Here is a 72,089-nt window from a genome sequence, read left to right on the forward strand (position 1 = left end):
CAGCACATAAGTATGTCACTAAACCATGAATTAAATTACTTTCCATCGATTTCTTTATCTCACACAGTCAAAAGCAATATTTCTTTCTCTTGAAAAATGAATAAGTTAAGCACCTTTTTCTATCATGCGATCCTGCTAAATGTTTAATGTGTTTTATCATTTTAAATATTCCATTGGGCATCTACATAAAGCAGTTCTTTATAATCATATATGGATGTATTGCAATATACACCAATACGCTAAAATATACATGCACTGCTAATAAAATATTGACATTGCTATCACACCACTTGTAACATGATTTATCAGGCAAAACAGGCGGTATAAATATATTATATATTATCTGTTTTCAGAAGCAGAATTCATCACATTCTCATCTTAAAGTAAAATAACCTAACCATATCTCCCATGTTTGGTCTGCCAGTAACTCTCCAAATTACATTAAGCTGAGCATAGGGAGGGATATTGATTTCATGGGGAATATGGGGAATATGGGGCTGCCATCATTGCAGTTCTGCGGATCCGATTTGTCCTTCAATCAGATTGAAAGTTTGTTACATGTATACAGAGAGGAGCACAGACAAATGGTGGTGGAGCGAGCCTGGTTTCCCTTTCTCTGCTGAGACTTGCACACAGCACAGGACCCTGGAGGCACTGGGTAGTGAATAAAAGCCCCAGGCATGGCAGAGAAGCCAAGGTATGAAGCACTAATGGCATCAGGGCAGAGGTGCCATCTCTGACAGAATGATGATTAGGTGCTCTGGATGGCACGCTTAACACAGAGGCCTCAGCCTGGGTCTACAGAGATTGCGGCGGCGGCGGCGGCCAGTGGGTGAACGAAACTTGGGCTACACAGCAGAGGAGTCTGTTCCATCACTTGTGCGGCTCTCCTGATCACCAAGGGGTCAACGCCACGGCAGATTACTTCCAGGCCTGTGAGTTCAAGCTGTGGCATACCCCAAGGGTGCAAGGCATGACATGACGGCCATGGGCATAATAGCTGCATTTCTCATGTAAAATGAAAGCACAGTACGGCAAAACTGAAGACCAGGGCCCAGTCCTCCACATACAGATACACAGGCTGAGTGAAGGGGGCAGGAGAAGAACCCAGACCACGAACTGTTGCATCATTTAAGAGATATAAACTGCTGTATTATCGAAGGTGCCACAACAGGGATTATGTGCTTTAGGCTAGTGGGTTATGCCACGGAGTGGAACCACCCATAAGTGGAAGTTGACATGGAGCCTGTTCCTGCTTGTTTAGTATACATGTGTGACCCTTGGGACATGGACAGCATAATTAGTGAGCAGAAATATCGCTCTTATGCCGCAGTGGACATGCTGAAACTGAGGGGCACTAAGAAGGAGATGGGGCTAGCGTCACTTAGGTATACGCTGCCTTTCATCACTGTCAGTGGGCCACAGGACGACCCATGAGAGGCACGGAGATGTCCATGGAGGTGACCACTGTCAGTGTTTGCCTCAACGTCACTCCTCACCAAGGGGATGGTAAGCTTGAGAATACATCCACCTGGGGCTGCCCACCTGCCAAGAAGGTGATTTATCAAATAGCTGGAGGCTGCGACCCTGCCCCAAACATGGCCACAACAAAGAACAAAAAAGACACCACCATAAAGGAGGTGCTCACCAAGTCACCGGCTCAGCGCCTGGACTCTCACCAGCATGCAACGGCTGGATTTGGGAGCAATTACACACAGAAGGCCCTAGAAGATATGGAGTCCCCACTCATCAGATCATTTATGGAGGAACTTTGTTGAGGCATCAGAAATGATACAGCCCACCTTCAAGAGTATGCCACCAAGGATCTTCAGGAGATCAAACAAGATGTCACAGCCTTGGAACATAGGGTGGACTCACTGGAGGACACTACAGATGTCCAGGAGAGTGAACTAGAAACCATAAAAACTCAGGATCTTGGGACTAACCCAACGCATAATGGAGTCACATGCTAGATAAAATGTTTATCAATACACCAAGACCTGTCACCTGGACAGACCAAGCCATTGTCAGTTTTTCAATCAATATCAATCAACCCAGAAGAGCTCCCACAGCTGGCCCAGCACACCAGCATTGGAACAATCTAACAGAGGTGGAAGGGAAGACTGCCCTGCATGAGAACAAACTGAAAACCAAAGGCATCCTGGCATGAGTCACAGAGAACTTCAACAAGTAGATCAGCAACTGTGCCTGACACTCTGGCCCACATGAAATGAAGCAACACAGCACATACCAGAATACAAGCCAGCTAGTACACAGAAGACCCCAAAATGACCAAGCAGCACTGCAAACAACTGGAACGGAAATGGAGAATCAGAAATGGGGAAGTGAGAAAAGGCACATTTAAAGACACCCGATGAGGTACCACCAGCAGAATACAGAAACCAAGTGGAAGGCTCTACAAATAATCCCCAGCTCCAACAGCAAAAACAACATCTTTGCAATAATCAAATACTTCACCACACTCGCAGCAGTCACTGGAAACATCAAACCAGCACAAGATTTGAGCAACAACCTCTTGATCATCTTTTGCGGCAAAATCACTATGATATAGAGCAACTTTTGCCTGCAACCAGGCCCCCTGACCCTCTCCAAAACTCTCCTAGTGATAAAGAAAGCCATCACAATCACATATGATGCTATTGTCACAGAGGAAATCACAAACATCCCGACTACCTTTCACTCTGGGGCTCAGGCGGCCCTCTACCCCCACCATGCGTTCGACAAAGGAGAAATCCCTATCTGCCAGGCCCTCACCTCTGCTAGAAATAAATATTAAGCCAATAGGACTTGCGTTAACGTTTTAGATTTTTGCTTTGGAATGCATTTAAAACACTGCTAAGAAACTACATAAATAAATCACATGTAGGAAAAATGGACTTGTTTATAACATAAAGCACAAGAGACACAGCAGCAGACCAGGGTCAAGCACATATGTTCCTGTAATTTAAAGTATATGGTGGTACAACCACTCCCAACACCCGCTGCCAAGGGATGCATAAGAGTTGAAATGTCCACAGAAAAGGAAGGTGCACTTCAAGCGGAGTCGATATACTCAATTTGAAAATTCTTCTTTTATTCGTATTCGTCTTTTCATAAAAGAGGCACAGCAACGTGTTTCGTTCCCCTAGTGCCATGGGAACTTCATCAGGGCTGTAACAATCATAAAATACACTGACATAAATATAAACACAAACATGTGTTTTGTGGACACTTGTTTATAACATGTAAGAATTAAAAATGCAGTAGGCTATTGTTTTCAATGTGTTTCTGTGACTAGGAGCAACCCATATTTCCTTTTGATTCTTGCTCACAGCTAAATTGAAGTCTCTTTAGAATAATTTGCCTGGCACCAGTGTCCTACCAAAGAATGTGCTAACTTTACGTTCATATTCTTTTGCTTCATCACGCCCACATTAGCTCACCCTTCTTTTACAATGAATTTGCTGTCGTTATAATGAAAAGTCTAAATTAAGAACAAATTAGATAAATAATATGAATGATTTACCAGGACACTGCCACATTATTGCCTTACATTTGACTAGCCCTTTATTTTCACAACTGGATATTGGTAGCAGCTAACAGCTTAGGTATGAAGGTTCTCATGAGAACTTTATCCCATTTATCTAAAACTGCAACATTAGTTTAACTATGAATTGGTCAGAATGTTTACCATGGCAATCACGAGGGAAAGCAACGGCTAGCGAAGTCACCATCAGACAAGTGATTTCCATTGGCTGAAGATGATCTACACCTACTAAATTTTCATACATTATTTGTGTTTTTCATATTATAATTTTGTGTACTTAGATAGAAGGGAAGCATTATTAGTTTCTCTATTCTCATTATGACCTCTGTTCCTTTTACTGAAAGCTACTGCTGAGAGAGATTTTTACCTTCCTTTACTTTGACTCTTTGTTCAAGGAGATTTTCTTCATTTATATTTGATCAATGTTACTGCTGCGATCATTTTTCTTTCTCTGACCTTATTTTACCTGTTACTACTACAGCTGATGAGGAACTCGGCTGCGTTTCCAAAACAACTCTTTATGGGAATTTAAATACTTTAACTATGCTCCTTAAATCTTGTTCTTTTCCAGAAGAGACTCTCCATGGGTGTCTGCAGGGCAGGTTAGGCTCTTTAGATAGATAGGGACTGATTCCTTTTTCGATCACTCTGTTGATTTATGCTGTCACTAATCCAACCTCTTCTCAATATTTCTGTAATTGGAATAATCTTAATAAAAATGACAAAAACCTATTACTCCTTTAAAGATAAATAAAGGTTTTAGAAACTTCTTTAACTTCTCTTCCTTGACTGATAAGTAAGAACCAGACAGTTGATGATAAATGACTTGTACTTTTATTAAAGATCATTCCAAAATGGTAGAAAAAGTATGACGACCTGATGACGAAGCGCCACAGGATATCGAGGATCCCAGTTGTAAGTTTGGGGTGATTGACTTAAGACTTGATCCTGACCAATACTTGGGTGCTAACAACCATATCCTAAACATCTTCATCAGTTCAGCCACCTTCTGGAACCATGGAATAATGCAGCTGTCAACACAGTCCTAAAGAAACCTTTAGGTGAACTTCAAGCCAACTTTATTTTGTCAGAACTCAAATGTTTTCATGCTCTCCCTCCCCCGCAAGTCAAAGTTTTGAAATACCCATTGATTGACATGATGTTTGATCTTTGTAAACTATAAAAAAATTCAGATGCATTATTTGTACTTTCTCCTCCACATTGACAAGAATTAAATCAAAATAATGTTATCAAATCACTACCTATCTTTTTGATTTTTCACGGGAACATCGATTAATAGACCACAACTATAATTGCATATGGATGTACATATTCATATGAATATCTTCATGCATGTATGACATGCATGACATTTTAAAAACATGAACTTCATTGAAAATCAACGGTGCCTGGAAAAGAGTGCTGTGCACAACAGATGAAGTGTAAAAAGGAGACTGGAGAGGAGAGAGGCCTTACTAAGTTGTAGGAAGAGCGAGGGTGAATATTCTAAGAGAAATCAAGTAACAGGAGAGTTATGCCAGAAAAATGTACAACCTGAATCAAAAGGTCTTAAGCTCCTTCTCGAAATAGAGATGGCTGGGATCCTGCCCGAAATCCACAAGTATAATAATCCACATTTGTAAAGCGCACAATCACCCATTAGGGTCTCTAGGCGCTGGGGGCCGTCAGGAAGATTAAGCAAGCTATTGCCCGGAGTCACATGGTGCTAGGCTAATCTGCCACCAGTGCCGGGGATCGAACAGTGATCCCAAGATTCTGGAGTCAGTTGCCCTAGCTGCGGCGCCACACCTCTTCCGAGTATGGAGATGAGGATCATTTGTGAGAAGCAGGGAAAGGCTTCTTATTTTTGTCCTTTCCTTCCTCTAGTTACTGGTCTCCAGTCCAGCAATGCTGTTGCTTCAGATGTTATTGGATCAACTGGAAAGCTCTACCTATTGGCCAGGTACAATGGAGTGCTTGAGTAGATCCCTTTGTCAACGATGCTGCTAGCTCCTAGCAGTTATGATGCTTAAACATTCCGGGGCATATTTACAATAACTGGCGCATCCCTGCAAATCAGCAGGGATACGCCAGTTATTGTGCGCCACAGCTCCGCCATCATGGATGTGCCGCATTTACAGTGCGGCGCACCATGGTGCAAAAACAGCACAGATGCGTGACGCATCTGTGCCGTAAAAGTGACGCATTGCTGGAGTTGCGTCGCAAGCACGACGCAGCTCCAGCAATGCTCTGGGGGCCCTATCTAGTTAATGCTGCGTCAATCCTTACGCCTGCGTCAGACAGGCACAGGGTTTTGACGCAGCATGGGCCTAAAAGTGACTGAGTGAAATCTTGTAGATTTCACTCAGCCACTTTTAGGAGGCGTTTCTGCGCCGGAGCGCCCCCCCCCCCTGCACAGGAACGCCTCCGCGCCCCCCCCCCCTGCACAGGAACGCCTCCCCCTGCACAGGAACGCCTACAGGTGGCGCAGGGCACTACAACGTGACGCATCTCCCAGGTGCGTCACGTTGTAAGTACCCCTGCACCATGGAGCAGGATTTGCGCTGCTGCTGCATCACAAAAGTGACGCAACGGCAGCAAAAATGAGGCGCACGGGGCTTGTAAATCTGCCCCTCCATGTTTGTGCTTGGCTATAAAGTTTGGCGGTAGTTTCTAATAGTAAAGTTCATACCATTGGCATCATTCACGTTTCAGAAATTTCAAGGAATATCGTGAGACTGTAGTATTCAGACTCCGAGGTCTGCGATTCTGGCTTGATTAATAAACACAAGGGGTCAGCCGTGGAAGGTATGATAGAAGGCACGTGAAAACTAGTATAAGAATAATGTGACCCTTTCTTCTGGATTAGGATCAGGAGTCTTGGATGAAAGGGGGATGACTGCTGTATAAGACTCACCCAGGCACTGGGCATTGGATGGCAGCATATTCCATTTGTTTCCAGGATCGGCTCTTCCATTAGGGCATTAGGGCGGAGGAGTGTCTCCCCACTAAAAAAATCCCTCTGAGATTAAACATAAATTGGTACTAAAGGTTATCTATTAACTTTTTATATTACCTTTAAAGTGTGCATGCCATTTTTGCTGTATGTCTTGCGAATGCCAGCCAGACATGCACAATTTAAAACTCTCTAACCCATCTGTCTTAGACAGCTGGGTGAAGAGCAAGCAAAAGCCTCCAGTGCTCTTGGGAGCGCTGAGAGACCCCACTCCATCCAAACCTGGCGCTTCTCTCATGCTGATTACCAGCATGAAAGCAGCACAAGGATTAGTTAGGGGAGTTGGCAGGACTGTGGAAAGGACATGCAGCAAGGTCAGTGAATATTTTATTTTACGTTGTTTATTTAATTCATGTGCACTAAGTCACCAGCATGCTTTACATTAATGTTTTAATGTTAAAGATTTTAACTTTAAAACGATAATGTAATACATGTCAGAAATGTATTGAATGTAATTGCATGCTTGCACACACCCGCTCATTTGCCTGCCTCACCACTTTCCATAGTTGGTAGCTGCCACTGTTCGTTTCAGCTTTTTCTGATTATGGCTAGTTCATCACTCACACTTGTGTTTCGTGCTCTAATATTCCTCTTTTTTGTCCTCATTTCCCTTGACACACTTGTACATTATTCTCTTGGTAACTCAACTCCCTCCACAGTACCTTATCAAAAGTGTTTATAGCGTCCTGTATTCTCAATTTATCTCAAGAAACTACTGAAAGCATGCTGCCCATTCCTCCTTAGCATTGCTTGTCATAACTTGTTGGTGTCTTCAGCTCTAGGACTTTAACAGGGTATGACCAGGACTAGATTGTGCTGCTAATCCTTTTGGATTTTCTTGTTCCCTTGCTGTTACCATGATGTAACTGCTGCTATCTCTCTTTGTCTTGTCTTGTTTATTAAATTGTTTAAGGGTTTTTTCATTGTATATTAGTTTTTTTCTTTTAATATCGTCTCCCTGAAATTGTATTCTGATATCTTACTCAGGATTACTACTAGTGTACTATTCAAGCCCTATGCATTTTATATGTTTTATGTAGTGTTTTGTCATGTACTTTTGAGATCCTAGTGACTGATAATGAAGCTTTGATGATGATGGTATCTTATCTTTTCCCTCATTTTTCACAGGTTGCTAATTGACACGTTTTCCTGTACTTCGGCTGTGATAGGTGGGCTATAGAGACTGTTATTTATTTTTTTCTATCATAGAATCACCAGTAAATTGTTTAGGAAAGTGACTGCCACAAACTCTATACTGCGGGCAGATAGTTTTCACCCGGCCTCAGTAATTTCAGGAATCCCCTATGGGGAGATGGTTCAGGTACGCAGAAATTGTAGTCGCGAAAAAGATTGCATAGATGAATTGAACAATCTACAGAATAGATTGAGCCGGAGAGGTTATGCTAACAAGGATTTGGCAAGGGCCAGGGAAAGAGTGTCTAAAATAAGTAGAGAATCCACATTGACTCAGAAGAGCAGAACTGAGGAAAAAAGGGGATTATCCTTTGTTACTACCTACTGCACACAGAGAGATCAGATTAGAAAAGCCCTGGGTAAAAACTGGAATTTGCTTAAAGGGGTACCAGGCCTAGTGACATTGAGAGGTCAAAAACCGAGATTGACCTATAAGAAAAGTCAAACTATCAGAGAGAAAGTTTCTAGAAATTATGTACAACCAGAGAGCCCTAGAACTTTGAACTGGCTACCGTCACCACCAAAAGGCTTTTATGTGTGTGGGTCCTGTAATATATGTACACTGGGTCTGAACAAAATTAAAAACTTCTCGTATAATAGTAGGAAATGTTATTGGTTCAATGAGTTCATTAATTGTAACAGCATGGGAGTGACTTATGCCATCATTTGTGACTGTACGAACGTGTATATAGGTAGTACAAGGAGATCACTCAAGATAAGAATACAGGAGCATAGACGGGCTATTGTAAATTGTGACACAAAATCACCTTTGTATGCACACATGGAGAGCCAGCACAGCACCACGAAGAATTTTAAATTTCATGGTATACAAAATGTGGCTCAACATGTAAGAGGGGTGATTGGGATCTCAGGATTAGACAAACAGAGAAAAAAAAAACGAATTAGGTATCTACCCTTTAAACATGCAGAAATAATATGATTTGCGTGTCCTCTGTTATAGGCTAATAAACAGTGAGCACTTGTTTGAGAACTCATATAATGAGATAGCCTTCTTCTGGGCACTGTACCCTGTATATTCAATAGTATAATTTTCTGAAGTAATTTCATCAATTGGGAATATATGTGCACGTTTGCTTAGATAAACTGAATTTTGATAATTACAGAATAGTTACATTCAAAACAGATTTGTTTGTCTCTTTTTTTCAGATTTTTTATCTCCCTGAATAAGGCGAGACTTCATGGAGATTCATCCATCATAGGAACTTTTATAATAATCAGGTTGTATTAGTCAAAAAATTTCTCTCTCCTTTTCTACACCTTAGGCTAGGACACCTTAGTGAGTGCCCACCAAGGAGTATGAATGAGTGTTTTGGTCCTGACGAATGCTGAGCTGACTTTGGGCTCCTTAGCAGAAACATGTTGACCATCTTTGTTTATTTGTCACCATTGTGAGGACTTATTGGTTCAAGCTAACTCAACCAATCACCAGTCCATTGTTTTTCACTGTTTTTAATAGAGTTAGAGCTACCTTCTCAATAAAATTATTGTCTGATGAGTAGCCCACACTCTTTTTAAGCACCTTTTCAATCACCATTTCAGTTTCTTTTCCAACTTTTAGGGACCCAATGAAGACAACTGGCTACCGACTTTTTCAGTTGGTGCCTGAGGGTCCTTTTTCTACACTAAGCACGTGCACCCTATCTCTTTACTAAATTTCAGAACTCTCAGTTGGTGCAAATTTCTACACCGTCTATTTGCACAACTGGTCTTGTGGTTCATCCTCTGTTGTTCATTTTTCATTTGTTTGACACTCATGTTGATTGCAATACATTAGACAAACAGAGGCCAGATGGATTAGTAAATGTAGATCGGTCAAACATGGACTTAACACGGATTCGGAATTGCATTACTTCTTAGCATAATCTACTCCGGTCACATCTTGTGCTACATCTGTGGGACGTAGGTATTCGAAGAAATTTAGTGGTTGAGACACTGAGGGAACCATCTCGGTTGTTGCTAATACGCAAAGGGCAACAAATTCATAGGTTATCTAACATTTGACAGCTTATGCAAGTTATTATACATTTTATATTCCAAGACTTTGTCAGCGGTAGTTAGCAATATGTGTTTTTTAACTATGGGCTATGTGATCCTGGTACACTTGGCTAAAGTCATCATACATTTGGTATTTCAAGGACTTCATCCGTAGTTCTCAGCGACAGGTGGTTGTTATTCATGGCTTGTCGTTGTCTAAAAAGAGCCGACACCCTCTGGTATAAGGCTCTCTTTGGCAGACGACAATTGTAAATAGAATATTAGAATATTAGGGAAACGTCACGTTTATTTTTTGTGCTTTGCGAACAGAGGTCACCACCAATTTTATCGGGGACGAATCAGAATTGGGTATATCTGGCCAGAGCCAATCAGGAGTAGAGAGATAAGTGTATGATCAGCAGACAGGAAATAGGGATATTTCTACCGGAAAGAAATAGTGGCGGACCTGAAAGGGAACATGTAGGCCGCGCACAGAGTTATAATCAATCGGGCCAATGAGGCATTAGATTATGAGTGGAGGTGGTCTTTAGACAGGAAATGAGGAAAAATTTGTACCAGAAACTAATAGTAGCGGACCGGTGAGGGAACATGCAGACCGCGCATGTGGTTTGAATTATTGAGGTTAATGAGGCATTTCACTATTGGAGGATGAGTTCTTTAAATAGATGGTGACATGTAACAGAATACGCACTCGGGAATTATCGGGCCATGGGTGCGGATTGGAGGACCGACGGTGAAATTTAACGGTGAGAAAGGATCGAGAAACTTAGTTAGAGGAGGTAACTTTGTGCTTTTATCTCGGAGGTACTAAGGGATTGTCTGTTCTGTTTGTTTTCTCTTGGTGCAGAATGAATCAGAATGTTAAGGCGGAAACCCTTCTTGTCATATGGAACAGTTAATAGAATTTGTCTTGTGTCATTGGCGACTGGGAGGATTGTCAGCACTTCATTAAGGTATTTCATATTGGGGGGACTTATTGAGAATATTGTGATCAGGCACAAGTAGTGAAACTTAGAGGGCGAGGCTTGGACTTATACTTTTTATCTCGCAGATAATGATTATTGTATAGCATTGGCCATAGAAACCTCGAAGAGGGAACGCTTGTAGAAAGGAATTCTTTTGAAATATCAAGGCAAGACTTCACCTATGTGAGTAATGACAGTAATTTGTGATTTACGAATGTAAGTGGGACTCCCCGCAGTAGAGGGTCAAGGCCAACAGTTTATGTGGTGTTGTTTACAGAAGTTAGGGCAGCAGGAGTTGTCCTCTTTTACATAAGAGGACTCTCTTGATGATTGGAAGGTATAATAAGAAGAACCACACTGACATTTATTCGTCATCATTATGTTTATAGATCGAACAATCATTCATTTACGTCGCCCTCAGGATTCATACATTATGAATTAACAAGCATCACAACCAAGTTGAAAGCATCTTTTTGAAAATAATGTGAACTTCTGTTTTTTGAATAGTAAATTAGACAGAGGATAGTGATATAGATAGTGGATATAATAGTAATTATGCTTTTCAACTTTAGGTTTCAATTTCCCATACAGTACCTCTCAGATACTTTTTTAATGTTCCATCCATTCCCACAGTAGGCAATTACGCCCCACATGTGAACACAGGATGTACTTTGGAATTCACGAGGGCTATTTAGAGTGTTCAATAGATAGGGAACACTATGTTGTCTCATTGGTCTTAAAATGTCTCTGTATATGGAAATGCATTTGTTTGCTTATGTTTTTTGCAATTATTGTAGCATTGCAGGCTAAAACTGTGGGTCTAGAGTTTAATTTATGTATGAATGCATTATGTACTTGGATCTCAACAAAGACTAATAACTACTTCAAATACATGTGGTCCTATGGTATATATAGTGAAAGTGTCTGCTTTGAAATTTCTGATTGTATTTGTGATTCTTTGTTTATATTTCTTGTATTCACAGCCCTTATGGCGTCCTAGACATAGGCGAAACGCGTCGGCTGTTGTTTATGCTGTGACTTCTACACTAAAACAGAAAATAAAGAATATTCAAGAAAACAAGATTCATCGGAAAGATTGTTATTAAAAAAATTCAGATTGATTGTACTTTATGCATACATTAATATAGTACGCTCCTACCTTATTTTGGGTCTCCTAGAGGGCGAGGTTCTCGTGGAAGAGGTTGTGGGACTGAAAGAGTTCAGAACCCGGTGGTTCAACAGGGTCATTCTGATAACAATTATTTTGATGACCCGCGTGATGGCCAGTATTATCATGATGATTATGATACGGATGAGGTGACATGGGTATCTTAAAGTTAGGACAGCCAGGGACAGGGTGAGGGACCAGTCCAGATACCTGTTGATCAGTGGGGCCTTTATGTCACAGTGGACTTGCAAGCCTCAACTAAGGAATTTTAGCAGGACACACTGCCACACAGAGCTCTAATTCTCGACATATGGTGCCTGGAGCGGCTCTGTCTGCCCACAATAATCTTTAGGTAGGTTTTTCAGGTGTACTGGTTGTAAGCCCCATCTCAAGTCCTCTTGCATTGACTGTTGGCCCTTTTACTCTGGAGTCCCCGTTCTTGTTGACATCTAATTGTGGAGAAAATGTGATGGGTTTGGATTTGCTGAATAAATTGCATGCTACTATTTATTGTTCTCCAACAGGTGTTTATCCTACCATGGGCCCAGATGTAGGTATTACACTATGTTTGTCTCATGATGCGCCTCTTCCCGCCTGAAGTACCACCAACTTTATGGGCACCAGGTGACTCAGACGGAGGGCTGTTGCATATGCCGCCAGTTTCGATACAGGTTAAAGATCATGCCATTTTGCCTTGCACTCCTCAGTATAAAATACCTCAGGCGGGGTAACGGCCCTTCTCCAGAATATTCAGGATATGATACGAAAGGGAGTAGTAAAGAAACGTCTGCTAATATTTGCAATAGTCCTATTCTTCCGATTCTTAAAAAGACACCTTCAGGCTCCTCCGATGATCATAAGGATGTTTATCGTTTTATGATTGATCTGCTTGAGGTTAATAAAATTGTAGTTCCCCAGTTTCCAGTGGTTCCTGATATCACTACGCTTTTGACAATGATTCCTTCTAATGCTAAATTCTTTTCTGTTACTGATTTGAAAAATTCATTCTTTAGTATTCCTATTCATCCAGACATTCAATATTTGTTCGGGTTCACACTAGCTGGTAGGATTTTTAGATTCCATTGAGCTCCTCAGGGCTATACGGAAAGTCTGAGTATTCATAGCCAGGCATTAAAAGGTCAGTTGGATTCCCTCTTGTTTCCCCCAGGTAGTGTATTAGTGCAGTATGTCTATGACTAACTTATTGCTTCTGACACCGAACAAGGTTGTAGCGATAGTACAGTTAAATTGTCGTTGCATTTGGCTCATCATGGACATAAAGTTCCTATTTCTAAATTTCAGTATTGTCAACAGGAGGTCACCTACTTAGGTCACCTGCTGTCAAAGGAGGGTAGGAAGTTGACCTCTGAGCGCATCAGTACCATTGTTAAAATGCCCATTCCACAAACTCAAAAAGATGTGCGTGCTTTTAAAGGTATTACTTCCTGCTGTCGTCAATGGATACCTAACTATTCTCTGCTAATTAAGCCTTTGCATGCTTTAACAACTAAAGTGCATGAGCTTTTCTTTGGACGCCTGAGTGTCAGCAGTCTTTTGAGCAATTGAACACTGCACTTTCTTTGGCTCCAGTACTTGGCACCCCTAATTACAACAAGCCGTTTGTGATCTATGTACATGAGATGGCTGGTTGCTCACTCTCTGTTCTAACACAGCATTTTGGGGATGAATAGAGACCTTGTGCTTATTTTTCTGCTGTGCTTGATCCTGTTGCAAGAGCTCTCCCGAGTGATCTGAGTGTGGTCGCTGCTGTAGCCACTTCAATCAGACAGTCGGCTGGACTCCTACTTGATACTGACCTCATAGTTATGGTACTCCATGCTGTGGACATACTTTTGAATAAGACAAAGACACAGCACCTCACCAGTGCACCTCTCACCGGCTATGAATTGATCTTAATTGCTAAACATATTACGATCAAAAGATATGCTAATCTGAACCAAGCCACATTACTACCCCTCCCTTCTGAGAACGATGCAGTTGACAAACATGATTGTATCTTCCGGATGGAAGGAGAGACGAAAGGGCGGGTACACCTGACTAATGTCCCCTTACCTGACCCTCAAGGAGAACTATATTTTGGTGACTCTTGTTTTAAATTACTAGATGGCACCACAACAGCAGCCTATGCTGTCACTACGTTGCGTACAGTGGTAGAGATATCGTGGGTACCCTACCAGTCAGCTCAAACTGATGAGCTTACTGCCCTTATTCAAGCTTGCGAATTGAGCAAGGGACTGGTTGTTAACATATTTTACTGCCTTTTGGTTCGTGCATAATTTTGGCAGATACTGGGCTGAGAGAGGGTTCCTTATTTCTTATGGCACCAAGATTCAACATGGGCACCTTATATTGAGGCTTTTGTCTGCTTTAGCGATCCCCAAGAAATTGGCTACAGTTAAGTGTAGCGCCCACAGGAAGGTTACTGATGATGTGGGTAGGGGAAATGCTTTTGACAATCTGACAGCTAAGGAAATGTCTCGAACAAAGATGAAAAGAATATTTGTAGCAGATACTGCTAGGTGGGTCCCTGAAGTTGGCATGTTTGAAGATACTCTTGAAAGTGTAAAACAGATACAGAGTAAAGCCACAATGGAGGAATTAGCAGAACTGCAGAAAAGTACAGCACAGTTGAATGAAGAGGGATATTGGATTGATAAATCAGGGAAACAGAGATAGATGTTACCAGATGCATATTTTCGTCCCGTGGTTACTATTGCACATGGTCCAGCTCATATTAGTGCAAAAGGCATTTGTAAGTTGTTAGAGCCTGTATGGCAAAATGACAATACTTCTAAGACAGCCGCACACTTGGTGAAATACTGTATGGTTTGCATGATGCATAATCCAGGGAAGGGACTCCCTACCTCCTATACCAGAGTGGTCCAGCCACGACATCGAACCTGGAGACTATCCCCTAGATTCATCAAAGTCCCGTTTTTCGAGTCTGTAATAGCGATTATTAACGAATCGCTATTACAGACTCGCAAAACGGCATTCATGTACAAATCGCAATTTATTTTGCGATTCCTACAGCTTCCTTATTTGCGATTAGCTAATTGCTAATCGCAAATAAGGAATAATGGGAAGACATATCAATGTGCTATTAGCGATTCGCATTTTGAGTTTGCGATTTCAAGGGTGCAGGGGTGTCCAAAGGACACCCTGTTGCACCCCTGAAATGATATTGGACGCTGGTGTTACGCACACACATTTCCCAAGGACATGTGTGTGTGTAACATACAATTCAGAAAAATGCACTTAAGTGTATTTTTCTAAGTTTCCGCTATTTACCACGAGGTTTGACTTCACGGTAAATAGCGGCCCAAAATTTCGAATTCGCAATTTTTAAATGTTTCATGAATTGCATTTAAGGAATCTCAAATAGAGATTCCTTAAATGCAATTCCTCGCAAAATTGCGAATTCTATAATAGCGATTTTTGCATTTGGGATGATGAATCCCAAATGCAAAAATTGCGCTCGCAAAGGGCCAGATTTTCAGAATCTGGCCCTTTGCGAGCCGATTTTACGTTGATGAATCTGGCCGCAAATCTTTATAAAGAATTTTCAGAGGAAGAAAAGTTTGGAGCTGAGCTGGAAGGGGACTGAACATGTTCTATTGGTGACACGCACTGCTGTGAAAGTTGCTGGCCATAGGAATTGGGTCCACACATTGCATTGTTGCCGGATTCCATTGCCATTGCCCTACAATCAGTAGGTCAAGCATGTAGTGGGGGATGTTGAGCGTGAACAGGTCCCCAGGTTTGTTCCTGTCAGTGATGCAAAGCTAACGCGGAGCCACTTGGACAAGGAGAATTAGGACCCTCTGAATGAGGCTGTTCCCCCAGATATACAAGCTATTCAAGAGCCTTTGTTCATAGATCACACTGTGCCTGGGGCTACCAGAAACAGTTTGTGCCCTCGGCTGAGGGATACATATTCCAAGGAGAAAAGAGATTAGGGATGGACTGTGTATGATAGGTTGTACTGAGCTGTGGTACCAATGGAATTAGTGTAGAACGTTTGCTCACTTTATTTTAGTTGTTTGAACATTAGTTAAGGAAGACTGAAGTATACTGTGAAGGTATACCATCTTGATCGATGTGGGATACGAGCTAACGACAGAGCAAGCTCCACCGCATATGCTCAAGAGCACCAACTGATTGATGGAAATAGGAGCCTGTACCAGTGAGGCTCTGACGGACACTGGGTACTTATATATTCTACTAGCATTCTGATGCCTGCGTTATCATTCGTTATGCATCCCTTTGGTAGACTGGTTGCTGAGGAGGAGCAGCCAGTCATTTTTATTGTCCAGCATAACATGATGTGGACCCGCAAATAGAAAATAACATCTGTTGCTCTTGTCCTTTTGTTGCTAATAATACAGTGTGGAGTGTCATGGATTTTGGAAAGTGATTACCATGTGACCTTACTTAATACGGGTAGAGTTATTTCCCCGAAGCGAAATAAAAGAGCAGTCCCAATTTCTCGATACACATAAGAGGTTCTTTGGAAAAAGAACAGCTTGTTACCCCACTGAATCTATCACTAGTTTTTGGACTGCATACCCATTGTCACTTGTAAACTATACATATACTCGCCCATCGTAATTACAGAAGTTAAGGGAGTTTTTGGTTTTGGCTATCCAGGTCCTTGTTTACAGAAAGCCACTGGGAGTGGGTTTTCCAGGTTGTGATAACAACACATATTGCGACAACTTCTACTTGGATGAACAGAATGCCACACTGGTGGATTATTAGCCTGCTTGTTGCCCTATCGTCCTATCGTGAATAGTATGGACACTTCTTTGTGCATCAATTGTTCTGGAATAGTGTTATACGAAAATATGATCCCCTTAGTGAATGACAAAGATCCAAGTACTTTTGGAATGAACACCAGATATGCTGCAGTAGATTATGAAATACCAATCTATGCACACCCGGGGTTACTTTTTGTCTAACGGTACATATTCCAATGTTCGTAATGCAACAGACAGTGTGGCTCTTGGGATGGTGTTGCCCTTAGGTGTACCCTGTAAAAAAAGCTAAACCTAATGTCCGTTAGGTTAAAAGGACCTTGACCAAAGAATTCTGTGAGGGAGTGACCGATTTAGAGGTCAATAATTATAGTGGTTCATTTCATCTTAGGCAAGATTGGTGGTGTATGCGCAGTAGTGGGAGACCAGTGTGTGGATGGGATCAAGAATGTGGAAAAGAATATTACCAAGCACATTCTCAATATCCTCGAGAATGTCAAGTGGATGGAAAGTGGGTATTGAAGTTGGTCTCTCTTCGGTAGTTGGGGCTGGATTCTTGAAAAGGTGATTTACATGATTGTGATATTGGTGCTCTGCTGTGCCCTTATTCAGTGCCTCCCCTTTTGTTGCTCCTATTGCACCACAATTCCACCCCTAAACAGAAGATATCGATTCATGATACAAACACTGCAGTTATGGTCCAGAAAGAAATAGATGACCTTATGAACAGTGACAAAGGCATTCTTGAGACTTCTTCCCATCTTACAGTTTCCTACCCCAATGCTGAAAATATGGAATACTCTTAAGGATTCCCTGCTATCGTTGTTTGTGGTTTCTTGTTTTACTGATTAATGCTTCCTTTATTGCCGTTAGAAAATGTTTTACCTCATGCTAAACGGAGGGTCTGTAAGAATAAAAATGTTCATGTTTGCTCATTGGCCTGTGTAAGTTAGCATTTGCTGTGCCATTTTCTTTGCAGGCGCCATTTTAGGCTGTTCGAAACTAAGTTAGTTTAAGTCCGAGAAATGTTCCAGTCTAACTTTTGTTTTTGCCATAGCCCTGTTCCCATAATGAGTACACTGTTCCTATTAACGCATACCTTTCTCACTAGATAGAGGCCTTCTCCCACTTGTCTGGGGATGGGCTCGGCTGGCCTAACCTTGGACTTTGCTACTTTGTGTAAGATACGAGTGCCTAGACCCTTTTTTCTTGTCTTCCATTGCTTAGCAGCACCTGCTTGGAGAATGCCACTATGGGCGTGTTTTAGCCCAGTTATGAAGCGTACATAGTGTATCTCTAAACTTATCGATTTCAGTCCCTCTGCAACACTCCCATCGACTGGGCAGACTGAGCTCCTCTCTGAGTCTATATAATAAACAGTTACTGGTTTGTATTCTCTACCGTCTGACCGACTCTTCATTTGGTATGGAAGGCTGAGAGGTGATCATTAGTGACCCAAGTGACCCTAAATGGGCCACTCCCATAAACTCTACCTGCCTGATTGTTTGCTACCAACCTGCAAGAGGGAGTGCCGTGCAAAGAGAGGCACCACTGGGGGACTTCTAGCCCTGTCACCCCTTGCAATGAGAGGAGCCGGAAACCATTCATATAAGCGCATCGCTGTCACACGGCCCCTGGGATTCTGCCTTCTTGATTATTTGCTCTGAGGTAAAGTTTAAGGATCTTTCCTCGATGATTCCGACAGTCCAATATTTTACAACATTTTATCTAAATTGGGCCATATATGGCATGTCAAATGACGACATAGATGTGTATGCAGATCAAATTAACCCCACTTTTACAATCTAGTCTGTATACAACAATGAGTCACACTGACCTAATAATGTCTGCTTCAAAGATCCACTTCTATCAATGTAGTTTGACAGAAATGCCTTTGAACTTACAGCAAGACAGATTTGTCATTTTACAATACACAATTAACGATCTTCAAAGTACTAGTTGCACCAAGCAAAGCAATCTTCTTGTTGACTGAGATCTTGTTGGACCTGGCCCTTTTTGGCAGGTTCACCCCGAAACTTTTTGCTTTTTCCTAGCCTGTTTTTGTAACCTGGTGTTGGTGATTTTAGGCCTCTGTGCACTTTTTCACTGTGATACAGTGTAAAGTGCGTGAGCTCTCTGTGTATGTGTAAGAGTGACCTGCCCTCCCTTAGGAATGCATAGGGAATATGTGTGACCCTGGTAGTTCCTGATGTGTGGGGAGTGCAGGGTCGAGTTTGGTATGTGCGAACTCATGAGATTGAATGCTGCGTAATGATGTATGCGGCATGATTGTGTCTAGTGTGGAAGTGCCACTTCTAGACATGGGTGTGCGTGTGTATTGAGTGTGCTGGCATGTGATTGGCTGGAGCTGGCTGGTGAGCCTGGCTCCAAGAGTCTGGATGGGTCTGCCCGCTGGTGAGTGGAGAGATTAGCATGCTGATGTGAGGGGAGGGGTGCACCTGGGACCTGAATAGGGCTGGGCTTTCCCCACACAATGCTGGCTCCGCCCCCTGTGGTACGACTGATGACCCTAGCCTGCCTGGTGAATGGAAAGGGTGGCTGGGGAAAACAAAGTACTCCAAAACCAGCTGCGACTGGTTTCTCCCCCACCCTGCACCTTTAGACAAAGGAACTCACTGTATAAAAAGGGGCTGTGTCCCCTTACAAAAGGTTCTTGTTGCTGACTTGAATCCTGCCAGGGGCGTGTTGCTGCTGGGGCCCAGGGGAAGGCTTGCCTCCCTGGGCCCTGCCCAGCCCCTGGATATCCTGGATGCCAAATGGACTTTTTGCTTTTCTTGGGGGACTGCTGTGGCCTGCCAAGCGCCTGGAAGCGCTTTGTTCCTATTTCCCCAGGTTTACTGGCCCCTTGCCAGTTAGGGGGATTTAATTGCGCAGGTGCCCACCCTGCGATTTTTATCATGTGTCCAGGACTTTCTATTTAAGCGCGCTTTTGCTATTATTAAGTTTAAGCGCTTTGTGCCCTAGGGGAGCACTGGTTTACGGGCCTCTTGCCTGATAAAGAAGCAGGTGCCCACCCTGCTGGTGACCCGCGATTTTGCCGTGGTTTTGCTATTTATTTAACTGGGAACCAACCCCGGGTTGCACCGCCGCTGCCCGGGGCCTGAAAAGTGCCAGAAAATCCCACTGTCCCCCGCCGGGGCCGCGGAGAAGAAACCGAAGGAGCTGCGCCCTAATTGGCTCAAAGAGACGAGCCCCCTCAGCAACACTGAAGCTGGGTCCAGCGGCGCGGCGCTGGGATTGGTCCCCGGGCCGCCGCCTCATCACCAGGTTCGCGCAGTGATTGGTCCATCGCCGGAGAGAGGAAGCATTGCAGGTGAGCGGGGAGGACAGGAGCCTACCCCGCCTTCCCCAGCATGGCGGTGAAGCCCCGGGCCCCAGGAGGGGGCCCGGGTGAAGGAGGAGTGCGGCCGGAGCAGGCATGACTAGGAGAAGCTGGCGTCGCCGTGAGGAGAAGACCCCCTGCACTGGAGCCCGGTGAGTAAGGGCTGGGCAGGGGGGCATGGCAGCATCCTCTTCTGAGCAGCCTGAGAGGGGGCCGCTCCCACGATGCCTCTAGTTGTTAAGAGGTCCCCGAGGGGCCGGCACACCCCTACCTATGGAGGCACGACAGCAGTGCCTTTACCAGAGCGGCCCCGATGGCAGCGGGCCGCTCCAGTGATGGCAGCCTTGATTGATTTAAAAGCCCCCAGTGCTGACTGAGTTGCCGCGATCAGGGTGCATGTAGGGCGGACCCGGATGGCAGCGGGCCACCCCAACGTTCTTGATGATTTCCTAGAGCCTAGAAGGCTCCAACGATTGAGGGACGTATTATTAAAGGGCCCAGTAGGGTCCCCAGGGGTCACTGATACCCCAGTTTGGACATAGTTGCTCTCAAGAGCCCCGTGGCTCCCCCAGGGGTACCCTTATGTAAAGCCACATGTTGGGGGCATGAGGAGTTAGGAGCCAGAGTGCTCCAATGGGCATAGTTGAGCCCAGAGCCAGAGGGCTCTAGCGTTTGGGCGCAGATTTGTCAGAGCCTGTGTGGCTCCGGCCCCTGCGGCACAGTTTGTCTAAGGGCCAGTGAGAGCCCATGCTGCAGTTTTATCCCAGCTGCCCAGCAAGTAGGGGGCAGCTGCACCGTTTAGGCACAATGTGAGAGAGAGAGTCCTTGAGAGGGACAGAGATGGCACAGTGGTGCCAGGCCTTCTACAGCTGCGCAGCACTTAGTGCCAGCTGCAACGTTTAGGCCCTGTTGTGGTTCTCAGCTGCCCAGCAATTAGTGGGCAGCTGCAACGTTTAGGTTTGCGCCGGTGGCGCACCCCTGACTGGCGCTGCGATGGCAGCACGCCCTGACATTCTGGACACAGGGCATTTGAGCCCCCCTCATGAGATGGCCAGTTGGCCAGGGGGGCTGGTATGTGATTTCTGCGCAATGTGATTTTTGCGCAATTGTGTTTTCCTGCACCTCTGAATGTTGTGATGCATCATGTGTAATATGTTCATGCTTATACCCCTACAGGTATTGTGATACTTAGGTGGTTGTTTTTCTCCTAGTACAGGTGTTGCTAGTGAGGTCCTGGTTCCCTGCGCAATATTCTCCTAAGGTGGTTAGGGTTGTGTAGGTGGTACTTACCTGTTACCAGTGATTACCGGTTGTGTGCTAAAGTGATTATTATTCTATGATCTACAAAGTGCTATTTCTAACCATATTTCTGCTAAGTGCTGATTCTGACAGTGGCCCACGTGGCCCTGTCCTGGTGTAAATAATCCCTTGTGAATATTGCCTGTGCCAGTTGGCACAATGTATATTGTATGATTACTATCTGATGTGTTTTGACAATACAAAAGTTATTTTTATATAACCTTGTGTGGAGTTCCTTTTGTGGTGTGCCTAGGATGTTGTTGCTGTTGTGTGCGTGCGCAAATGCTTTACACATTGCCTCAGGGATAAGCCTGTCTGCTCGTGCCAAGCTACCAAGGGGGTGAGCAGGGGTTATCTTGGCGTGTGACCCCCCTTACCCTGACTAGAATGGTGGTTTCTGCCTTGCTTTGGCGTAGGCCTTAGCCAACCAGAAAATCCCAGTTCTAACAGATCTTAAAAGTAAGTCATGTTCCTCCAAATCCTTTTGCAGTGTTGAATCCTCCTTCAAGCAGAAATGTATGGAAAATACCTTTCAGCATTCTCAACAATGGGCAGAACATTTCTCCAGCTTTTCCCAGCATCAAAAGAATATATAATATGTGTGACAGCTACACAACTAAATTTGACACTCCCATAGTACACATAAGCCATTGACACAGCTCACACTGAATGGGTGTCCTTCAAAATCCAAGATGTAGAGGCTATGGATTCTATAATTAAATAAATTGATGAGCATAATTAAATTCACTTAAAAAATTAAAATTGATTTTAATCAATTATATGAAATGCATTCTATAATTAAATCTGAGTCTCCATTAAATCCCTGCCCTGTGTACTCCTGAGGCCTCAGTGATGCCCACATAACCAATGTGTTGCTCAAATGCATGGAGAGATCTTTGACTACAGGGATAGTTTCTCGGTGCTGGAAAAAGAGCATTACAATCCCCTTTATGAAGAAAGAAAATGTGGACCCTAATAAACTATTGAGGAATGTTCTAATTTCTTGTACGTCACGCTCCTGCGGACACTGGGTAAAATTCTCAAGAAATTGGTGGCTAAATAACTCACTCAGTTTCTTGAAACAAATACCATATTGCTTAGATGATTGATAATTGTGATTATTTCTGCCACAAGGGATGTGGAGACAACAATGGTTTGTGCAACAGAAGAGCTGAGAAAAATGTAAGATGATGGAAAGTCTGCAAACTGAGAGCCGTATTACACGATGCTTTTCCTTCTTATCACCGGGTGCACCTTTCAAGGGTGCGCTCAGCGCTAAAATGGAGAGTGTGCCGTATTAGATTGAATGCGCTGCCCCCAAGGTAACTGCAAACTCGTGCTACCCTTGGGGCAGTGTATTCAAGTGCAATACGGAGCGACTTTGAAGCAGCTGCTCCGTGTTTCACTGTGCAGGGAACAATCCACTTGCAATTTAAGAGCGGTGAGAGATCCCCTTACAGGCGGGTGGAGTGAGTGACTGCACCCACCTGCAAGGGAATGTCTAAGGGGTCCATAGGACCCCCTTCACCCCCTCCTGAAGGCTGCCATCAGGGAGGCATTGACTGTGCGCCACCTTTTAGGTGGCACACTGTCAGTGCACCTCCTGACAGCTTCTAAACCTTTGCGCCCATGTCTATAGTATGAAAGGGCACAGAGGCAAATAGATTCCCTCATTTGCATGGGCCACCCCCCCCCCCCCTGCAAATGAGGTAACGCTCGCTGATGATAGCACTAGCAATTTATGTACGCCAGCCTTATATATATTACAGAAAGGGCTGCACAAGCATCTGTGCCGCTTACATAATAACAAAGTGGCCCGGGGCAGACAAAGTGGGCGCAAAAGCCCGTTGCAGCCAAGGGGCACTCTAACTTCATTTTACCAGCCAGCTGCTATTGAGCAGTTAATCCTAAACATCTGGGTAATCATTTAAAAGTGGTACATCTGGGATGCCCTGCTTTTGAGTCTTTGAGATCACTGAGGTATAGAGACCAACAGTTAAAGCTAAAAACCTTCTGTGCAGGGAGTCAGCATCCAGTTCATTACATTTCAACATTTAGGTTCTAGCTAATATAAAAAGGATACATTATTTCAGCTGCACAGGCTCCAACTATGCAGTCAGATGTCTGCCCAACTTCTGTTTGCATCGGCAAGCTCCTACTTAGGCTGCATAACTGTCTTCAAACTGGTCAAACGTGGATAGCACAACACATTTTAGGACTTTACCTTAGACCAAATATAGAGCAGTTAGACACCATGCTCTGCCCTAGAATGTAAAGACCACCCCTTCACCTTTTATTGAGGTAAATTCCTTCGGTGATTTACTGGAAATGAGCTATCAATAAATCCACAAAGCAATGCATTGTGCTGTGCATGCTATTTTACTTTCAAGACGTGGTCACCATGTAAGTCTGTCTTCTGTAATAGAATATATTTGGAACTTGCAGTTGCGAGATTAGGCAAACCCTAAAAAATCCATTACACAGCCACCTGTTTAGTCCTTGCGTTGACGAAATCTGATCATGTTATATAAGCCCTTTGAGAGCTGCTCCGGCTTCCTTTTGAACAAATAATTAATTTCAGATCACTCTGCCTAATTCATAAAACATTCAACCACCCAGTGCAATCTTCCCTATAACAACTGGCCCAGAAATATAAGCCTAAACATGTGTTGCGCATGGAGGGGCAACTGTTGTTGTGACTCACTGTCAGAAAAAAACATGGCAGGGAAGATGAACTTTCAGTCTTATCAGTGCAAACCTGTGAAACCAACTTCAGGAAACTATGGGGTATATTATCAAGGGGTTTATCTCCGCTTTTTTGGCTTTAAAAGCCAAGAAAGCGGAGATAAAATGATCTCCCTATTACCAAGCTGTCGCTAACACCAGTTAGTGACAGCTAATAGGAGATAGCGACCATCTTGGGCCCCGCTTTGCATGTCAGTGATATTTATCACTAATGACATGCAAAGTGGGCGTGCCAAGATGTTAGCGACTGGAAACAGTCGCTAACATCGCTATCTCCTATTACCAACTTTTGGAGATATTCGCGCTAAGCGCGAATATCTCCAAAAGCTAACACCTGCCCTGAGCAGTTCTTCACCATGTTATCCAATGGGAGGTGGATAACATGGCTAAGAGCATTTGCTCGATAATGCATGAATATCGCTGACTTTTCAGCGATATTCATGCATTGCGGCCGTTTTTTATCGCATTTGCGATAAACCTTGCTAATAGCAAGGTTTATCTGCGATAAAAATCGCCGATGTGCGGCGATAATTTTTGTCTCTAAACAAGTTAGAGACAAAAATTATCGCTAGTTGTTGGTAATATACCCCTATGAGACAAATCTACAACTTTCTGTCCCTTCGCAATTCTGAACTGATTTCTTTTTTGTTATCTTTTCTTGGGACTTCAACTTTTGAGAATTGACTGTCTAGTTTAGTATTGTTCTTGATTGACAGGAAACTATTGGGTGTACTTACACTTAATAAGAACCAAATATCAAATGAAATAAAATCAAAATTTACGATTGCTATTTTCTTCTGAAAAGAAGTTCAGGGTTACCTTGGCTCCAGCTGGAATGACAACTTTTCTATTAGCTTGGTTAGAACCGTGAGCCCAAGTAAGAGGGCCATATTTATGCGACTCCATGCGCCTCCGAAAAATTCACTTTTTGTGACGTTCCATGGCGCAGAAGCCTGTGTGATATTTATCGATCCCTTTAACACAGTGTTCTGCGTTAAAGGGGAATTCAATAGGTGTTGATGGAAGCGTTCCTAGCAGCATCCATTGCATTTTGACACTGCCCCAGATTTACGGAGGCGTAAGGGAGGCGCAAAGACGAGAAATATCTTTATGTCTCCTCATTTTTCCTTTTTCCATGTGTGCTGCATTCTGAGGCACACATAACAAGAGGAAAAGACTCTTGTGATTATTTGTGTACAGAAAGGTTTCTGCATTTAATGCTCTCTATGAATACTGTAAGTCAAACTTTACGACTTTCAGTATTCACAAAGGGCATTTGCGAAAAGTAAATGGCCTTTGTGAATACCAAAAGTCGTAAAGTTAGTCTTTCGTCTAACTTTACTTTTGTGAATAGAGCCCAAAATGTTTTCTTCTAGTTGCAGAGGATGTGTATAGTTTTTTTTTGTGAGAATTCCATTTGTCAAAGAGGAGCTACTATTGTGAATTGTTTTTTTACTCTGGTGTTACTACTGTCCTGCCATCTTCAAAGCTATCTTTATCAGAAAGTATTTCCACTGTTTCGAAAGAGGTTTGAAATAATTTGTTAGTACATTTTCTAGCCCTGTTGGATTATTGCCCTACCTATTGTTTCCTGAGATGATCAACCCTTGACCATTTGGCAGTGACTAGAAGGGTTGCTTTCACTGACAGCTGCTTCCATTGACAGCTGCTTCCATTGACATCTGCCCACCCTCTTTAGCGCTATTGCATGCAGCTTCCACTTTCTTTCTTGTAGTGTAGCACTACTGACTCTGCACAAGGTCATCCTTAGCGTGACTTTTTGCATTCTAACCTCCTGTTTTGCTGATTTCATTTTTGCTGGCTTTAGGATTCTGGGCACTTTACCACTGCTAATCAGTGTTAAAGTGCAAATGCTCTGTACTTAAAACATGGTATAATTGGCATATCCACAATTGGCATATTCAGTTTACTTGTATGTCCTTAGTAAAGTACAATACATGTGCTCAGGGCCTATAAATTAAATGCTACTAGTGGCTTTCAGCACTGAGAGTGCCACCAGCTTCAGCAGCCCTTTAAACAGGAGTTGGCCTAACGGCTAAGGCGCTCGACCTCGGACCTGGGGATTAGGGTTCGAGTCTTGGTAACAACGCCAAACATCCTGTGATTCTGGGCAAATCACTTAATCTCCCCGTGCCTAACAAAAATGAATGTGTGTCCTCATGTAATGTACTGGTGCTATGTAATGCGCTCTGATACCTGATTCAGTTCGGGTCAAGTTTGCGCTATATAAAAATCTGCAAAAAAAAAAAACATGGCTCAGGCCTGCCACTGCAGAGCCTGTGTGTTTAGTTTTAAACTGACATTTTGGCCTGGCAAGTTAACCTACTTGCCAGGCCCAATCCTTCCCTTTTAATACATATACACCACCCCTAAGGTAGGGTCTAAGCAGACCTTTGGGCAGCATGCAGTGCAGTGGGGAGCAAGACCCCTGACCACCTGGCCAGGTACCTGCTCTCTACCACCGCAGCTCCGCTGTTGTTCCGACCCCTCTGACCTGCATGATCTCTGCGAGTAGGTTTGATGACTCTGTCTGCCTCTCTGCTTGTGCCTGTTTTTGTGCTGTCCGTGTCTGTTATTTCTGTGCCCTGTTATTGTGCCATTGGATTTGTGCCTATTTGCCTGTTTTTGTGCTTTTTGATTTTTGCCTCTTAGCCTGGTTTTTTTCTTCCTGTCTTTCCTATTGTGCCTCTGTGCCTGACTTTTCCCTACACTGCTGTGCCCGTGGCCCCTTCCTCCTGCTGGTCTCCTGCTTCTGCCGCCAGCTGGGCTTGCTAAAGGCAAGCCTGTCTGCGCCCTTCTGCAAAATAACCGCAACCAGCGCCAGGGACCCTGGCTCTCCGGCCACCCTCCACTACGACAAAGCTTCCCTTCTCACAGTGACCCCCGGAATGAATAACAACTGCCAGCTGTCCATGCCGAACACCACCCACAGCCAGTTTGCCTGTCATCACTGCCACCAAACCTTCACCACCTTCTGCACCCTCATGGCCACAGCCCCATGCCGAACACCAACTCCACCGGAGCTCTGAGGTGCATCCTCCTCAACACGCACTCCCTGCACAGAAAAACAGCAGAGATCTCAGAAATCCTTGACACCCTCTCACCAGATGTCACCTTCTTCACAGAAACTTGGACCTACTCCACCTCCGCCCAACGTCCCCCATGGATACAAGATCCAGAGGAAGGACCGCCCCAACCGCGCAGGCGGTGGACCTGCCATTGCACACAAGAGCTCCCCCGACTCCCGACCTCCAGCTCAAGCTACAGCCCGCTTATCACCGAACACCTTCATTTCCAGATCCAGACAAGCCCCAGAATGACCCTAAGAGGCACGCTCAAATACAGACCTCTCGGACCTCAAACTACGTTCAACACCTCCATCGCTGACCTCATCACACCCCAAGCCATCACCTCCATGGACTGCATAATCATCGGAGACCTCAACTTCCACCTTGACAACCTAAGCGACCCCAACTCTGCCACCCTCCTGGAAAACCCCCACACACAAGGCAGGACACACCCTTGACCCCCATCTTCACAGGAAGTAACAACATCCACTTCAGCCACACCACGCAGCCACCATGGATTGACCACCACTGCGTATACTTTCATGTTGACAAACCCATGGCAACCAAACCTGCCCCCGCCCCCCACGAAAAAACTGGAACAAGATCACAGAGGAGCAGCTCAACTCCGCCCTCAACTGCGATGCCCCCACCAACTCGACCAACGCCAACCTCGCAGCCAAAGAACTCCACAGATAAATCTCCAACTGCGCAGACGAGCTTGCACCTCTACGTAACCCCGAAAGATAGCGCCCCAGGAAGGCCACCTGGTTCACCACTGACCTCCAAGAATCCAGGCACACCTGTAGACATCTCGAGACAAACAGGAGAAACAGCAAATCCTCGGAAGACCAGACCACCTACGAGAACACCATGACAGAATGCCACCAACACATCAGATCCACTAAAAGGACCTTCATCCAGAACAAGATCCTCGCCAACTCCAGCAACTCCAAGGAACTCTTCAGAATCATCCAGGAATTCATCAAACCGCCCAGCTAAAACATGGACATCATCCCCTCCCAGGACCTCTGCAACAAGCTTAGCTCCTACTTCCATCTGAAGATCAAGGGTCTCCACTACAATTTGAAATGACCAGACACAGGACTCCCTAACCACCCCATCCTCCAGCAACACCAGTCAGCCCACCATTTCCTCCTGTACCCCGGTCATCACCGACACACCGCATCAACCATGAAAGGTATCCACTCAGGAGCCCCCATGGACCCCTGCGTCCCACACATCTTTCACAGAGCTGCCGCCACCATCGCGCCAGAACTATGACGCTCCATCAATGCCACCTTTGCCACCGGCATCTTTCCCCACAACTGGAAACACGCAGAAGTCAGACCTCTACTCAAGAAGTCATCAGCAGATCCCACGAACCTCAAGAACTACGACCCATCTCCCTCCTCCTCTCCTTCACGGCAAAAGTCACCAAGAATTCCGTCAACATCCAACTAATGAAATTCATCGAATAAAACTCCATCCTCAGCCCCTTCCAATCTGGATTCCACAGCAACCACAGCATGGAGACTGCTCTACTTGTCGCCACAGACGACATCTGCACCCTCCTTGACGAAGAACACACCACAGCCTTGATCCTACTCAACCTCTCTGCAGCCTTCCACACCTTCTCCCATTGCACACTCACTGCCAGACTCCACAAAGCCTGCATTCAGGGAACCGCTCTCGTCTGTCTCTGCTCCTTCCTCGCCGGCAGAACCCTAAGAATCAGACTTCCACCCTTCCTCTAAGAACCCACAGAAATCAACTGCGATGTGCCCTAAGGATCGTCTTTCAGCCCCATGCTCTTCAACATCTACATGGTCCCCCTTGCCGCCATCGTCAGACTGCATGTCTTAGCATAGTATCCTACGCCGACAACACCCAGCTCATCCACTCCCTCACCAAGGACCCTATCGCCTCCAGATTCAACTTCCAGGAAGGAATGAAAGACATCACATCCTACATGAGCAGCAGCTGCCTGAAGCTCAACTCGGAAAAGACAGAGGTCCTTGTCCTAGGACCCCACCTGCATGGGACAACTCCTGGTGGCCCACCGCCTTCAGCAGCCCCTCCACCCCCACGGACCATACCTGAAACTTAGGCTTCATATTCCACTCCTCCCTCTCCATGACCCGACAGGTCAACGCTGATGCCTCCACCTGCTTCAACACCCTCTGCATCCTCCAAATGACCTTCAAATGGATCCACCCCGAATCAAGGAAGACCGTCACCCACACACTCATAACCAGCCGACTAGACTACTGAAACACCCTCTGACAAGTCTCTGCTCTGCAAAATCCAGACCAATCAGAACAACGCAGCCAGACTCATTCCCGGCATCCCTCGACACAAACACATCACTCAGCACCTGCGTTACCTCCACTGGCTACTCGTCGAGAAAAAATTAACCTTCAAGATTCTGACACATGCCTACAAATGCCTCCAAAACACCAGATCCCAAATCTCCTTCCATGTAACCAATTGGTTCCTCTGATCCACCGACCTCGCCAAACCCCCACGCATCTGCAGAGTAAGAAAAGGTGGAATAACCTTCTCCTACATCGCAGCCAAGACTTGGATTGAGCTACCTATCAACATGAGGCTCGCCCCCCTCTCCACATCTTCAGGAAGACCCTCAAGACTTGGCTCCTTGACTAACCCAGCTGCTCCCCCCCAGCACCTTGAAACCCGCATGGGTGAGTAGTGTGCTTATAATTTTCCCGATTGATTGATTGATTATATGTAATCGGTAGGACATGTACTTTTGAGCCTTACATGTCATTTGTTTTTCAGTACTGTAAGGCCTATCTGTCTCATAGGTCAACATTGGGGTTGTCTTAAGACATCCTTTAAGTGTGATTAGGAATTTGTTGAAGACATACTTTAAATTGTAAGTCTGAAATCACCCTTCGTTCTTTTTTACTTTAACCATTCTGTGCCTCTGCCTGTCTCTGAATATATGTCTGAGTTGGGTGGCAGATGGGCTTTGTGCATTCCCTCTAGACCATCACACAAAGAGAGAAGGGGGATGACATTTGCATCCTAATGGCCCATCACCAGGCTGATGGGCCTTCCTGAGGTAGATTGGGAGGAAAGAGCTGACATTTGCATCCGCATAGGGCTGTGCCTCTCCAGACACAAAAAACTGCATACACCCCTGTAGCGAGGCTAAAGCCAGGGTAGGAAAGGCAGGGACCTTGGGACCTTCAAAGGCCTATTTGATGTCTCCCTCACTTCAAATGCACAACTGGGTATTAGCTCTGGACTACTGACACCACCAAATCAGAATTTGGCTGCATCCAAGGACATTCTGCATGGAAGAAGAGCTGCTGTGCAGTAGGAGAGGCTGCCACATTCTTCCTGCATTGCTATGTTGGCCTGTTGCCTGCTGATTGCTGTGCTGTATGAGGTACTGCAACTTTGCTACCTACTCTGCTGCGTTAGCCTGCTGCTTCTCGGTTAGGAGATAAAGGGAGTGAACCTGCTCTCGACATCATTGAACCCACGTTTCTCTAAGGGTTTGTTGACTTGCCTCCTGTTCTCTGAAGTCTCAGGGTCACAAAAGACTTCTTACAACTCTGCTGGTGCTGCTGAACTCTGCCATGTGTGAGTCCTACCCTTGCCTGAGGTGCCCCCTCCAATCCTGGGTCTCAGGCGTGTGTTCTGCAGCTGTTTTCTGCAAAAATTGATCCAGCAACCCCATAGCGCCAATCGGAACTGATCCAGTGCCCTCTGAAGCTAATTCAGTGCCAATTCACTGACAACATGGATCCCGACTGCAAGGTTTGATGATAATGCTGTGCACAACTGAAGAAGCCACTGCAAGGCTCGACTTCGATGCAGCACTGATCTTTCAACACTGGCTATGAGGCTTGGCTTTGACGCATCGACCTGACTGCATGAATTTGAGTCCTTGATGCGGACACTTGCGCCAAACAAGGTACATTTTTGACGAGCCATGCATGGGTACTTTAGTCTCAAAAAATCAGTAGGAGAGCCAGGGTATGTAGGGCGCGGCCTTTTCTTCAGGAATATTATGTACAAAGAATGTGGACTAGCCCACTGTGTGTATGCGTTTGTCTTTAGTCACTATAAGTTGTGGCTTAGATACTGGACCCATTCGGTGTTATTAAAAGACCCCTCACACACCAACCTGGTTGGTGTCATGCTTCATCATCGGGTCCCAACCAGGCGGCCGAGTGTCACCTGGTTGTGCTTCGACGCCTGACTACAGCGGAGCGGGTGTGGTGCAACAGTGTGATGTGAGTGAAGGTGAATGTTAAAAAATACCTCTGGGAATCCTTGCCTAATGTTTTATTGTTGGCGGCCCAGGGTATTGTTTTAAAATTATGTGATGCAACTACTCTAGGAATAATTATCCTGTGAGTTGTCTAAAGTGATACGGTCTACAAGTTTCAGCCCCCTCAGGGTTACTTATGGGGCTTTCGTCAGGACCAAAGGTGAAAGGGTGAGTGGCAAAAAAAGACAGTGGCCACATGAAACAGTGTTTTTTCTTTCACACGCCCTAAGGTGTGTAGTGAAAATTAGAGTCTAAAAGGGGAACAGTGTTGGCGTACTTACGGACACTGTTCGGTAGCGAAAAATTCAATGCTACACTGGAGTATGGCAGTTTTACGGGGCTCGGGTAGGAGGCACAGCGTGTTGCCAATTTGGTGGTGCTATGTCCTCCGTGGTAAACTTAACCACACGCTGTGCCTCCTCCCCGAGCCCCGTAAAACTGCCATACTTTAGTGTAGTATGGGCTTCGATAATGGTATTACTATGCAGGAAAAAGTGGAGGTACAATGGTAAACAGAATGGAAGAGACTTAACTTAGAAACAAGGCTAGGTTAAACCTTGCGCAAAACCAATATTTAAGTCAGAATATGGAAAAGTATCTTCAAGGTTGCTCCAGGGAACAAAGTGGAAATGGCCACCTTGTCCCAATAAACCTATGTAACTAAAAGTACACAGCGGATAAACAGTAAACAAGATATCGTTCCAGGGCAAAAGAGAAATAGACAGTCAAGATTATGCTATTTCAAAGCATCAGTTTAATAAAATTTTCAATTCAAAATATTCTCAGCTAGTTTTCTTCTTTATTGTCTTGTTTCTTTTATCCTGTTCACAACCTTAGATGTATTGTACATTGGTTCACGATAATAAGTTGGTATCGATGGTATCACCAAAATGTAGCCTGCAGCCGACACATGTTTCGTCTCAGGGGAATCACCCCACGGCTTCCTCAGGGCAAGCAAAAACCTGTGTGTGGTCCCATATAATATGGGTCTAAAAAATATTTTGTATAATTCGTATCCTTCAAAAGGCCTGGCGTGTTTTTCTAACAAATATCTCGATCGGACTTAAAATCTGGTCTGGACATCTGTGAGTAAAAATATATCATATATCGGAGAGTACTCCCATCGTCATCGTGGATTCATGCATTAGTTAACAATGAGGATGGGAGTACTCTCGGATATATGATATATTTTTACTCACATATGTCTGGACCAGATTCGGACAATAATGAGTAAGAATGAGCGGAAAATTTGTTCCGCTCACGGGATTTGCGGATTTTTGGCAATTTCGCGGTCCATGAATCGCGTGAATTTGCACAAAAATCCGCAATTCGGCGAATTTTTTTTTGCTTGGTCGCACTTCAAAAATACAATTGCGCGCGCCGTTGACTTACCGTGATTCTGAGTTCGCCGAGTTGTTTTCCTCCCGCTTTACGTGCGCTGCGCCATTTTGGATCTGGCTGCGTGATCGCGTGAGACTTTTCGACCGCGAGTATGTCATGGAGTCCCACCATCTTGCACTGCGAGACTTTGAGAACGCGAATACGTCATAAGGGCCCGCAATCACGCATCGCGAGAGTAAACAATTGCGAATACGTAGATGTGACGCGCAGCTGACATCCGGCGAGAGATTTGAACATCTCGCTTTCCCGAAGTCGCAAGAATTGCAATTCTGCACAAGAAATCTATCGCTGACAGCATAAACCTTCTGAAAATGATGATTTGGATCAGAATAACTCCTCAGATTGACATTTGGCTGCACTTTTTTGTGCAAGGAGTCCATTTTTGGGGGGGTGGGAGGAAGGAAGTGCCCCAGACTCTCCAACTTCCTGTTCCTGTCCAGCAGGCCCCTCCCAGTGCTTTGTCCATTTCCTGGTCACTTTTCATTTGGATCTGGAGCTGGAAGGATTACTCTTTGTGGCCGCTGCTGGATATTTGTATTTGAGGACTTTTTTTTGGATCACTTTTGGATTTGAGATTTTACAAGTAAGTTGGTGTTGTTTGTTTGGGGCATTGCAGTTGCTGCAACTACAATTTATAAACTTTTTTACAACTTTAAAAAAAATATATTGTGGGTAGCCAGAGTATCCAGTAGGCCGAGGGTTAGTCATGGGTGCATGATACAACTGTTTCTCGGAGTTATGTTGAACTTAAATATCATTTATGGCATGGATGGCATGGAATTGAATAGCTCACTGTTATATGCGGAAGTTTATTTTAATTTTGGGGTACGTGGTAAAGCCACACTAGCCAGTAGGCCCAGGGGTAGTCAGTGGTGCATGGACCAAGGCATGGCACCTTGATGCCCTTGGGCTAAGTTGCGCGGTATAAGATTCCCTTCATTCATTCATTCATTCATTCATTCATTCATTCATTCAAGTCTTTCTGTGGGGTCTCTTGAATTTAAATATCATTTAGGGCATGGGTGGCATTGGATTAGGGTGATTTTTGTGTGTATTTCGATGTTTTGGGTGTTGTTGGGGCCTGGTCTAGGGCCTGGCCATGTGGGTGGGGGCCATTTTGAGGCCTGGTCCAGGGCCTGGCCATGTGGGTGGGGGCCTAGGGGCCATTTTGAAGCCAGGCAGTGTGCGTTGTGCCATAGGCCTGCACCCAGTCTGCCTTGCTTTCATCCATTATGCCCAGGGATACTCAGTGGTGCATGGACCAAGTCTTTCTGCGTGGTCTCTTGAATTTAAACATCATTTAGGGCATGGATGGCATTGGATTGGGGTGATTTATGTGTGTATTTCGATTTTTTGGGTGTTGTTGGGGCCTGGTCCGGGGCCTGGCCATGTGGGCGGGGGAGGGCATATTGAGGCCAGGCAGTTTTTGCCATAGGCTGGCAAGCTTGCGGTTGCGGGCCAATAGGCCTAGGGTTATATGATGAATGGGTGCATGATACAACTCTCTCTGTGTGGTCTCTCTCCTATTAATTTAAACATCCATTTTTTATTAGAATTGCAATTTTTATTTTGGGTCTTTCCGTGTTGTGTTAATAATAACAAATGCCGAGTTGCAATAATATTAATTGAAACGCTCCATATGCAACATTTATTTAACTGATGTTCCTCTGGCTTCATTGCTTTTAGGTGCACAAAGACTGAGAACCAGGAATCATCCTCATCATCATCACTTGTTGTAGTGCCAGGAAGAAGTCCTGCTGCGGTGTGTGCACAACGTCACATGACGTCACGTGTGGCCACAGACAACTCTGCAACTCGTGCAACTGCGTCCTGCTGTTCTGACATCTGAAGAAGATGGGCCCAAAGAAAGGTGGCCGTAGCTCTTCTACCAAGAACATTGCCAGTGCCACTGCCAGTAAGAAGGAGCAGAAGAAGCAAGTGGCGCCACTTACCAAGGAGACTGTTTTGCCGACCGAAACTTTTTTTTGGGGAAAAAAAACTACGCCTGCAGCAGCGGTGTCCGCCAGGGACCAAGCTGGGAGCAGCACATCTGCTTCATTGGTCTCAGTGCCACCACGCCAAAATAGACCCAAGCCCATGAGTGCCGAAGAGGCAGCCACTTTAATTGCTCTTTCAGCATCGACCAGTGATGTTGGCGTTGACTCATCACAAAGTAGCATCCAATCAACGCAGGGTGTAACTCATCTGACGAGTGTTCAACCAGAGCCGCAACGACAACCACAGGTGCAACAAGGAGAGGCGTACGGAGAGATGCAAGGAGAGGCGCAAGGAGAGGCGCAAGGAGAGGCACAAGGAGAGGCATGACTGCCCACAATGCTTGTTCCTCCAGAAGTAGCGGCACATGGGGAAATCGAGATTCATGCGGAGGTATCAGCCGAGCAAGCCACTCTTGATGATCCATTGTCTTCCAGATCCCCAGCAAGGAAAATGAGGGCTACTAGTACAACTTCTTCTTTAAGCCCCCTTCCTTCTGATGATCTAGATCTTGATTGGCGCCCACCAATTCAGTCAGAGAGGGAGGCACGCCATGAGCCAACAAAGCTAGGTAAAAGGAAGGTTCCCGCAAGGCTCTCAGTTATGGGTGATGACGAAGAAGAAGTAGAAGTGGTGTATTCTGCTGCTGATGAAAATTCTGACGATGACGACCCAGTCATCACAGTCATCACTCCAGCCCCAGCGGGCATGCAACAGACAGACATTTTTACCCTATCCCGAAATGCTGCGGGGGATGTGGGCGGCGTGGCACTGGTACCACCTCCAACACAGATAACTACACCAACAGGACCTACAGCTTCCATATTTTCTCTTCATAAGAGCCGGCAGGGACCTCCATCCAGCGCGACCTCCATTACCTCAAGTAGTGGTGCTGTAAGTGCACAACAGAGACAAATTCCGCCACGCCCATCCTCCACTTCATCTGGCATTGATAGTGGCACCTCCACCACCACCACCAGAAATCTCAACTCCCCAGTTTGGGATTTCTTTAGTATTAGCAAAAAGGCAGAAAACCACGTTATTTGTTTGGTTTGTAAACAAGTAGTTAGTCGGGGTAAGCTTGGTACCAACTATGGTACCGGAGGCCAGAGGGGTCATCTCCAAAAACACCACAGCATCCAGTGGGAGGCGCTCCTAAGTAACATCCGGAAAGCCAAATGTACAAATCCAAATGTAGCCATTGATATTGCATCTGGTGATGACGAGGAGCTGATCGTGCAGGGTGGAGGTGAAGAAGCGAGAGACATTTGTTTCTGGTACACACAGTACCCCTGGCAGCAGCACTGCAGTGGTAGCGCCCACACCCTCTACCCCAGCAACATCTAGGAGGGACAGTAAGAGTCTGGTAGAGACACCAATGCGAAAAATGACATCAATGAGCATAACTGGGTTGAAGAAGTCTAGATCATCATCACATATGAAAACGGTCCGGACCACCATTAAAAGCATGTTTTGGTCGGAGGCGCCATTTGAACGCATTCACCCAACGGCACGTCTGTATAATGCAATGCTGGCTAAAATGGACCTTCTCCCTTTTTCTTTCGTGGAAGGGGTGGGTTTTCTAGAATTTGTGGCAACAGTCTGCCCTAAATGGAAGGTTCCTAGCCGGTCCTATTTTACCAGAGTTGCGGTTCCAGCACTACTTCAAGATGTGCTGGACGTGATTGCTTTGCAGAAGAGTGCTGTTCACACTATCCACCTGACAACAGACATGTGGACCAGTTGCCAAGCCGTTGATTATATGTGCATCACTGCACACTGAGTCTCTTTTGCGGGGGTTAGTGAGAAGATAGCTACAGGTGTTGACAGTGTCACAATTTTTCAAGCTACTCGGAAACATGCAACAGAAGCCATGTTTGCCATGGAGAAATCTCATACTGCTGTAAACATTTTGGAGGAGTTTAACAGTAAGGTTTTTGAATGGCTGCATCCAAGAAAGCGCATGATTGGTTATGTTTCCACCGATAATGGCAGTAATATAGTTAAGGCCATGGCTGATGGTGGCTATTTCAGAGTCTTCTAATCAAAAAAGGGGGGGAGATGGAATGTTGATCCATTCAGTTTCCAAATTTCATATAGCTAATCAAATGAGAAAGGATCACTTGTCCTACACAACCTTAGGTAAGCAGGAGGAGCGAGGGATGTCCCAGTATATAAGACCCTCATGCACGTGATGGGTATGGTGGTATCTAAAGCGGTATATCTTGATTCTCCGCTTATTGATCACGTGTTTGCATAATCTATATGATCACTTGCCCTTGTAATCTGAAGTATATCGGCATGACATGCAGGAGAGCCAAACAAAGACTATGTGAACACCGAAGCAACGTGAAATGTAGAAAGAGCAAAGGAGATTAATCTCTGATCAGAGAAGGAGACACAACTCTAAGGAACAAGTCATCCTTCTGTCCACTCAACTCCCAAATCTTAATCGAAATACAAACTTTCGAACAGGCCATTTTCAAAGGAATTGACGAACTGGCGAATGAAGTCCAAAAGCCCTACCAGAATATCACGAGATCGGAACAAGAGGCACTGAATGCTCTGAAAGATGATCGTAACATAGTCATCAAACCCGCCGACAAAGGCGGAGGAGTAGTTCTCCTGACGGCTGAAGGATACGATCAACAATGTATGGACCTACTATCAAATGACAGATTCTACAGAGTCTTAACAACAGACCCAACACCGAGACAACAGAGGACCATTGCAATGATAATAGAAGAGGGAGAGACCAACAACTGGATCTCTTAAATAGAAGGAGAGTACCTAGGGACCACCACACCATGAACCCCCTACTTCTATTCCTTACCGAAGACGCACAAAGGGCGAGTACCACCACCTGGAAGACCAATCGTGTCAGGAATTGGTTCAATTCTGGAACCCTTGTCCCAGTTTGCGGACCAATACCTTAGACCTCTAGTCCAAAAGACCCCCACATATCTAAAGGACACCAGGGACCTCCTCAACCAACTACAAAACATCGAATACTCCTCCACCACCATGCTCCTGGTTGGATTCGATGTGGAAAGCCTGTATACTAGCCTTCCATAGGGGAAAACTATGGAAACCCTTGAAAACATACTCTTCAATTCCACATGGACTTATAAGACTCCTAGACACTTCGTACTGGAATGCTGCCGGATGGCACTCATGGAAAACTTCTTCCAATATAAAGACACACTGTACTTGCAATGCCATGGCACTTCGATGGGCAGCACATTTGCCCCGAGCGTGGCAGGTCTCTATGTCAGCGCCTTTGCACATCTTAAACGAGAGTAATAACCCCTATCATCACCGGATACTGTTCTGGAAGCGGTACATTGATGACATTTTTGTCATCTGGCAAGGAGATCAAAACCACTTACTAGAATTCCATACTTGGCTCAATCAGAAAGACGATTGCTTGAAGTTCACTTACTGTGCAGACAACAAGAGCATTGATTTCCTAGATGTAACAATATATGCCGAGGCTGACACTCTCCAGACCCGAACCTTCTTCAAGACCACTGCAAAGAACAGCCTCCTCTCTTTCAAGAGCTTCCACCCCCGTTCTCTAAGAGAGAACTTACCATATAGCCAGTTCCTCAGACTATGGCGAAATTGCAGCAATACCTCTGAGTATAAATCACAAGCAAACGATCTCTGCAAGAAACTAGAAGCCCGAGATTATCCAAGGAAGGTTATTAACAAATGTAAAAATCGGGCCAGAAACCAGAACAGAGAGGCACTCCTCGAAAGTATACCTAAAACAGCCTCTGAAGAAGTCCTCACATGTGTAACCACATACAGTCCAATGACGAATAATATAAAAAAGATCATCAATAAGAACTGGCGAATACTGACATCAGGCAACCTCTCATGGCCGAAACCGAGGTTTGCAAATAAGAGAAGTAGGAATTTGAAAGACATCCTAGTCCACACAAGTCCCGCCCCAAGAATACCCAGAGAGCACACAAATCTATGGGGTAACCCACCAGTGACAGGACACTATCCATGTGGCTCATGTTCGGAATGTAGCCTCACAAAACCTACCAAAGAACTACAGCTACTACCGAATTTTAGATGGACCCTTAGAAGCCACACGAACTGTAACACCACCCACGTGATCTATATGATCACTTGCCCTTGTAATCTGAAGTATATCGGCATGACATGCAGGAGAGCCAAACAAAGACTATGTGAACACCGAAGCAACGTGAAATGTAGAAAGAGCACTACAAAAATGGCCAATCATTATTTAGAAAAGGGCCATACCATACAAGATCTACATTGGGTCATTCTTGAGACTTTATCCAACAAAGACAGCAATGCCGAAAAAACCCTCTTTGACAAAGAGCAAAGGTGGGTACATAGGCTCAGAACTGACAGTGAAGGGCTGAATGATAATATACCCTGGCTTAGTCTAGCGAGAAGATGAAGCTACTTTACTCAGTCTGGGAATCAGAATTCTTTAAGAGAAGTCATCATACACCTTCTAGATCTCTGTCCCCTGTCCAAAAACTAACCAACTCACTGAACACCGTCTCTAGACAATTACCTATACCGGTAATAAACGATGTACCGTAAGTTGTGAACCTCCTAATACCATTACAACTCTCTATATTGCGAAACAAATGGAAGCAAGTGATCACCTTATGACTGTGGCCCCTGCTGTGCCACTAAATCACTATATTAAGTTCACGATAATTACCTTTACTAACAACTATGCACCATCTCATCACAATCGCCCGTATTGCGAAACGGTTGTCAGCACATGACTGTCGTATAAGTCCTATAACTATGACCCATGCTGCGCCATAACATCTTTTTACCATTTCTTCGACACAGCGCTCTAATTCACTAAGGAAGCAGGTACAAACATCAAAGTTCCCATGACAACACGTAGCCAGACCAATAGGATCACTATGCAGCGTAACCGCCGCCCATTAATATCGACCCGGAAACAGAATGCACTGTTTCCGGATCGGCGAGAGCAGCACATACACTGATGCCAGGATCGGACGCAATAGGTAGTGAGACCGGAGGAATGAGAACGCTACAAAACCCCAAGTATATTGCAATGCGCGACCTTAACCACGCTGTCTCTTCTTCCCAGTCCCCCTGAAGCTCGGCCATCCGACTGGAGCGCGTTAAATAAATGCGCAAGGTAACAGCTTCCTAAATGCGTTCTACAACAGACTATAGTCTGTCAGGGTCACACTTGCTATATTACACGCGTGATTACACACCTTATCATGTTGCCTCGGATACTTTCACGTCGCTAAAGGGAAGGTTTTATTTAGAATGTTCAAAATGATACACAAAACGAGCTTAATCAACCGTTGTGCACAACCACTGATTGAAAAAGAGATACAATGATTCTAAAATTTACTCTGCACCTATGTATATGTTGAGAATACATGCATGCATCACCAACTCACAGCATGCTATAGTCCTCTGCATGAGTTTGGAGTGTTGAAGAGAGAGTTGACATTGCCATATTTGCTAGCCGGCCAATAAAGTATTGCCATTTTTTAGTTGTTTAGAATTCTATCAATGGATAGATGTGTTAAGCAGATTTCTGCTTGGTGTGTGTCCCTCCCTAACCCTCCCCCCGCCCCCCCCCTTGTATGTGTTGCAAAACAATTGTGTTTATTCATTACAGGTACACTGAGACCTTCAATACAGAGAAACAGGTCAACATCCCTATTTCTTTTCACTTTTTGAGAGCACGTTATTTATACTCTTTTTCACGTTATTCACTTAACGGTCCTGATGAATGTCCGTAAGTCCTAACCAAGGCGATTGAGGCAGAAACATGTCGACCATTTTTTAACTTCCCCCACTATTTATGATCTCAAATACTCTGAGTGCACCTATTACTCATAACCAAGTTCATAAGATGCACTACCCCAGAGTTTACCAGACCCAAACCCAGACCAAATAAAATTCTCCTTTTTCTGGTTTTACGGGCCTTTTATATTTCTTATCACTGGCTCACTACTGCATCAACCTTGGGTAATAACCTCCTGGTGGAGGCTGCATAACCTGATCGACCTGATGATTATGCACACACGTGATCCAAAAGCGGAGAATCAAGATATACCGCTTTAGATACCACCATACCCCTCACGTGCATGAGGGTCTTTTATACTGGGACATCCCTCGCTCCTCCTGCATACCTAAGGTTGTGTAGGACAAGTGATCCTTTCTCATTTGATTAGCTATATGAAATTTGGAAACTGAATGGATCAACATTCCATCTCCCCCCTTTTTTGATTAGAAGATTATCAGCAGCGCACAGCTGTGGGAGTCTCTACAAAATTCTGATCACAATAATCTCACAGATCGGAAGACCGCCTTGGAATTTAACTATGGCGGAGAATTTGGGATTAAGTTATTCCATAGAAGAGATTGACGCGATACTCGCCAGACCGGTACCATTTATGAACAGTGACCTCACTCAGACCCTCTCCAGCTCTACAGAATGGGACGAACCTACTGAAATTAAGAAGGAACAAGTCAGAACTGCCGTCCACGGCATTATAATGACGGAATACCTAAGAGTTAATGCGGCACCCAGAGGACTCTGGGTTACCAATGCACCAAGGATTTTCCTTAAAGATCTGGCCTTTAGGAAAGACTGGTCCGCCATTTCATGGAAGTGTACCAGGGACTATTTAGTCCTAATCATCAAAACTGCCACAAGATTGATAGACATACTCACAGTAAAAATTGAAATTCTAGAAACCAAATTGAACAATACTGTAAACATCACAATATATAAAAACAGATTAGATTAAATTAATAAGGAAATGAGTGACACCCATGAATATCTGACACAGACCAAACTACAAAAGTTAGCAAAAGAACTTAAAAAATTCTCTATAGAGAAAATACATCCTTATAGTAGCAAAGACTACAAGATCGATGACAAAGCCTCCAACTATGTATCAAACAGCGGCGCATCGAGTACAGGTTCGGATCAAGGAGGAGATGATTTCAATAATCCCAATAAAAATCATTACCAGAATAAAAGAGGAAATCGACGAGGACGCAATTTTTGGCGCCCCCCCTTTTTTCCAAATGGGCAATCAAGGAATGCCCTTCCAACCCTTTAATCCTCACTTTCAAGGCTGGATGAACCCTTACTTCCAAGGTCCCCAGATTATGAACCATCAGCTACAACATCAAGCTGGCCAGAATTTTCAACAACGCATTCCTTTTTTAGGGAATGGCCCAATATCACAAAGAACACAGAGGAGAGGAGTAACCTGGTCCGACCAAACCAGGTAGGTACAAACCAGGAGTGTAACCAAAGCCAAAACCGGTACAACCACGAATCCCTCATCGTGAACCTTACAGAAAAAATTCTGACCAAAGATGAAGAAAATGTGCTCAATAAGGGTCTGGGATATGTTCCCACACTGAAACCAGATCTATTTAAAACCAAATGTGAAGTGGCAGAATTCTGCCGGAAGCTGAAACTAAAAGCTTTTTTCAAAGGAGATCAATCTCCGATCAGAGAAGGAGACACAACTCTAAGGAACAAGTCATCCTTCTGTCCACTCAACTCCCAAATCCCAATCGAAATACAAACTTTCGAACAGGCCATTTTCAAAAGAATTGACGAACTGGCGAATGAAGTCCAAAAGCCCTTCCAGAATATCACGAGATCGGAACAAGAGGCACTGAATGCTCTGAAAGATGATCGTAACATAGTCATCAAACCCGCCGACAAAGGCGGAGGAGTAGTTCTCCTGACGGCTGAAGGATACGATCAACAATGTATGGACCTACTATCAAATGACAGATTCTACAGAGTCTTAACAACAGACCCAACACCGAGACTACAGAGGACCATTGCAATGATGATAGAAGAGGGAGAGACCAACAACTGGATCTCTAAAAGAGAAGGAGAGTACCTAGGGACTACCACACCATGAACCCCTACTTCTATTCCTTACCGAAGACGCACAAAGGGCGAGTACCACCACCTGGACGACCAATCGTGTCAGGAATTGGTTAAATTCTGGAACAATTGTCCCAGTTTGCGGACCAATACCTTAGACCTCTAGTCCAAAAGACCCCCACATATCTAAAGGACACCAGGGACCTCCTCAACCAACTACAAAACATTGAATACTCCTCCACCACCATGCTCCTGGTTGGATTCGACGTGGAAAGCCTGTATAATAGCCTTCCATAGGGGAAAACTATGGAAACCCTTGAAAACATACTCTTCAATTCCACATGGACTTATAAGACTCCCAGACACATCGTACTGGAATGCTGCCGGATGGCACTCATGGAAAACGTCTTCCAATATAAAGACACACTGTACTTGCAATGCCATGGCACTTCGATGGGCAGCACATTTGCCCCGAGCGTGGCAGGTCTCTATGTCAGCGCCTTTGCACATCTTAAACGAGAGTAATAACCCCTATCATCACCGGATACTGTTCTGGAAACGGCACATTGATGACATTTTTGTCATCTGGCAAGGAGATCAAAACCACTTACTAGAATTCCATACTTGGCTCAATCAGAAAGACGATTGCTTGAAGTTCACTTACTGTGCAGACAACAAGAGCATTGATTTCCTAGATGTAACAATCTATGCCGAGGCTGACACTCTCCAGACCCGAACCTTCTTCAAGACCACTGCAAAGAACAGCCTCCTCTCTTTCAAGAGCTTCCACCCCCGTCCTCTAAGAGAGAACTTACCATATAGCCAGTTCCTCAGACTATGGCGAAATTGCAGCAATACCTCTGAGTATAAATCACAAGCAAACGATCTCTGCAAGAAACTAGAAGCCCGAGATTACCCAAGGAAGGTAATTAACAAATGTAAAAAGCGGGCCATAAACCAGAACAGAGAGGCACTCCTCGAAAGTATACCTAAAACAGCCTCTGAAGAAGTCCTCACATGTGTAACCACATACAGTCCAATGACGAATAATATAAAAAAGATCATCAATAAGAACTGGCGAATACTGACATCAGGCAACCTCTCATGACCGAAACCGAGGTTTGCAAATAAGAGAAGTAGGAATTTGAAAGACATCCTAGTCCACACAAGACCCGCCCCAAGAATACCCAGAGAGCACACAAATCTATGGGGTAACCCACCAGTGACAGGACACTATCCATGTGGCTCATGTTCGGTATGTAGCCTCACAAAACCTACCAAAGAACTACAGCTACTACCGAATTTTAGATGGACCCTTAGAAGCCACACGAACTGTAACACCACCCACGTGATCTATATGATCACTTGCCCTTGTAATCTGAAGTATATCGGCATGACATGCAGGAGAGCCAAACAAAGACTATGTGAACACCGAAGCAACGTGAAATGTAGAAAGAGCACTACAAAAATGGCCAATCATTATTTAGAAAAGGGCCATACCATACAAGATCTACATTGGGTCATTCTTGAGACTTTATCCAACAAAGACAGCAATGCCGAAAAAACCCTCTTTGACAAAGAGCAAAGGTGGGTACATAGGCTCAGAACTGACAGTGAAGGGCTGAATGATAATATACCCTGGCTTAGTCTAGCGAGAAGATGAAGCTACTTTACTCAGTCTGGGAATCAGAATTCTTTATGAGAAGTCATCTTACACCTTCTAGATCTCTGTCCCCTGTCCAAAAACTAACCAACTCACTGAACACCGTCTCTAGACAATTACCTACACCGGTAATAAACGATGTACCGTAAGTTGTGAACCTCCTAATACCATTACAACTCTCTATATTGCGAAACAAATGGAAGCAAGTGATCACCTTATGACTGTGGCCCCTGCTGTGCCACTAAATCACTATATTAAGTTCACGATAATTACCTTTACTAACAACTATGCACCATCTCATCACAATCGCCCGTATTGCAAAACGGTTGTCAGCACATGACTGTCGTATAAGTCCTATAACTATGACCCATGCTGCGCTATAACATCTTTTTACCATTTCTTTGACACGGCGCTCTAATTCACTAAGGAAGCAGGTACAAACATCAAAGTTCCCATGACAACACGTAGCCAGACCAATAGGATCACTACGCAGCGTAACCGCCGCCCATTAATATCGACCCGGAAACAGAATGCACTGTTTCCGGATCAGCGAGAGCAGTGCATACACTGATGCCAGGATCGGACGCAATAGGTAGTGAGACCGGAGGAATGAGAACGCTACAAAACCGCAAGTATATTGCAATGCGCGACCTTAACCACGCTGTCTCTTCTACCCAGTCCCCCTGAAGCTCGGCCATCCGACTGGAGCGCGTTAAATAAATGCGCGAGGTAACAACTTCCTAAATGCGTTCTACAACAGACTATAGTCTGTCAGGGTCACACTTGCTATATTACACACGTGATTACACACCTTATCATGTTGCCTCGGATACTTTCACGTCGCTAAAGGGAAGGTGTTATTTAGAATGTTCAAAATGATACACAAAACGAGCCGAATCAACCGTTGTGCACAACCACTGATTGAAAAAGAGATACAACGATTTTAAAATTTTCTCTGCACCTATGTATATGTTGAGAATACATGCATGCATCACCAACTCACAGCATGCTATAGTCCTCTGCATGAGTTTGGAGTGTTGAAGAGAGAGTTGACATTGCCATATTTGCTAGCCGGCCAATAAAGTATTGCAATTTTTTAGTTGTTTAGAATTCTATCAATGGATAGATGTGTTAAGCAGATTTCTGCTTGGTGTGTGTCCCTCCCTAACCCACCCCCGCCCCCCCCTTGTATGTGTTGCAAAACAATTGTGTTTATTCATTACAGGTACACTGAGACCTTCAATACAGAGAAACAGGTCAACATCCCTATTTCTTTTCACTTTTTGAGAGCACGTTATTTATACTCTTTTTCACGTTATTCACTTAACGGTCCTGATGAATACCCGTAAGTCCTAACCAAGGCGATTGAGGCAGAAACATGTCGACCATTTTTTAACTTCCCCGACTATTTATGATCTCAAATACTCTGAGTGCACCTATTACTCATAACCAAGTTCATAAGATGCACTACCCCAGAGTTTACCAGACCCGAACCCAGACCAAATAAAATTCTCCTTTTTCTGGTTTTACGGGCCTTTATATTTCTTATCACTGGCTCACTACTGCATCAACCTTGGGTAATAACCTCCTGGTGGAGGCTGCATAACCTGATCGACCTGATGATTATGCACACATGTGATCCAAAAGCGGAGAATCAAGATATACCGCTTTAGATACCACCATACCCATCACGTGCATGAGGGTCTTTTATACTGGGACATCCCTCGCTCCTCCTGCATACCTAAGGTTGTGTAGGACAAGTGATCCTTTCTCATTTGATTGGCTATTTCAGAGTGCCATGTTTGGCGCACAATATTAACATTATTGTTCAAGATTTCTTGAAAAAAGAAAACACAGTCAGCAAGTTACTGACCACCTGCCGAAGAATCTGCACACATTTCAGCCATTCTTTTAAGGCCCGGAAGCAGCTGATGATCATTCAACGTGACCGTAGAGTGCCAGTCACATGACTCATCCACGAGGTGGCAACACGTTGGAACTCAACCTTCTACATTCTTGAGCGTCTGTTGGAGCCGTACTTGGTAATCAATGAGTGTGTCTCTCGCGCACGGGCTGCTTCTATGAAAGACTTGTGGCTAGAGGTGGAGGACTGGGACCTAGTTAAAAGCCTGATAGACATGCTTCATCCTTCTGAGGTCTTCACCCGTGAAGTCAGCAGGGAGGACTGTACTTTGGGCAAAGCTATCCCATTGTTGCGCATGCTAGAGCACCAACTGAAGGCAGCATCTTCAACGTTCCGAGTTGATGCTGAAAAACAAGATGCATATCGGTTGGCAGAGAGCTTATTAAGCCGCCTAGTTGACAATGCAAGGCTTAAAGCAATACATTCAAAACAACATTACATTTGTGCCACTATTCTGGATCCACAGTACAAAAAGTCACTTGCCAGCAATACATTTATTCCTTTTTCTGAGGCAGTTGTTTCCAAGTACAAACATTGGCTAGCTCTGTCAGCCACTCGGTTTGAAAAAGAGCGGCAGGAAATTGAAGGAACCACCACAATTTCTACTGAAGCAGCGGGCCATCAGGCGTCAAGGTCCACTTCTGTGGCCGAGTCACTTTCCCTCAGAGCCATTATCGACACCAGCAACCGTATCATCATCACCTGCACCAGGCCCAGCCATAATATTGTCGGAAGCGAATTGGATAACTCATCATGGGTTTGCTTGTTCCAGTGTTGATGCAAAGGCAACAGATGGTACGCAAAGTGGAGCACCCCTGGAGGACCTTGAGTGGATGGTGCAGGCCTATCTGGATGACCCAAACAGAGGTCTTCTTTGATCAGAACCCATTGGTGCATTGGTATGGGAAAAAGCCTCAATGGCCACTGATCACCAAGCTGGCTATAAATTATTTGTCTTGCCCACTCGCAAGCATGTCTTCTGAACGTGTTTTCAGTGCTGCTGGTGCCATTGTAGCTTCAAAAAGCACCCGCCTCTCACCCATAAATGTGGAGAGGTTAACAATGATCAAGATTAATCAGCACTTCATACCACCGAATGACAAAATACATGAATCCACACAGGAAGAAGAGGACACCAACTTAGGTGACGGACGTTCTTGTCTGTTAGCTGACCTAGTCCCGTTTCAATTCACAGAGTTTGAGGACGAGCGCTACTTCCCTGACACCTAGGCTTGAAATACTTACTTTTTTGTTGTTGTCCTTATTCACTTTTATTTCTGTGTGTCTTTTTTGTTTTGAAACTTTTAGCACAACAAAACTCTAATCACAGCAAATCCATCAGCAGCACTGTCTTTGTCTTGTTTCCATATTGAAGGTGCCGCTGTCTGCATTCCTGAAGTTCACAAGTTCACAACTGAGTCATGCTCCTCTATCCTCCTCCTCCAGACTCCTCCTATCCATTTCCCTCAAGGCAGATGGTTGTTTTACGCAGAATCAAGAAACTGACGCTCCGTAGACGAGTCCCCTCAAAAGAAGTGGGACTGGAATGACTGACTTTGCTGACTGTTACTTCTGAAATTGACACTAGAGGCTGCCCTGTGGCCCTTTACTTAAGAATAAGATGCTGACAAAAAGTGGAACAGGTAATGAATGATGAGATGGCATGCAGTGGACAACACTGGCTGTCTGGCTCTGATGAAAGCAATTGCTGTTTGTTTGTTGTGCATGAAATGAATCCTATGTGTTTTGTTATTATTTAATGTTTTACATACTGAATGTAACTCAAGTCTTCTGTTTACCTTGTTTAATGCAAATTGTACTTCTACTACAGCGGCCACTACGTTGCATTTTTTAATATGGAAAATGTCCTTGGACTAACTGTGTGTAGACTGTGACTGCATGAACAACATTGAGTTTGCCAACACCATGATGATTGATGATGATTCATGATGACCAAAGTTACATAATATCTTTACAGTCACTCACTGGGATGGATGGATCATCATCGTCGATTTACGGAAGATCTATGGCCATTTCGTGAGTGTCAAACAGGTAAACAAGTCAACAACAACCACAGAAGAACTACATGTCCGTCTAGTCATGGTATGGAGTGGTCGATCCAGTGTAGTGTTATGCCAGAGTCCAGATAGCGGTTCATGTAAAATTGCGGCTATGTGGCTTGCTGTATAAAATTAGATCTGCTTTGTCTGTCTGTGTCAAAGAGGTATGCTACATGGAGGTTGGTTCACTCAGTGGTGCCTGCCTTGACCGTCTGCATGTCCCTGGCCTGCTGTGTGCTAATTATTATCCTGGAAACAGAGACTCAGAGTAGGCACTTTAGAAATGATGCATGTATGTAATACAGTCGCCTCTGAAAGTGAACGTGTTATTTTTGCACTAAACACCGTACCTTATATTTTTCCTCCGGGGTGTTTTAATATCCCTTTCTGTTTTAACATTGACAATTACAGGCCGTCACTTACCCTGTGCGATGGGAAAAACATTAACTCAGACTTACATAGCAATCTGCAATTCTGTATCCGCCAGGCAGGCAGTGGACAGTGTGGTCACCAAGATTGATCGACGGAGCGCCCGATGGAATGGAGGAGTACCGCGAATAAGAGGAATGGCTGGATGCATGCAACTTCCCAATTTGACCAGGACAACTACAACATACAGTTACAGTATCCACTTCACTTGTCCTTATCTTTTAAATAATGTTATTGTTGTGAACTTCTATGAGTGCGACTCTGTTCATTTGCTCTCTGCTTCAAATTCATCCCTACAGTTATTTGATAAGTTTCTTTGCTATTTTTAAAACTAATATAATGTACTACTCAGTGTTTATTCTCTCTGAGGGCAGATAGGCAAGTGAAATTGCATAATTACTGCAGCCCTGTACTGTCTAATTGTTTAGTACTAGTTAGTAAGTTGTAGTATAAGTACTACTTTTCAGTAACCTAACCATCCATTTAGCAAACAACTTCATCCATGCACTTCCTTTATGTCCCTTAAAAGATTTATTGATATGTTCATATCCAAAGATTTGTTTTTCTTCATTTGTTGTTTTTCCATGCTGTGTTTTTTTTTCTCTCTCCAAAAAACGTTCCCAAAAACCCCATTCCCATCCATTTTTCAAACCCTAACCCTCTTCCCCCCGGCTGCGTGGTTTTCATTGAGGTGTGAATAAATTACACCAATAATTCCACACGCTTGCTGGGGAGGATAAGGCCAAAAGCAACAGAAAATCAATTTCAAGGCAGGTCAAGGAATCCGAGGATATATTCTTATTCTGCTTGACACACACCCATGAGTATTTGCAAATCGATTCAGAATTTCATGTCCACCATTGAGTGGATTCATCTACAACAACATCCTCCTACACGTGACGAAAGCTTACGCTGCTGTGTCCTTCAGTACTAGTTCTTGTAGTAGCCATAATCCACGCAACTAGTAGTTAACTTTTGATTTAATACTTTAGCATTGCTTAGTCTACAATTTATGGCACTGTTCTTGTGATCTGTACTATGTACTATCGTACTGTTCTAATGCTCCTTAGGCCACTCAATGTCTCATTTCCTTTTTTTTCATATGCTGCTACTGCCAGTGTGTACCACTACTACTACCACCACAACAATGCCATTTCATCCGTACCGGATTCCACAGCCAACCTTAATCGCCATTTGCCATGCAGCCAGCCCAGTGCCTAGCCCTATTCTCAAACACGAATCACAGGTAAGATAAGCATTTTGGGGGAGGAAGAATAATGGAGTAGGAGGAGAGGCGAGACTGAAGGTAGTACTAGTAAAGTAGTAGGACAATTGAATTCGCTAACTCTGTCAGTGGCACTTTTGTACAAATTTGGGCGATTACTTAGACAATTTGAAAAAACCAACCAGTTAAGTTTCAGGCAAACAAACGTACAGTTAACCCCCCCTGCCTCCCCCACAAAGCAGTAAAAATGTGTATGCTATGTTTAAGTGGAAAATAAATAATTATTTCGACCCTAACAAAAATAAAGTATCCCACAAGACCTGACTGACCCCCCTCCCTAACCCCAACCAATGTCCATGAAATGTCCCGTAGAAAAGTTTCAAAACCCCAACGCCCAATACCCACAACCCCAAAAGACTTTAAAAAGGGGCAAGGGTGACGACATTGGGATATCAACAGTTGGAGATATGTGACAAAAGGGGGAAGTGGTTCCCTTTGAGTCTTTAAGACATCAATATGACCTGGCCCCCTCGGAACGGTTCAGGTACACGCAGATACGACATGCTCTGATGGCTGCACTGCCGGTTGGCTCAGAAGTCCCAGAGGCATCTCCTATGGAGGATAGATTACTAACTGATTACATGCCAAAGAGGGCGACCTCTCTCACCTACCGCAAATTTGTAAACAAACTACCCGACCCATCGGAACCCCTGAGGGATGAATGGGCCCATGATATTGGCGACACTGACGATACAGGGTGGCAGGAAGCATTGGCATCCCCTAGGGAGGTGGGGATACCCTCACGACTCAGGTTGGTGCAATTACGCATTATACATCGCTCTTATTACACAAGACACACCTTGCATAAGATAGGAAGGGTGGAGCATCCCTACTGCCTGAGAGGCTGCGGAGAGGAAGGGACCTTTTATCACACCATATGGGATTTTCCCAGAATAGCGGAATATTGGGCAAAAGTTCTAAGAACAATTTCGCAGGCGAATGGGGTCTCGCTGCTACCTGAGCCCAGGCGCTGTCTGCTAAATATGTGGGACCCAAACGACCTTACACGCACTGGGCAAAGTTGGATTACATTGGGTATGATGGTTGCCAAGAGAAATATAGCACAGAAATGGGGGGGGGGGGGCGGAGGTGCCTACCCTAGTGGCATGGAGTAAAGATATGGGTGCAGCCATGCTAGCTGAAAGGGCGTTATATCGTAGCAGAGGTTGCCCTAAAAAATTGAGTAAACTATGGGGGGCGTGGAATACGTACAGGGGTGAGCTTTGTGATCCACCATCGGACCAAGAAGACAGTGACTCGGACTCAGAGGAGGTCTGATGGCCCAGGAATGAATAAAGGGTGTTGGGTCTGCAGTGTTATAAAACTGCATACTGGTGACTTTATGATAATCGCAGATGTATCTAGTGATGCTATGATGTGCTGTACTGCATGTTTATGTTTCAGATTGTTGCATTGTGTTATCAACATGGAAACAAATAAAAAGTTCAACAAAAAAAAAGGGGCAAGGGACAGTCTCTCTCTACTTTGGCCGGCCTTGTCCTGTGGCCAGGTGGTCACGCAGCTCTCTCCGGAGGGCCTTGAGCAGGGCTTTCTGCCTCTCAACCTCCTGCTCAAGGTAGGCCACTCGCAGGGTTAGCTGGTGCACACGAGCCTTGCAGGTACTGTGGGGGCAGCTGTTGGTTTCGATGCTCGGCGGCGGCGAGTGGCTGCCGGACCACCGTGCCGTACCGCTGGAGGATTGCGCTGGTTGTATGACCCAGGGGCAGCGGAGGAGGATGCAGCTGTTGTTGTCGATGTTGACTGAGAGTCATCCTCCTCCTCCTGATCCACCAGCCACCGATATTCGGCGACAATTGCCTCCAGCTTCCGTTGCCTGGCCCGGATAGCCAACTCCTTCCTTGATACTTTAAAAGGAGTATCTTTATGAAGAAATAAAAAAATACTGTAACCAATACTCTTTAAGATTAACACAAAAGTAATTCAACAGAAAGTTGTGTCACAGTAGCACTAGCAACTTGCAAGCACAGTACATAACATTTGTGGCATGTATCTATCTAACCTCCCTCTTCGTCGGCATCTGCTCTAACATTAGTGGGAGTTTCAGGAATTCTACTACCATTATATGGGCTCACTACATTCGACTCAGACAGTACACCAGTCTTCTTCTTCTCTCTTGTTTAGCGAAATTAGTACGTAAACTTGTGGAAGCCGGCATAATGCCAGCGCAGTCAGCTTGCACCCAAGAAAAACAGACGTAAGCCATGATGACGCCGACTCGCGTTACTGTTAACAGTTCAGTACATGCAGGTTGGGAAGCTCTTACTTTTCTATTATGGGTAGCACTGGCCATACTCTGTTACAAGGGCAACTGCTCAATTAATTTAACTTTCACTCTGCCCTGCCCCTGACTACTACAAAAGGACAATGAAGAAGATAATATGATCATCTATCCCTTCACAGGATATTTACTTATATAAGGTATGACTTTAGGTGCTTTGTTTTTATTGATTGAGTGAACACCGATAGGCCACATATGAATGACACAGGTGAAAAAAATGTATTAACATAGGTAGTGAGTGGTCCCCGTAATCGCCGGAGGAAGGCACTTGTGACTTGACTTGATAATGTGAACTATACAATATAGATACACGATATATGCTGTGCTTGCAAACTACTGTTAGTCAAGGGAGAATTCTGAAAAATTACAACTTCTACTTTCCTCGGCTTTGCTACTCAGGCCCAGACGTGCGGTGTTACATGCTCTTCAAAGTAACACTCTTCATCCAGTGACCGTCTACTCTGTCTACCCTACATACGCCTATGCTATCTATGAGGAAGATACCATCCAGGCATCCATCCATTCAAAGTAAATGTCAATCATTCTTCTTAATGTCTCAACTGACAAACCTTACTTTTTTTCACCGAAAAACACCCTTTTTATTTTATTTTGTAAACCGCCACCCATGCATCCGTGCTTGGCTTACATTTGAATTTGACCCAAAGGATATATTGCGCACACATACAGTTTCTGTTTCACCCACCCAGGCAGTACTCTATTCTTTCTCCTTCCACCCATCCTTGCTTCAGCCTTCAACTGGCCATGCATCAGATTCCCAGCCACCTGTGCCTGCATTCAAAAACACGTATCATTCTTTGCCAGTCATTAATTTAACTCACTCGTCCCTCACAGCTGAGTTGAGGTTAAATTTAGAGGAGGCCATTGGTTACTCGTCAACTCCCGCCGCTAATGCTATTGCTAATGCGAAATCAAGGGAGACTGTCTTCTACCTGGTTGACAAAAACTTAGTTCTAAATTTGTAAGTCTTCTTAACAGTAAAGCGTACTTGCACTGTACAACATATACAGCCCTGCAGCGAGCCTACTCTGCAATCTCAATAAGTAAGGGATATAATAGCTTACCACTGCCTGCCACTACCGAGGCATCCCCCCACAGCAGTTCCTGCTGGCACCGCATCCGCCCCTGGAGTGACCACCTCACGCTGGCCCCAGCACTGGTGGTGGGCTGTGCCGATGGTGTTCCACCTTGAAAATACATTTCATATTTTTAGATGCCATATACACCACTCCCTATTTTGTCTAGGAATGAAAAAAAATGTTACTACATAAACAAATTTAATTATTATAGTCTAAACTTAAAATTCCCCTTTCGGAAGGGGAGGGTGTTTTTTATTTATGCTTAGCCATAACATGCTACACTTTTTGGCACAACTGATGAATGCTTGCTTTTTAACGCGCACCTTTTTTCTCATAACAGACAGAAGATTCCCTTCTACGAACAAGAGCAATATGTTACTCATCATCATCAACACCAGTACTTTAAGTTCCAACCAGGGGAGGGGTCTCCCACAATTAATGTGTAAATCAGCCACTGTTCAGTATTCATGAGTTCACCGTTTCTCTTCTAGCATGAAGTTGATTTTTTTTTTTAAACAATATTTATTGCAGGTTTTTCAAGGTTTTTACAAACAATACACCCCCGCCCCCCCGCCCCCCGAGACCAGATAACAAAACGTATACTCCAAACAGGGGTATCGTGCTAATCAAACAATTCCTGAAATATTACAATAGTACAGAAGCAAACAAAAGAGAAGAAGAATGAAAAGAAAGACAGAGAGAAGCATAGCAAGCACGGGCAGAGAATCGATTTGATACATCAAAACAGTATGTGCCCTTGTTTGAAATATCCGGGCGTTCCCATTAATCATTCTCTTGAACCCATTCAAGCAAAGGGCCCCATATCTTCATACCTCGCCTTCGAGAGTTGAACCCCTTGTTCCTATAGATGGCGACTTCAAGGCTACAAGTTGCGAGCAGTCTGGCTCTCCACTGCATAAACGAAGGTGGTATCGGATCGAGCCAGGCTGATGCGATACACAGCCAAAGCACCCCAATTGCAACAAAAATTAACTCTTCAAACTGTGTTGGCCTATCAGTGTTCGATATGCCCAGGATGACTTCTGCTGTTTTAATGTTTACATCATAGGGAGCAATCTCTGTAAGAAACCCTGATATTTCAGTGAGTAAGTTAGTTAAAGAGTCGCATGAAGCAAACATGTGGACAATATCTGCTGCTGGTACTTTAAGTTCCAACCAGGGGAGGGGTCTCCCACAATTAATGTGTAAATCAGCCACTGTTCAGTATTCATGAGTTCACCGTTTCTCTTCTAGCATGAAGTTGATTTTAATAAATGTTTTTATATAATGCACAATTGAAAATTAATATGCAGAGTACACACAGAGCTAGTTGTTTTACTTTTCATAACGCTTTAAAACTTACATAGACTCTGTGGTTTTTGGTCATGAGTGAGAGAGCGAAACAGTTTGCAATTTTCAAGCATGATTCCGTGACTCTGAGAGGTCAGGACTCTGACTCCGTAGTCTTATGTTCTGGGTTGTATCATCATTGGGGATCATCGCTGCATTTGGGAGCTAAATAATGACTCTGACACACTAGCTAGTCAATAAGGAGATTGGGGGTTCAACTTCTGTTATGACTGAGGTATGTGGAAAGTCTAACTGCGCCTATTATCACCAATGTCCTATTTCTTTTCCATAGTTCTGTATGTGCAGTAGTATGTCCTCCTATCCAATCAAAAAGTAAACTAGTATCTTATTCTTGGTGGCCATTGACATTTTATTGTTGGGAATTGTCAAAGCATAAACATTAAGAAGACTTCAATAGACATTATGGACAACCCAGAGGACTGCACTCAGTGCCTAGAGCTATTGCTGAAGAGGAGTTTTGTTTAACACCTTTTGCCAACTGTGCAAGCTTAGCTAGCTACACAGATAGACTAATAATAATAAATAGTAGTAGCACAGAGAGTCATAGTAGAGGCAAGATAAGAATTTAGAAACAGTCTACAAGAAGATCAAAGACGATTTAGGAAAAAATAGAATTATGTGGAACGTTTTGAATAAATAGGTGCTGTAAAAGTTAGGGAAGTATAATTATTAATATTAACAGGAAAACTTACTGGGGCCAGTGGAAGAGCCCTTGGCGGACCGATCCTGGCCTTCCTGCTCCGCCGGCACCGCCACCGCCACCTCTGTCCTCTTGCCCCTGGGAGGAGCTGATGTACATGAAAGAAAGACACAAACATGGATGATTGTTGTCAACGAAATCAAACATTTCAAAAAAACAATAACAAATTATTTCGGGGAAATAAACATTAATTACACTAAATTTATTGACCTATCTGATGTGGTCTACTAGGATATTAGTATTGCTGGATTCGCGGACCGTCTACTTGAAAAGTTATGTAACTCAATAAAACAACTACAAAAAGTTTCTACTAGGACTGGCAGCACGCAAAGTGACATACACAGTCCGTCATGATTGCAGACTACTAAAAAATATCCTACTACATAACAAGTCATAATATACTCAACCTATCAATCCACCACCACTATCTCTTCTTAGTGGCAGGAGTACAAAAGTAAGGACTGGACTTGAGTCTCTAGTCTTTCTAGCAAAGAAGAAAGGAAAAATAGGAAAGAATAGGGAAAATAAAGTAAAGAAAAGAGAGAGTTGAAAATTAAAGTAGTTATTAAAGTAACAAGAAGCTGAAAAAAACACAAAATAGAGATGTACAAAAATAGAGAGATAGATAATGAGTAAAAAGATCAAAAAAAGTTCAAACAAACAAAGGATTACAAAGATTGAAACAGGATAGAAAAGGCATGCCCAGAACCATAGCGATGAATGAAAAACAAGATGGCCACGCCCATTGCAACCATGTGGGTAAGTTTGCGTGATATTTTCCCCGCGAGCACGCACAAACAGACGCGAACACGCAATTGCGCCCCGGGAATAGGAAATGCACAACGCGAGCATGCAACTAGCGACCGGAAACGGAAATACGCAACACGAACAGTGAAAACAAGATGGCCGCGCTCATATACGTCAGCATGGGTAAGTTTGCGGTAGCCGCGGTGAAAAAAATCCAGCGAACGCGCAATACAAAAAAATCTGCAATCTCCCGAAAGTTTGTGGATTTTGCGGACCGCAAGTATCCTTTCGCACGAATTTGCGTACCGCGAATTCGCACAAATTCGCCCATACTTAATAATGAGGCCCTTGTATGATCGGTTTGCAAAAATATCCTACAGGGAGTGTGGCAATCTTTGTTTTTTTAGAAATGAGTGCACTTTCAATAGCTTCCTCACCATGACTGGGTGCCTGAAGTTGACTACATCATCCCAATCTATATTTTTCCTTGATGACCCAAACCAGCTCAGTTCGCACCATTAGAATGTCACAGCTATCTGCTGGGTCAAAGTATTATAAATGCTTAGCCAGTTGACAACCTTGTTTTAAAGTTCCCCAAATGATTCAACCTGATGTGCATGTAACGGGGTAACCACCACCATTATGAAGACATAGGGGCATGAATCATGCAGCAGATTTAGTTTTTCGTTACTAGGAAATCTATTCATGGTTTAATGCCTCTCCCTCCTTGTGTGACTGGAATATTTGGATCATTTGATTCTCCCTGAAGGGTTCTTCTGTTAGAGCCATTCATGTTGTGAGTACCGCCCATTGGGCCCAGGGTAGCATAGTTTCTGAGCCCCAAAACTAAAGATGGGGAATGAGTGGATTGAAATTAGCGATCCAGAGACTTTGAAATAACTCCCCCTTTCAGGGCTGTACCACCGAAGCGTTGTGAGGGCCTAACTTGAGGTGCAGGTTCAGGTGTGTTTTGATCACGGGTGACCCCAGTGACTGTTGTAACCGCTGAAGTGCACGCTTGTGCAATACCATCGTGCGCACTAAAAGGTGCTATTAAAAGGGCCTTAATCTTCTCCAGATGCTCCCATTAGCCTGTAACTGGCCCTCCAAAATTTTATAAAAGTACCTATACACCTCCTCCATGAAAATGTTATATGAGAGTGAGAACATAGGACTGCCCCCCCCCCCCTTTAATCACTGTCTCAGGCCCTTTAGGTTCTGCTTGTGATGCCCTTGTATTTATCTTCTTTCGTTTTGGCTCAGGCTCAGCAGGGGAAATTATGTTATCCTACTTCAAATCACCTATCGGGAAGCCATGATTTGCTCCGCTATTACTGTCTTCACATAACTCTAATGGGTTGGTGAAGGATGCTATGCATTCGGTAATGCCAATAATGGCTTATTTCTTAGGGCAACCAGTACTGTTAAACGAGGCACCTCCGGGAACAACTATAGCATCTCATGTACCCACCCCCCCACACGACCGAAAGACAACCTTCGTTCGGTTAGGGCAATTTCATTGGACACCACTGCTGCTGCGTGCTCCAGCATAGTATCAATATTGGTAGGTCTACATAGGGTTTTCTTCAGGGGGCCTGGGTCTGGACACCCCACCACCTTATGCTTTTCCATGCTCAGTGAATATTCAGTCAGTCGTAAGGGGAAGGTATTGCCTTACTGTTCACAGCATTAAGAGGTGAACAGCCTTTACAACAAAACTTTTACAACGCACTACCATTACGACGCAACTTTTACAATGCAAACCATTACAACGCATTGCGCTGGGGGGCGCTCTAGGATAGGGAATAGGTTTAATGTACTATCCAACACCTTCCCTACTATCCACGGGGACTGGAGTTGGAATAGTAAATTAAACTATTCACTACGTTGTAACGTCATACATCCCATTAAGATGGTGATATCAGAGGGGGGGCAGGCCCAATCTCGTCTGTATACTTCTATTCTCCAGGAGCTTTTGTAGCATGGATAGGTGTAAGTAGGGATGGGTGTGGTATGTACTCCCCCAGTTGTGCTTGACTCCTCCATAATGGCTTCACCCCACTTCACAGGCAACAATGAGTCGAGTAAGGCCTGTTAAGCCAATTAGGGTCAGTCATTAAAGTCAATCAGGCGGCAGCAGCTAAAGGAGCGCAATTCTTTGAAGTAGGGGCAGGTGTGCAGTCACAGTAGTTCTGATGATGCCAATAGTACTAAAACAGCAGAAATACAGCAGAAGTGGTCTCTTACCTCTCCACCTGGTTTTGCTGAAAGTCGCTGCCTTCACCCACAACCTCATCACACTATGATGGATAATATTGTAATAAGGTTTCTATTTTCCCAGCAATAATGTCCCGCTCAGGGTAGTGTGGTAGTGTGATAGCAATGATAACAAGGATGACTGAGCTTGATAGGCCAGACGCGAACGTGTCCAAAGGTCAGAAATCAGGGACCAGCAACCAGCCACAGCCTCAGCCACAGCCTAGACCTCACAGGCCTGCAAATGTGAGCGCTGCACTGCAAAACACATGCTACCTCCGCTGCCCTACCACGCTGCCATCCACCTGTACCCACCCGCCTCCACCGGTGAGCCGTGCACAGTGGCGGCAGGCAGGGGACAGAAGCACCGGTGTCTGCAGCAGCTATGACGGGTTGGGAGCCTCAAGAAAATCATGCAGGGACAGCCCACAACAGAGGGAGCAAGGCAGGAGGATGGAGCTGACAAACAACCACATAGGAACTATGAAGGCTTGCCATTCTGAAATTGCAGGGATGTGCCATATTTACAATAATACGGCACACTGCTACGTTTTCCCTAGCGCTAAATTCAGCTGCTAGCGCCAACGCAGGCACACTTGCACCATAGTGATAGAAGGTGGTGGGTGCTACTAGGGTTCACGCACAAATGTTCAGGACCCAAATGTGGCTCTGGCACATCACTAAACGGTGGTTTCACCCAGGGACCACCTGATATGGAATAAGTGTTCACAAAATGGATAGGTTTGTGCCTACAGAAATTACCTTGAATCTCAGGGTTGATGTGATTCCAAAAATATAAATTGCGTACAAGAGACCCGAGGTAACACAGTCTGTCGTGGTACTCTTAATCTTCAGTATGCCAAATAAAAGCAAGATGATCGTTACAATTTGATCCTTTGTATTTTTAGAATGCAAGTGAAAGCAGAAAATAGGTGCTTATAGGTGATCTAAGAAAAAGGGCGTTGGAAAATTATGTGCTGAGCTAAGATGAATCATGTTCCCTTACTTAAACCAATAGCATGTTATCAATTTCTTTTGGTTAACCACTTCTCCTTTTTACCAATCTCTCCACAGCAATGCACAAGTCCACGTTCCTATTAAATTCTGCAATTATTGGCAGTGTGCCACAGTACTCCACAGTTGTGTTATGCCACTTTGTTAATATCAGTCCTTGGTTAACAAAGACTTACTGGTATATATTCACTTCCTGTTTACCTCAAATGCCCATCTGCACGGTAAGCACCTCACCTCAGATTTGAAGAGTAGACAATAATAAACGCCGTATTGCTGAGCTTGAGGATGGCATGACTGAGCAGCCAAAAATCCTGAAGCAGCCTTAGAAGCTGATTAGGACTGCAGAATGTCAGAAGACCTTTGAGGACCTGAAAAGAGCACTATATGATGCCCCTGAATGTGGTTAGTCCTTGCATGATGGCAAATAACAGAGTTTGAATAGTCCTGGCTCAAATTGACATTAAGGGCAGTATTTGTCCAGTGCCTTTCATTAGCCATAGACTATTTTCTAGGAAACAGAATTAGGTGACCATTCAACAAGTCTGCTTTGGATACAGAAGCCGTTAACCACCACTCCTTACCCACCACCACCAGGAATCTATTCCTTTTACTGTCTGGTTACACTCATCTGTAGTGACTGAATTAATCAATAAAATATCATAATGCAAACAAATGCATTTCCTACCGATTACTTTAACTTGGATTTATCTTTAAACATACAGTGTGCCTTTATTTTATATGCTGTTACCTGAAGGTAAAGACAATCGAAATTTGGGACAGAATAAACATATTTTGTCCTTCCAGCTTTGTTTTTAACTTACTGCCCCTCCCAGCCGTCTTCCCCCTCATCCGTCCTGGTACTGCCCCAACTGCAGGACTCAAGTTAGTCTAGTGATCAGGTGCATTGGACTCACCTGTAGTATCCTGAAGGTGCTGACAGGGGAATCGTGGTCAAACCCAGTGTGGTGAACTGGTCTGCAGACATTGCTGAGGTCATGGGCGGGGCAGATAGGGGACAGGGGACAAGGGTCCTGCACAAGCTGTGATGTTATGAGTGAGATGTCACAAACAGGGTCGGTAGAACTGATGTAAGTTTTGTGTTTTCTTCTGCTTTTCCTTCAGCGGCATAGCTAGGTGGGGGCGGTCTGCCCCAGGCGGCACTATTTTGGGAATGGGGGCTGTCTAGCCCTAGACCGGGTCATGTATGTGCATGGAAATTGCATGATCGAGGTAACTATGAGCGGCAATATTACGTGTCTCTCGGACGTCTTTCAGGTGCTCGGCGTCCTTTTTCCCCAGCAACCCCCAGGGGGGTGGCAATCTGAAGGATAGCCCCGGGCGCCACAAGCTCTAGCTACGCCTCTGTTGTCAGAAAGAAGTTTCTAAAGGTATAGTTCATTCACATCATGGTACAAAGAAAAAGGACTGGTGGAATCTTACTTTGTTACCAGCTCTTACGAATGCAGGGATTCTACCTGTATAACTGAATTGCTGCATTATGACATTTAGATTTAGGGCTGTGATTAGTGCAGCCTCTAACTGGGATACCTTTCAAAAGTAGGTGAGCATCATTAACATCATAAATGTGTGGGTATACCACTTGCAAGGAGGTTGACAAGTGACGAAAACCGAAAGTTGCCAAAAAGTAATGCACTGCTTTGTGCTACTTAGCGTCCAGGGAGTGGTGCATGGGTGGTACATGAGTGTACCCAAGCAACCACCCATGTTTTTGGACGCAAAACCCTATCTGCTAAAAATAGTAGGCAGGGTTTTAGGTAAAAAAATTAAAGGGAACCCTTCCAGTACAAAAGCTATGCTAGACTCACCCACACACCCTTCCACTTTGGCACATAGATTTGTCCGTGGAGTTTGGCAGCAAATTCTGCATCAGCACTACGGGACTCTTTGCAGGTTGCAAATATGGACAAACATTCCTTTATTTCATGGGTGTTTTGAAAAAAGGATTCAGGTAGAACACATATATCCTCATCAAGAAAAAAAATGCTTTTGAACACTTGTGTTGTACTTATTGGTAAAGAATGCTCCCCTTTTAAGTATTCCACGCACACATCTTTAGACATATGCGTAATCCAGCAGAGCTCTAACTGACATATTTCCTGATGCACTCCGTAAATTCTTTGTGAAGTACTTGAATGGCAAACGTCTGTTCTAACATGAAACAGCAAGGGGTGTGCAACATTCGCGTAATTTGCTCTCACATAAAAGGAAAAATTAATATTTTAGCATTAAATGCGTATTTGCGTCAGTTTTTGCTGCAAGGACAAATTTCAAATGAAAAATTCATGCGAAAACTACAAGTGCTATGAATAGCAGCCACTGGCGATCTGTTTTGCATTGTACCGGCGCTCCTGTGCTATTATTTTGTCATGAACTACAACGTAACACGGGGTAATGGAATACGTTCAGAAACTTCTCATAACAAGCGTAATAGAACATTCCCTGTTTTACACAAATTACGCTACCATAAATTAAATTTAACCCCGACCTAAAAGTAACCCCTGCAGAAGCAAATTTCTAATTCTCTCCTCATTTTTTAATAGGAACGTAATTTATATTATATGGCCCAAAGTTAGGAGCATCCTACTGCAAGAAATCTAACACATTAACCGTTTTTGTTAGAAAGCAGAGAAAACGTGAATATTTATAACCAATTTACGGATGTCGTCTGATTGTGATGCTGTTAATCCCATTTGTATCCAGCGCTTTGAGTCTTTGAGCTCTGGCACGCAACCAGATGTTGTAAATAAATAAAACGGAATCCTGAATTTTAAATAGGTTTCTTTCTCTCTTTGATTCAGACATCCATTTATTTTTTTTAATCCTACATGTCTAGGTTCTGTTCTATCTCTAGGTATGATGTTCCTCTGTTGATGTACAGCGTAAAATGCATTAAAGCTAAAACCGTTTAGTATGTATACAGTTAAAATGTCAGCATCTGTTCATAAAGACTTTAATTTCAAGGTCAGGAATAAACAAATATCAAACGGTTTTCTCTTTGTGAAATCCTAAAGAAATATGTTTTCTCTGTCTCTGTAGCTGATATAATTAGAATTGCCACTGGGGTCTTCTTGTATCTTTTACAGTCAGTGAGCACTAGAATTAATGCACAGAGCTTTTCCCCACAACACGTGGGACCCAATGTATGGCATTTTGGAGTAGGGCAGCAGGCAGGGCACTTTGCTGCACTGCTCTACACCAACATGAAAGGGCAGAAATACACCGCATTGACAGTATACAGTGCATTCCGGTCATCTCTGCCCGTGCTGGGACCGTTGTGACAGCCTAGTGCCAATGTAGGCACCCTTGCACCACGGTGTAAGAATGCCTCGGTTGCAGGCAGGAGTGTGGATTGTTTTTGTTCATGAATGGGCAACTTACTGTATAAAAACAATCCTACCAGGTGTTTTCTTCTTTCTATGTATGTGCAGAATGTTGCAAATATGGAAAGAGGAGAGATTAAAATATTTCTCCTCGTTACGCCTCACCGCAGGAGGCGTACGGATTTAACGCTTCCCTAGGTTGGCATCACTTTGTAAATCTGGGGCAGCTTCAAATTACATTGGTGTTACATGGGAACACCTACCACAACACCCATGAAACACATCCTGGGCGCAGAGTAAGGCGACGCAGTAATTTGCACTGCATCGCCTTACTCATGATTTACGAGGCCACATGAAGGCATGCAGGGTGGCTTTGTGTGGCTTCATAAATCCCAATCGGAGGCCTGCATCACGCATGTACCACTTTAAGTGGTGCAAACCTGATGCAGGGCTCTCATAAATAAGACCCATAGGGGTCCATTATGATATCGGGCGGTAGCTACCGCCAGCCTGGCGGAGGCAATCTGCCCGATATCATAACCAGATTTCCCCCCATCCATATTAGGATGGCGGACAGGACCACGGCGGACGGAAAGACCGTGCGCCGCTTTTCCGCCCCGGTCGCCTTGCAGCCAGGGCGGAAAAGGAATAATATGGTGGCGGTGTCTAACAGACACCGCCAGCCATATTATGATGTCTTGTTTTCAGTTCCTTTCCGCGGTGGCGATGCCGCCAATGAAAGGCATGCGATCTTCACTGGGCCCCCAGATTGAAGTACAGGTGGGGGGTGCACATGGGGGGTACCTGTGGTACCCACCCTTCATTGTCATTGACAAAGCGGCAGGCACCGCGCGGTGCCTGCCGCTTTGTAAATGACAATGTGAAAGTGCATTTTCAGCATTGTGGCGGGCGGTGCAGAGAGCACCGCCTGCCACAATGCTGAAAATACAGGATGTGCCCGCCACTGTGGCGGGCACATCCTAACAGCACCCCCCGGACCCCCGCCCTTATGGCGGACGTTCCCGATATGCGATGGGATGACGGGCGAGCAAAGTCCGCCCATCATCCTAATGAGGCCCTTAGTGTTTCATCATCAGTGTCCCAGAAAAAATCTTATTTTACTGTCCCTGGCATTACCTTCAACAGGAATCACGGTAATTCTGTGGTGGGGAAGAAGAGCGAATAACAGACAATAATTTGTATTTCTGCGTAAATTCTGGTATATTTACCTGGTATTTCACTCAGAGATTTGGCTGTTTTCTGTTACAGTACAAATCTCGATGAGAAACATCCCAATTTGTGGTCAAGATGGGGCCTGTAACACATATTACTGGCTCCACCAGAATCACCAGGAGCCCAAGTGTTGAGGCCTATTCTTGGTTTGTGGATTTGGGTATCTAAAAGTGGGTTATGGAAAACGTTTTAGAATAGCAAGCACCGAAAAATATAAATAACCCAAGTATGCCAATAAAGTACATAGCACATAATGCAGAGTGTTTGAAGGCAAAATTAAATGAGGAATCATTTAGAAGCTAGAATGGCTCACTTATTACTTCTTGACTACTTGATGTAGAATCTTCCTCACCAATGGGTCTGGACCTCTAAATGCAGCTAAAGGCGCATACTGTTAGTTTAATTGTAATACCGATTTGAGTGGAAAACCTTAAACAGTGTTATTAGAAATGCTTTCCAAGAATACATTTTACAATGTAAAACCTGGCAGATGTTTGTTCACAGAAAATGCCCTGGAATTCACGAGTTATGTGTGCTATTTTTGAATGCACACAGTTTCCCAGTAATCCCCCGATTCCGTAGTGGAAAAATTGTACTGTTGCAGTGAAGTTATAGTCTATAATTACGAATTCTCTTTGTGTTAGTAATTCCATGCCTCAGAGAATGAAGAGCACATAGGTTAACATTATTGTATAGAAATCTTTACTACCCATATAGCTTGATAAAAACCAAAACATAGTGGGGTATATGTATCATTCTTTCACTCAGGGCAATGCAGCAAGCCACCTTGCTGCACTGTGCTACATGAAAGGGCAGGAATGGACAGATTTTACCATTATTCGGCACATTGATGTCCTTTCCTGGCACTGAGACACTTTTAGCTGGCTAACACCAATGCAGGTAGCCTTGGATCATGTCACATTGAAAGGGTGTTGGTGTTGTAGGCATGATTGTTTTTGTGCAGGAAGGGACACCTTCCTGCACAAAAACAATCCTGGGAGGCATTTGCCTCTATTCTGCAGCACATTAAGACAGAGGTAGAGATAGACAAAAACAAGGAGAAATAAAGATATTTCTCATCCTTACCCCTCACCTGTGGAGGCATTGAATTTTGGTGTATTCCCAGGGCTACCACTAATGGTAAATCTGCGAATCGCCAAAAACCAAGGGTGGATGCGTGGGAACACCCATGCTCGACCCATGGAATGCCTCCCTGCCGCAGAGTAGTGTAAGGAAGCGATTTGCGCTGCCTTGCATTACTCTAGATTTATCCGATGCATGGCAATCAGGCCCCTGTTTTTCTTTAGCACTAACAAAAATATTCCATATATGCTGTGCCTCACTCGAATTTAATAACTGATATGATGGATGTCACTACGTCAGATATGGTGGAAATATTTACTTCTGTGAATTAAACAACCATGAGGCTCTAACAAGGAGGGCTGTTGCCTAATATTAAGTTTAGCTTCCTCCAAAGTGATAAAATGCTGAGCATCCAAGACACCATTTAGGTTGGTTAGATAAGAAGTGCTTCTGGAAGAAGATTGAACTTAAGTATAAGTATTTAGCACCTTGATACCTTCGGGTTTAGTGTGCTGTGTACATTTAATTTAATTTAATTTCATTTCATTTCAAATAAAAGGTACAAATATTTGCAACAACTATCTCAAGGTGATAAAATGAAATTGAACTGAAAATAAATTCCTAGAAGCAAAAAGAAGTACTCTATAAAAAGTTGAAATATGGTGTATTGTTTCATTGTTTCAAAGGGCATTGTTGGCTTGGAGGATTGTGGTTTTTATGAGACGAAAATACAACCCAACTCACCCTCCCATATTTCCCCATAGTTATGGCAGCAAGTCGTAAGCACTGCTGTTAGTCACGTATAAAGCAAGGACCCCCTGAACAATAGATTAGTTAACTCCCAGGTCAGGGAAAATACATATGAGAAAATAACAGCCTAGGTTGTTATTTTCTCATAAGCACTGCTGTTAGACCTGACATACTTGGAATGGCTCCCCCTAACTTTTTTCCTTCAGACTTCCTGTTTTTGCTGACTTCATTTTTGCTGTACTTAGCACTCTGCATACGTGACCACTGCTAACCAACACTAAAGTGCTTGTGATCTCCCCTTAAAACGTTACAGAATTGGCTTTAACAAATTAGCATATTTAATTTACATGCAAATGTATGTATAACACACTTGTAGAGCGCTTCCCTAGCAAAGTGGCACTACCTGTGCCCAGGCCCTGTAAATTTAATGCTACTAGTCGGCCTGCAGCACTGATTGTGCCACCCACCTAAGTTGCCCTTTAAACATGTCCCGGGCCTGCCATTTCAGCCTGCATGTGTGCAGTTTTAAACTGCCATTTTGACCCAAACCCTTCTTTTTTTATACATATAAATAACCCCTGGTGTAGACCTTGAACAACTCAGAGGGCAGGGTGCAATGTATTTTAAAAGTTGAGCGTTTACTTTTAAGTTTTACATGTCCTGGTAGTGAACAACTCTCAAATTATTTTTTACAACTGCAAGGCCTACCTCGATAGGACAGCATTGGAGCTACCTTATTACATTTTGTAAGTGTAATTTCAGAATGGGAATAGGCAACAAGCTCATGTTTGGTGTCTCTGGAATCACAACTTTAAATCATAACTTATTGCGAATTTAGATTTTAAATTGTAATCGAGAAAATGCCACTTTTAGAATGTTGAAATTGTTAACCCTTAGTTTTTTGGTGCCTGCAGCCTGTCTCTGTGTCACATGACTGAGTGTAGCTGACAGTTGGGCTCTGTATATTCCTCACAGACAGCCACACACACAGACAGCCACACACAACGGGAATCTGAGGTGTGGCTGGATGGGCCATCACTGGCAGAATGGAAGGGAAGAACCGGGCCCAACCCAACTTACACTGGAATACGATGTGTCCTGTCTCCACAAAAAGGGCTGCATACCCCCTGTAGTTAGTCTGGAGCCAGGAAGACAGAGCACCGGTGCACTTCAAAGGCATGCCTCTCAAAGCTTCTCCCCACTTCAAAGGCACAACTGTATATACATTCTGGACCTCAGATTCCAACTTTTCAGTACACTTCTGGACTCTGCCAGGAAGAAATACTGCTGTGCTGCTGAAAGGACTGATAATCTGCTTGACCACTGCTCTGAAGGGACTGCTACCCTGCTGTGGAGACCTGCTGCCTTCTTACCTGGAGAAGGAGAACTGGACCTGTACCGTCATCTTGAACCCAGGACACCATAGTTACTGTGAGGGCTAGTCTGCAGGCTGCCTGATATGAGCCTCAGGGACAAAATAGGCTCCCCAACAAACTGTACCAGCTCTTACACCCAGCTGCAGTGACTTTCTGACCCCCCAAATGGTGTCCCTTAGGTCCAGGGCCCCTGGTGTGGTTCAGAGAGCTGAAACCAAGCTTTCGGGCTCTTCGTGACCTCGAACGGGCCCGTTCGCACCGAGCGCTAGACGCTCAAACAACAATACTTGAACTTCGACTGCCAAGCTGTTAAACTGATGGCCATGTGCTATGGCATGTTGAGAACATTCTACTAGATTCTTCCTCTTCTACCAAATATTAAAAAGGCTGGCTGTCCAGGTACTCCTTCTTTCTCGCCTTGACTACGGCAATTTACTGTATTTAGGAGCACCTAAAGCTACCATAAAAAAGCTGCTGCTTGACTACTACATAATATACTGAGACACCAATTTGCCTGACAATCATCATGTCTCCTTCACTGGCTCCCTGTGACCAAGAGCATAAAATGTAAGTCACTTTGCATTGCCCACAGGGCTCTCCGGGACAGAAGTCCATTGATCTCTCGACTATTAACCTCTCCCTACATGCCTGGGAGAACACTGCATTCGTGAAACGCCTATCTGGAGAGGATACGTTACAAAAAAAGCAAAATATGGAGGGCAGGCATTCTCCTATGTTATGGCTTAGCTGTGGAACAGCCTTCCCCTAGCTCTACAATCAGAGGAGAAAGAATTTTCAATGTAATGCCTGCCCATCCGGGATGCCTGGCCTGCTGTTTGCACTATGCAGACAGCTTCCCTAGACGCTCCCCTTGTTCCTCAAAGCCCTCTCCAATGCCAACAGGACTCTTGGCACTGTCTTGAGGAGGTAAAATTTCAACTGGACAATTCTGGGAACTGTTACTAACATGCACTCTATTGCAGTCAGCCTGAACCTTTGACTTTGACTTGGTCCAGTGCGACCAGATATGTGCTTTTTGGTGATATTTTCACAAAAAACTTTCAAAATTCATAACTTAGGTTTCTACCTCGGTGTGGGATCCTTTTTGTGTGGTATTTTCACTTTGTTATTGGTTGAAGTGTTGCACAAATGCTTTACACATTGCCGCTAAGTTAAGCCTGACTGCTCTGTGTCAAGCTACCAGAGGTTCAAACACAAACTAATTTGAGGTGTGCTTGTGCCTTACCCTGACCAGGATTGTGGTTGGCACTTGATCCCAGTCAACTAGCAACCCAATTTCTCACAACTGCTATTAGTAAATAACTTTGCACTTCCAAGTTCAAAGCTTTGATTTGAAGGAATATAAGATCGATGTCATAATGTTGGCCTAAAGTATCCAATATATATTAGGATGTTGCCTTAGACGAACCCCATTGTAAATATACTCATACCATGTATACATCAAGTATCAAGAATCGGGCCTAGAATGAACAGCTTACATTAGGGTTTTTTACCTTTCTCGCGTCTCTCTCATTAGTAAGGAAAACACATGATATGCTGCTGAGAGGAGAGCCTGAAAGGTCGGCCTGTGCTATTAACAGACAATTGATTCTAACTTAGGAAACTCAAGGTCGCATCTGCCTTTCTTGTGGGATGAGCACATTCCTGTAGGCGCCATGCCTGTACTCCCGTGCACCAGAATGAAAGGGAGGCACCTTTACTGACCTACCCCCGGAATAACTTGAGCTAAGTTTCGAATCAATCTGTCGTGTCTTATATGGGTTTTCCTGTTGGTTTCACGAGAAATGATACTTTCCTTGTACGGGGTTCTCATGAGGTATGCTGAAAGTATATATGCACTGTCTTGTATGTAATCCAGCAGTCTCCTCTGCACACCTTTGAGAGCTGTGGCGAGAGGGAGGCTCCCCTATATAGGGCGCTTTTGCAAAATAAACAATTGAACCTTCTCCATTGCCGACTGACTTATTCTTGGTAAATAAGAAATATGGGCTATTGGTAAGTATAGCTCTATGGTATATTTTTTAGTACTTCAGTTGGCGACTCCGCTGGTACTCTGCGATAGGGTTGTCCCCTCCTCTAAGCAGGAGAAGAGGGACGGGGAGGGGTTCTGGTCGAGGGGGTGGATTGAAAAAAGGATCCTAATTGAGAAACCAGTTTGTGGTAGAAAAGGAAAATTCCACTCTACGGCCCAGTGACCTTCCCAGCTGCTAAATAACCCTTCGCCGGAGTCCTTTGGGCTTAACCCGGCAACAGCTGACTGTGTTGGTCTATAAAAGAAGTCGGCAGTCGAGAACACGCAATCAGACCTGATGCACCAGGTGAGTGAATTGTATTGTAAGTCCTTTGTTGACTTAGGAACGAGCACTTTTTGAGAAGTGGCTCAAAAGAACAGTTAACTGAGTATGGAATGTAGTGGTTAGTGTACCACAGGGAATCTGGGGGTCTGACGTGGCAGAGGTGTGACTGCACGGGCAGATGCCCCACAGACTTGTTCGGTGATTAGTTGGGACAACATCGGACGCCTTAGTGTTTCACAGGGGGTGCTCACTTGGCCGAATCTTCTTCGGAAAAGCCCTAGGAGCAACTGGGTAAGCTCGGGGTCTGGAGCTACGTGCCCAAATGCCCGGCCCAACCAGCACAGGACTACGGGATAGTCTGTAAGAGGGTTCGTGGTTCGCCTGTCTGATGATCCCAGGGCAGTGTTTGGACTGTCTCTTTTGTGAATTCTTTTAGTGGTCTGGAATCCAGGGTGATCGATTCCCCGAACAGGAGTCGACGGGCTCTGTTTGCATATAAGACATGTAATTTGGAATTGTGAATTTATGACCGGAGTATTTTTATCGATCGAAACTTATGCACTTTATGTATGTTAAGTGAATGGAATTGTTTGAGTCGAAAAGTGAAAGAGTATGTGGTGAGCGGACGCGTTCATGAGAGTAACTTTAGTTGGAATGGTATGAGGTATTGAATTCCTAAAAATGGATTGGGATAAACTAATAGCCTGTAAACAGAAGAAGGATGAAAATGTGTCTGATTTCTCCACTCGTTTTGAGAAAGTATTTATTGACTTTAGTGGACAAGACTTGTCCACAGAAGGTGGCATACGACTATTTGTAAATCGATTTGTCACTAATTTGTTACCAGAAATAAAGGCACGATTTACAGGCTGCCGAAAGTACGTGGACCACTTCGGCCCCCTCAGTTATTCTTAGCATGGCTCAGTATTATGAACATCGAGAAAACGAGAGCAAGGATGAGTCAGATAAAAAGGTTAAAAAGTTGAAAACCCGAGTGCTGCTACAGCAAGTTAGCAGAGGACAAAATGGCAGGAGGGGAGGAAGGGGCTCCTTCCCAAGAGGAGCAATGATGAGACGGGGAGGAGGTCTGGTTCCTAATATAGGAATATATCAGTGTTCCAATTGTAGACAGGAGGGACACTGGCGAGCTCAGTGCCCATTATTATATGGACGGGGTGGTTTTAACCGATGACAGGGGCGAGGAGGTACTGATCGGAATAGTATGAGAGGTGGGGACAGGTCCGGCGATGAGTCAGGCAAGAACTATTTTGATGATTTTTAGGGAAGGCAATACTATAATGAGGATTATCGGGAAGATGGCTATGACGGAAACAACTATGCATGAGACAGCCACGGACAGAGCAAGGGCCACATATCAGTACCAGTTGACCAACAGGGGCCTTATGTACAGGGGCATTTGATGGGGACATCTGAGAAGTTTTTGGTGGATACTGGAGCCAATGAATAGTTCTGTTGCTCATACATTGGTCCCAGGGGCTGCTCTGTCTGGGCAAAATAACGTATCGGTGGGATTTTCAGGAATCCCCGTGGTAAGCCCCGTTTCGAAGCCACTTCCCTTTACTATTGGCCCTGTTACTGTGGACTCACCATTCTTGCTTACTTCTAGTTGTGGCGAGAATTTGTTGGGATTGGATATACTAAAGAAATTGCATGCTCGTATTTATTGTTCTCCTGATGGTGTGTATCTAACCTTGCAGCCTCCTATTGAACGTATGTCTCAATGTTTAGTCAAAGATGCACCTTCCCCTCCTGAGTTTTCTGAAATACCCCAGACTCTTAGGGGGACACAGATGTAGGATTGTTGAAAATACCCCCTGTATCAATAACGTTAAAACCCAACGCGCATCTACCACGTATTCCACAATATCGAATTTCGCCAGAAGGTGAACAGGCTTTATTGCATGTCATTCGTGAGTTGATTAAGAAGGGAGTAGTAGAAGAAACAGCTGCAAATATTTGTAATAGCCCCATTTTACCGATTTTGAAAAAGGCCCCTCTTGATGGTGACCCTGATTATAAGGAAACTTATCGTTTTGTAATTGACCTTAGAGAGGTTAATAAAATAGTGATCCCTCAATACCCTGTGGTTCCGGATATCACTGCAATCCTGACTATGATCCCCCCTACTGCACAGTATTTCTCAGTGATAGATTTAAAGAATGCTTTCTTTAGCATCCCAATACATCCTGACAGCCGTCATATTTTCGGATTCTCATTATCTGGGCGCAGCTTCAGATTCTGCCGCGCACCTCAAGGCTATATTGAGAGTCCTAGTATTTATAGCCAAGCTCTAAAAGCAGTATTAGATGAACTAGTACTACCTCCTGGCAATGTTCTAGTCCAAT

The 72,089-nt window shown here is 44.3% G+C and overlaps 1 long non-coding RNA gene across 1 annotated transcript; it reads left to right on the forward strand.

Annotated features, from left to right (window-relative positions):
• The first annotated feature begins 10,619 nt into the window (after positions 1 to 10,619).
• On the forward strand, positions 10,620 to 54,012 carry LOC144753435 (uncharacterized). The gene is made up of 3 exons (XR_013594358.1): positions 10,620 to 10,726; positions 10,825 to 10,921; positions 53,875 to 54,012. It is a non-coding gene; the product is annotated as an uncharacterized LOC144753435 (long non-coding RNA).
• Positions 54,013 to 72,089: the final 18,077 nt, after the last annotated feature.

Source organism: Lissotriton helveticus, chromosome 5_1, assembly GCF_964261635.1.
Source record: "Lissotriton helveticus chromosome 5_1, aLisHel1.1, whole genome shotgun sequence".
In the NCBI taxonomy this organism is placed as follows: Eukaryota; Metazoa; Chordata; class Amphibia; order Caudata; family Salamandridae; genus Lissotriton; species Lissotriton helveticus.